General features: G+C 49.8%; 1 protein-coding gene across 9 annotated transcripts; it reads right to left on the minus strand.

Annotated features, from left to right (window-relative positions):
* Positions 1–28360: 28360 nt before the first annotated feature.
* Positions 28361–59935, minus strand: Fblim1 (filamin binding LIM protein 1). Of its 9 annotated transcripts, none has more exons than NM_001007554.2 (9): positions 58126–58173; positions 54156–54208; positions 53489–53752; positions 44954–45138; positions 44368–44485; positions 39326–39495; positions 37373–37551; positions 35122–35239; positions 28361–28686 (listed from the first exon to the last, which is right to left on the minus strand). In NM_001007554.2, exons 3-9 carry the CDS (start codon positions 53733–53735, stop codon positions 28663–28665), a joined length of 1041 nt encoding a protein of 346 aa, NP_001007555.1. In that variant the 5' UTR covers positions 53736–53752; positions 54156–54208; positions 58126–58173; the 3' UTR covers positions 28361–28662. The 9 variants fall into 9 exon arrangements, with proteins under 9 accessions (NP_001007555.1, NP_001386170.1, XP_008762498.1 ...); NM_001399241.1 differs by having other exon boundaries at positions 28361–30143; XM_008764276.4 differs by lacking the exon at positions 58126–58173 and adding an exon at positions 59814–59935 and having other exon boundaries at positions 28364–30143.
* Between the last annotated feature and the right edge of the window lie 1434 nt (positions 59936–61369).

The following is a 61369-nucleotide window of genomic DNA, read 5'->3' on the forward strand; positions in this document are numbered from 1 at the left end:
AGTGTTCGTTTGCAACCCGTGTATTACAGCTTTGCTATAGAATTCTGCCTCTAGACTGGCTTTCCACAGTAATCGTTCCGGGAGGAACCGGTCACCAGCTCAAGGTTCCCACCGGGAAGGCAGATCCGGCTCCGCCCAGAGCCCGGTCGGCTGACCTCACGGAGGTCAAGGGCGCTCGCACACCTGCAGGCCGCTCCGCCACCCCAACCCCACCCGACCCAGGGAAGCAGCAGGGCCAAAGGCAGGCTGGGGTCTCCCCGATGTGTGATTGTCACAGCCAGGGTGCCTTCTTCACGAAGACTCCCAGCTCACACTCCATCCCACACTCCGTCCCAGGCCAGTGATTTTAAAGGCAACTTCTCTGACTGCACTTCAAACTCTAGGTTCAAACAGATGGATTCCATGACAAGTGGGGTTTTGGATTTCTTGGTCTCCCCCCTCCCCGCCCCCTAAGAACCCACAGCCCCATAGTCTTTTCCACTACACTTCTTGGGAAGTGCGAACGCGGTCTCTATGGTTACCGCGGCGCGAGCCCTTTGCGGAGGGAACCCGAGCTGCCCGGCGACCTCTGCCTGCCCACGAGGGCGGCAAGGGCACCTTCGCCTCGGCTTCCCAAGCGAGAACAAAGCGACAGCGCACCACCCGGGGCCTGCCCGGCCCCCGAGTCCAGTCGGGAACCTCTCAAACAAGACGCGGGAGAGAGAATGGGCAAGAAGACCCCAGCTTCGGCTTTGTTTAGCTTTCCTCCAAGCTAGCGACCCGTTCCGAGACTGGGGGTGGGGGTGGGAGGGTGTTGAGAAAAGGAAGACAGGACAAGGGAGGTCCTCAAATGCTCTCCTCGTCACGGAGGCAACGCGGAAAACCGCACACGGCCGAACTGCGCACGCGCGCGGAAAGGCCACCCATTTCTCTCCCCATCCCCTCCCAGTCCCTCAAAGGAACGCGAGGCTGCCCGAACGCGCCTGCGCGACTCGCGGAGGGAAACGTTGGAGGGGGAGGAAACCTGTCCATTGTGAGAGAGGACCGCCCCCGCGGGCCCGCGCGCGCCCGCGGCACTCTCACAGTCTCACGGGCGCGCGCCACGGTCCGTGCCTGAAGCCAGGCGCATGCGCGGGGTGTGGGGGGGGGGGTGAAGGCCGCGGACCTAGTGGCTCCTGGCTGAGTTACCCTGAGAAGTTTCTGGAAAAGACGGATACAAAGGGGACCTGGGGACGGGAAGCGAACCTTGTCTGAGAGAAGACAGCTTAAAGTCCAAAGTACACGGCCTGAGCAGAGCCCACGGCCGACGACACACTCCCAGCCAAGGAGGAAGCATGGGGACAGGGAGCGGGACTGGGAGACCGGGAATGGCGGGGACGTTTGAAAGAAGGAGAAGGAGCCGCTGGGGCGCGGGATTCAGAAGGATAGGATCATGGTGGCGGGGGAGGCGCTGGATTAGGGTTGCCCCGAACCCCGTTCTCCTTAGCTCCGCTCACGTGGGGGCTCTGACATGCCAGTCTTCACTCGGGGACCCCGGGACTAACGGGGATGGGACGCGCGCCCGAACTCCTTCCCCTGCCGCTCGAGAGCGCGAAGGGCGCAGGGACAGCGTGGGAAGGAACACTGGCCGCGGGGACCCGGCTGACGAGGCCTCGGGTCTTCACTCGGCAGCCCACCCAGCTGCCATTTTGTAACGCGGCCGCCATTTCGCGCGGCCCGGGGGAGGGGCTCGGGGCGCGGCCCCGCGGCTCGCCATGGGCGTGGCCAACGGCGGGCGCGGCCCCGGCCCCTTTGTTCTTCGCCTGGGGTCCTGGGGCCCCTGGGGCTCCGCCGCCTCCTCCTCGCCGCAGCGTGTGAACCACAGTGAGAGGCAACTCGGAGGCGTGCGGGATCCCGGAGCCCATTGGAAGCGGGGTGTGTCCCTGGGCGGGGATAACGTCCTGCGTGGGGAGCCGCGGTGGGAAGCGGCTACGGGCGGGCCCGGCTCCGCATCCTCCACCTCTGCAAACAAAGTCAAGTTCGGTCCGGAAACTAACAAAGGTGCAGAAACTCGGAGGAGCGGAGCACCAGGAGGCGGGGCTCGTGCAGCCCACGAGGTGGAGGAGCACTGAGAGCTTGGCTTCCATTGGCTGGCCCTCCAGCACAAGGCTTCCAGGGCCCATTCTCTCCGACGCCGAAGCCTGAACAGTAAATAGGTTGTGATGGCTTTCTTCTGTCTGTCGACATCAATTTCCATTTAACTTATTTTCAAAAAGCCTTATGAGTTTATAAAAAAACAATATAATAACGTGCCTGGCATCGCCCTTTCACATTCTGAAAAAGCAATCGGCTTCTTAGGAAATATTTAAATATTAAATAAAAACATTGTTGAGTCTTGGTTGTAATGCTGAGAATTCTGGCACTATTCAGCAAAGCCAGAAAACTTGAGAAACGCAGCTAAATTTGACTTCCAACTTTTGGGACAGCTTTTTTTTTTTTTCCTTTAATGGTTGACGTGGTTTTTCTTTACAACAGCCTGATATCATAAAGGAACCAGCCCATCCTGACTCATCTATTTGTGTCTAGGCTACAGTAAACCTCTTTTTTTCCCCCTCACTATGTATAATTATGTTTTCTGTAATAGTCGGGTAAAGCTTATGATGACAGACTGAAAAGGTTAAAAACATTGTTGAGGGAACCAATCAGGATTTTGATGACTTCCAGATGAGAGAAATTTAACAGAGACTTTTAGATTTCAAATTTCATTTCATGAATGGGTGGGCTGGGTAGAGTTATAAAATTGTATACTGTGTCTTTAAGATTACATAAATAGTCTGAAACCTTTAGTAGTGATTACTTAAAATATGTTGTCTTTGTCATGTTTTCTTATCTTGTAACCAGGTAAAATCATTCTGTTCTTTATTTGCTTAGTTGGTTTTCGAGACAGTTTCTCTATGTAGCTACCGGAAATCAGTAAAATCTTATCGTGGGACGTTAGAAAATATGGCAAGGAAACTATATTACTAACTAATGGATGGAAACGCCGATTGCCCAGCACCTCATTGTTCAGATGAGGAGGGTCGGATGGAATTTTGAATTCTGATTCCTTTTGGACTTTTCATTGTTTTTGAGAAAATCTCCAGTATCCCAAGCTGGCTTTGAACTCAGCTTTGCAGTTGAGGATAAACTTGAACTAAAGATCCTCTGGTCTCTGTTTATTATTATACCCAAGGTTTTGTTGTTTTTGTTCTGTGGGGTTTTTAATGTGTATGAGTGGGTCTCGTGGAGCCGGAGTTAGAGGCAGTTTGGAACCACTGTCTTGAGCAAGGATAGAAAGGGCCGCAACCACTAAGCCATCTCCGAGTCTGCTGTACCCAGGTCTTTAAGACAGTCCTACCGAGCAGAACTGCTATGTCCTTTAGCTCATGCCTTTGGATTTTTTTATTTCCCTTTCTGCATCTGGTGAAATTGTGTGTGCTTTTGAACATTAGAAACACTTAAGTTTCTCATTATTCTAGAAAAGACAACTTTTCATGCCAAGCCAGGCAGGGGAGGGAATTTAAAATTCTAACAATAATAACCTTTTCCTGATCAAATTAAATGAGCTCTTTTAGAGATTTTAGTAATATGGGAAGTCTTTCAAAATATCGTTGGCAGCAGCTAGTCTTCCTACATGCTGTAATAGTTTTCCTCCTTTGAGGCAAAACATCAAGTTAGTTGTAAAATGCCTCCCTGCACTTCAGAAGTCCTGAAGTTAAGTATAAATCTTTAATAGCCGACAATCTAATAGAAATAGCCTGCTAGGTTTGTCCTCCCGTCTGAGTGCAAATTGGTCATCCCTACAGCGAAATCCCATAGTTTCAATAGACTTAGTTGATCGTCACAGATTTCCAAACGTTAAACAGCAGGTATGCATGTATGGCTGTGCACCACTTCTGTGCCTCGTGCCCATGGGGGACATGATTGAAATCAGACCCCCTGGAACGAGGTTAGAAGGTTGTCGGCCTCCTGACAGTAGTTGGGACTGGCAATCAAACCTAGGTCCTCTGGAGAAAAAAAACCAACCCTGCTCTTAAACAAGCCTTCCCTAAGAGCCAAGATTTAAATTCCTCCGTTTTATAACTTGAGCATCCACTCCGTGCCTGGCCCCCTTGGTGCTTTGAATACATCAGCATAAAAATACAAGGATCTCTCCCAGAGTCTCCTAATGAGCACTGGGAGGAGGCCACAAGCCAACAGAAGGAGGAGGTGCGCCTGGGGTTGTAGCTCAGTCGTAAGGTGCAGTGCTCACTGTTCTGGGTCTGATTCCCTGTATCCTTCCCCCACAAAACGTTAAGTGGTAGTGGGAAGAATACAGGGGATAAAAGGTAATGTGCGCCCTGTGGTCTTAAATGGTCTTTAAGGTAAACCTTATTAGCAAGTATATGTTTATGCAGGAGCCCAGAGAGCAGTCATGTGGGTGGCTAGTGAAAAGTTCCTAACCAGAGCCTTCAAGTGGGAATGTAAGCAGAAACAGTGTGACAGAGAAAAGCAAGCCGGGGATAGCATGTAGGACGGATGCAGCGGCTAATTTTTTCTTTTTTTTTTTGTGGGGGGGGATGATAACTCGCCCTGTAGTGAAGGCTGACCTTGAACTGAGCCTCTTGGCTTTACCTACCAAGTGTTAGGATTATAGACGTGCTTGGCCACACCGGGCTCTCAAGCAAGTTCCATACATGTACATATGTCCATATATATATATATATATATATATATATAAAATATTTTGTATGTGTGTATGTCTGATATGCACGAATTCATGCTTCAGTGACTGGGGGAACACATTCTGAGAGGACATTCATTTTGTCTATTGAAGCATCGTAATACCCCCCCTCTTAAATTCAAATGGCACGGCTACTCCCATGTCATGTTTTTTGGGACCACCTTTTTTTTTTTTCTTGGCTTTTTGAGACAGGGTCTCTCTACATATCCCTGGCTATACTGGAACTTGCTATGCAGACCAGGCTGGCCACAAAGTCACAGAGATCCTCTTGCCTCCTAAGGGTGGGGACTCCATGCCCATCTTTAGGGCCACCTTTGTAGTCACCCTTTACCAGCTCTGGAATGCATGGAACACCCTGTGCTCACTTAAACACTAGGAGAACCAAGAATGTTAGACACACAAGGTTGCTCCTCAAAGGGAGGGATGTGTAACTTACCTGCCCAGAAGGCTGGGGGCTGGTATAGTTAATAATCCAGTGACCTTTGAACTATTGGTGTGACTGAGACCTCACTAGCTCCTCCCCCTGACCCTTATGTGAGCTTGTCATTCAGTAGAACCTATCTTCATGGAAGGTGCCACCTGTTGTAAATCTACAGAACCCATGTGTATGGACGATGTCTTGTGTGTACTTTACAAATTCAATATACTCAGGTGTTATGTTTTATTAAGTTAATTAACACCAGGAAGCTTTCTATCAGATTGTGCTATGATTAAATATGCCTAAAATAAACTACTCGAGGTCAGACGTCTGAGGTTTGAACCAACACCAGCTACTTAGTTGTATTGAAACAAACCACCTTCATACCTCCTGTGGATTGTCACTCCGCTAGCAGTGGTGGTCACAGAGACACATCCCCACCACCACCTCTGCATCTAACATCTTAGGCTTGGGTGTGTTTGTGGGTGTGTCTAAAGACGTTCTCCCTGAGTAGGTAGCACGAAGGTCTGGGAACTGCGTGAGCTCATCAACATCGAGACAGCTAAAGGAAGAATGGACGCCTAGACCCACTCCTTCTGGGAGATATGGCAGCTGAGGATCAGCAGAGCTGTCTGGGAGGAGCCACAAGGGACAGTAGGGGCCAGCGCCTCTGCTGAAAGAGAGGGCAGAGCAGCATCTGCTGTGGAACAACACGGAGAGATTGTTACCCAGAAACGAGGATGCTGCCGAGCAAAGGGAAGGCCAAGGCTTTGCCAGGTGTGGCATTTAGTGAGGTAGGCAGAGACCTTCACTGGGATAAACTGAAGGGGGAAAGTCATGGGATCATTCTGCTGGAGAAGTGAGAGCATCTGGCACCATGGGCAGGCCACTCAAACCTCTATAACTCCAACTTTAGGGGATCCCATACCCTCTTCCGAGGGCACCTGCATGCACGTGACAATACATATGCACAAACACATATATAAAAGGAAATCTGTAGACATTTGGCTTGTGTTTGTTTGAAATAGGATTGGTTTCACTGTTTAGGCCTGTATAGATAGGCCTTGAACTCATGCCTGCCTCTACTTCCAGACTGTTGGGATTATAAACGTGCTACCATTCCTTGTCATCAACCCACCCCAGCACCCAAATTTCTCTAGAAAAGTCCTACAGAGGGGCTCAGAGAGGAAGATACCAGAGCCTGTGATACTGGGCAGTTCCTTTGATTTCAAAACAACATGTGCACCAGCATAGGAGCCAGGCTGGAAGGAATGGCCCACCGTCAGGATGTGGTCTAGCTCCACTACAAGTCGGTGCACATTGGGTTGGGGTTGGTTTTTGTTTGAATGTTGTTGGTTTTGAGACAGGGCCTTATAATGTAGTCCTAGCTGTCCTGGGATTTGCTATGCAGGCAAGGCTTAAGCTTCAGAGATTCTTCACTTGCCTATGCCTCCCAGGTACTTACTAGGTTCACAGGTGAGTGTGTGTGTGTGTGTGTGTGTGTGTGTGTGTGCGTGTGTGTGTACGCCCTCACACACACATGCACAGAATGCACATTTTTGTTTTTGTTTTTTTAAAGACTACTTCTGGAGGGTGGGAAGATGACTCAGTAAAGTGCCAGTTGCAGAAGCATGAAGATATGAGTTCGGGTGCCCAGCATCCCTGTAAAAGGAGGGCAGAGCAAGTCCTGTCTGTGAACTGCACTGGGAAACGAACAGGGAGAGCAGGAGGGGGAAGGGCAGTGCTGGTGGATACATTGTAGCTCACAGGTCAGACACTATGATGACTTGAGAGATCCTGTCTCAAAAATTTAGAAACAATGTCTGGTGGGTGCCCACACCTGGAATCCAAGCACTGAGGAAGCAGAGACAGGCAGATTTTTGTGTTAGGCCAGCTGGTCTTCAGAGTAAGACTGTCTCAAGAAACAAACAAGAAGTAAAAGTGTATCAAAAAACTAACCGGGCTGGAGAGATGGCTCAGCGGTTAAGAGCACTGACTGCTCTCCCAGAGGTCCTGAGTTCAAATCCCAGCAACCCATGGTGGCTCACAACCATCTGTAATGAGATCTGATGCTCTCTTCTGGTGTGTCTGAAGACAGCTGCAGTGTACTCATATATAAATAAATAAATAAATCTTTAAAAAAACAAAAACAAACAAACAAAAAAAAAACCAAAAAACTAACCAAGACATAAAAGTGTATCACTGTCAAGAAAGATTCCTGACACAGATGTGTGTCCACAACGGCACATACCCACATGAACATCACATCCCAGAAAAGGAAAAACCACTTCTTTATCCAAGTGTGGTGCCTTACACCTTTGATCTCAGAACTTGGGGGAGGGGGAGGATGGGTGCAGGTTAGCCACAGCTACTTAGTGGGTTGAAGCCAGCCTGGGATGTATGATACCCTGTCTCAAAGGGGAGCGGGTGGGAGTGGGGGGAACAGGCCAGGGAGATGACTGAGGGGGCGAGGTGGTGTGAATGAAAACGATCCCTATAGGCTCTAGGGAAAGGCACCATGAGGAGGCGTGTCCTTGTTAGAGGAAGTGTGTCACTGGAGGAGAGCTTTAAGGTTTCAGAAGCTCAGTCCACACCCAGTGGCTCATTGAATCTATCTCCCTGCTGCCTGCAGATCCAGAAGTAGAACTCTCAGCTGCTTCTCCAGCAGCAGGTCTGCTAGTGTGCCACCATGCTCCCCACCATGATGACAATGCACTAACCTCTGAATTGTATGAAAGCCAGCCCCAGTTAACTGTTTTCCTTATAGGAGGTGCTGTGGTCAAGGTGTCTCTTCATAATAATAAGTAACTAAGACAGTAGGTAAAAGTACTAGGTACAGGGCTGGAGAGATGGCTCAGTGGTTGAGAGCATTGACTGCTCTTCCAGAGGTCCTGAGTGCAAATCCCAGCAACCACATGGTGGCTCGCAACCATCTGTAATGAGATCTGATGCCCTCTTCTGGTGTGTCTGAAGATAGTTACGGTGTACTGTTATAAATAATTCAAAAAAATACATTTGGAAAAACGAGAGAGAGAGAGAGAGAGAGAGAGAGAGAGAGAGAGAGAGAGAGAAACGGCAGGGCTGGGAATGTATCTCAGCAGCAGTTTTTAAATATTTATTTAGGCTTTATAGTCCAGTAGCTCTGAACTGGATCCTTCTCCCTTAGCCTCCAGAATACTAAGAGGACAGTCTCCAGCCTCCAGACGCCTGCTTTGGGTTTTTGTCCTGCTGTTTTGAGGTAGAGTTGCCTTGCTATATGGCCCAGGCTACTATCAACCATCTAGGAACAAGAGATCTCTCACCTCAGCCTCTGCAGTCCTCCTCACTCTGAGCATCCATTTGCTCTTAAGGAAAATATGAGAAACAACAGATTTGGAGTGCACAGGAGCAAGGGAGCTAATCTGAGTGTGAGAGTAGAAAAAGTTGGCTCCTCGGTCCATGTCCTAAGGAGACGGGCTGGCTACAGGAAGGACCTGGCCTCAGATGGGAATATAAATAGCTTGCTAGCTCGCTCATGGAAGGCTGGAAGCAGAATGCATTGAACAGATGTTGGTGCACAGATGTGGACAAGTGAATCCATGTAAGAAGCTCCATTAATTGGCTAAAAGAGTGTCCCGATGATCATGTGTCTTCACTCTTACAACTCCAGTGGTCAAAGGAGCTGGATTTCCCATTTTTATATCCCCGGGTAGGTTATGTAAGTGTTTCTGGCTGTGTTTTCGGTGTGTTTTATTCCACATGAAACGAGCTCCTTCTAGACCAATGCCTGGCAAACAGCGGTTACTCATTAAGTATTCATTGGATTTTAGAAAGGAATCCATTATCTGTGCTGCTTATGGTACAGCCTGTAAAATGCCAACAGCACGAGGGAGGGTGAAACAGCCAGCCTGAGCTACGTACGGAGTTTAAGGCTAGCAGTCTAGGTTACGTAAGACCCTGCTTCAAAAAACAGGGAAAAAAACGAAAAAAAAAAAAAAATAAAGTACAGACAGACAGACGACAGACAGACAGACACACACACACACACACACACACACACACACACACACACACACACAGAGAAGACCACGAGTTCAAGTTCATCCTTAGCTATGCAGTGAGTTTCAGGTTAGCCTGGGCCGCTATGGCTAGAGAAATGGCTCGGCAGTTAAAGGCACTTATTGATCTGATTGATCTGACTGAAGACTCCATTTTGATTCCCAGCACCCACATGGCAGCTCATGGTTTTGCATGATGCTAGTTGCAGGGACTCTAAAGCCTTCCTCTAGCCTCCATAGGTACTGGGTCTGCCTACAGTGCACAGATACACACGTTCAGGCAAAAGACACACAAAATAACGATCATCTTTTTTTTTTTTTTTTTTTGGTTCTTTTTTTTTTTTTTTGGTTCTTTTTTTTCGGAGCTGGGGACCGAACCCAGGGCCTTGCGCTTCCTAGGCAAGCGCTCTACCACTGAGCTAAATCCCCAACCCCAACGATCATCTTAAATGGCTACATCTCAAAGGAACCAATAAAAAACCAATTCCACAAAAGTGCTGTACTGCAGCTGGGCGGGTCAGTGTCCACCTGTGATCCAGTATGGGGGAGACTCTGCTGGCTGGTTTTATGTCAACTTGACACAAGCTCAAGTCATCAGAGAAGAGGGGTCCTCAGTTAAGAAAATGTCTCCTTAAGATTGGGCTGCAGGCGTGCCTGTAGGGAATATTCTTAATCAATGACCAATAGGAGAGGGCCCAGACTATTATGGACAGTGTTACTCCTGCCCTGGTGGTCCTGGTTCCTATAAGAAAGCAGGCCGAAAGGGGCTGGGGATTTAGCTCAGTGGTAGAGCGCTTACCTAGGAAGCGCAAGGCCCTGGGTTCGGTCCCCAGCTCCGGAAAAAAGAAAAAAAAGAAAAAAAAAAAAAAAAAAAAAGAAAGAAAGAAAGAAAGCAGGCCGAGAAGGCTGTGATGGGCAAGCCAGTAAGCAGCATCCCTCCATGGCCCCCCTGCATCAGCTCCTGCCTTGCTTACGCTCCTTTCTGACTTCCTTCAGTGGTGGACTACGATGTGGAAGTGTAAGCCAAATAAACCCTTTCCTCCCCTACTTGCTTTTGGTCATGGTGTTTCATCACAGCAACAGAAACCCTGACTAGGACGGAGGCAAACAGGAGAGCCAAGAGTCCAAGACCAGCCTCGATTCCCCAGTGAGTTTCAGGTCAGTCTGGACTACACGAGACCCTGTCTCCACAGTCATGGCAACACTATACTCTATGTGCTTTAATCATCTAATACATCACAGGGTTGTCTTTATTTTTATCTAGTCACACGAGATAATGACGTAGAAACGCTCTGTCGCAACAGAAATGTTATTTAGGTTTCGGTTACGTAAGTGAGAATGTGGATAAGGTCCCTGTGTTCTACAGCATAAGGAGATTGTCCACCGAGACTCTTGACTCTGTATGTGGATTTACTTTGTCCTTTTTTTTTTTAGATTAGAGGGATATACCGATACGTAAAGATCTGGCAATTGGTTTGAAACTCGAGGACCAAGTGCAGTCTGGCTCCGGCTGGAGAGATGGCTCAGCTAGTTAAAGCCCTTAGCTCTCAAGCACAGGGACACGAGTTCGATTCCCTATGACCTAGGAGACAAGCTGGGCGTGTCGACGCACACCTCTGCGATCCAACTGTTCTGGACACTGTCTCAAATACAGAAGGTGAAGCTTAAGTATGATCCCAGGTCCCACAGTGGTCCCACAGTGGAAGGAGAGAACTGACTCCTGAGAGCTGCCCTCTGACCCCCTGCACAGGCCACGGTATGCGCACACATGGTAATGAGTGTGGTAAAGGTGGACACGCATTCCTAAAGAATGACGACGTCAAGGTTGTCCTCCGGCCTCCACAAGCATGTGTGCACCCTCACATGGGGCATTCACACATACAGGCACCTCGGGCACAGAGCGAAGGAAAAAAGAATGGTTTGGCCCCATGAACAGAATTGACAAACAGACGTTAAAGGTCAGGAAGACATTTAGCAGGAAAGTGAGCGCATCAACAACTCAGTCCCTGAGGACACGGGGTGTTATGGGTTTTTTTTCCCCCTCAAGACAGGGTGTCTCTATGTGGGGCCAACTGTCCTGGAACTCATTCTGTAGACCAGGCTCGCCCCAAACTCAGAGATCCGCCAGCGTCTGCCTCCTGAGGCTGGAGTGCTGGGATTAATGGTGACCTGCTCAGTAGCGAATCTTTAAGAAAAGGAGTAAAGGGGATGCGATAGGGGGTTTGTGTTCGGAAATCGGGGAAAGGGGATAAAATTTGAAACGTAAATAAAAAAAATATCCAATTAAAAAAAAGGAGTAAAGGTCACAGTGATACAGCAAGATCCCTGACTGACCTCTGTGGGTTCCCATGTACACGTACACACACACACACACACACACACACACACACACACACACACACACACACACAGAGTCAGTGCATTCCCACGTCCTGCATTCCGGAGTCCTCAGTGCTGAGCTCTGCAGGCTGCTTCCTTGTCTGCTGAGCCTTTACTCTTCTGAGGAGTCGCGTCCTGAGCGATCCTGCGAGAAGCGACCGAGGGCACGGTTTTCCCATTCCCCCCTTTCTGCACCGGAGAATAAGACATTATACAATTAGCCCAAATCACATGAGAGGGTTCTGTGGAACAGTTTAGGATTAAATTTAGGAAGGAGACATTAGGAACTCTTTGGGGGTTCCCATATGTGTTCCTAAGTGTGGCAACGCGGGGATGCTTAATTAGACTACCTGCTGTTACCCAGCACCAGGCCTTTTAGGATTAATTAGAAACAAACGCCCAGTTCTCAGAAAACTGCCGAAGCCAATCGCAGGCTGAGGGGAGAGGTTTGCTGAGTAATGCTGATGGGTCCCCTTCCCGTAAAGCCAGAAGCCCGGTGTGTGTTCTAATTGGCCCCAGCAGATTTTTCTAGGCGATTGTGTAACGCCGGAGCCAAGCATTTAGCCTCTGGGGATCTCGGCTATTTACTGTGAAATTTCCCTCCACCACCTGATGTGAGAGTCTGCGTGGCTTCCTGTGGCCCAATTCTGGGTCACGTTGTAAGACGGTGCCCACGTGATCTTAACCTACTTTGTTTCCCCCGGTGCCTCAGCAAATAACAGCTACGGCGACGCCCACAAAACATGGCTGCCCTCAGAGCAACACCAGTTCACCTTGCTTTGTGCACAGGGCACTTTGTCACCTGAAGGACCTCAGCGACTTTGCGAGCATTAATTATGCTCTACCAACACCTCATTGATACGGAGCTGCAAGCCCTGCTAGTCCCGTTTTCTGATTGGACATCTCTTCTGTCTTCAGAGGAAGGGCAAACCTGGATCAGGTTTGCAGCTCCACTCACCTGCTTACCGTTTGGCTTTGAGCCCGTGAGACTATTGGCCCCGGCTCCGTGCGTCCCGAGGACTCTGCAGACAGAAGTGTCTGTGGGCGTCTCTGAAAGCCTGGGCTGGCTTTTGCCACTGACTCGGCTTCTTTGCCTTTAGTCGGGCTAAATGTCTTTAGGAAAATCGTTGCATTTATATTAGCGCGAGTGCAATAGGCCGTCATCACGGGCAGTTCCAGCCCTTTCTGGCCTTTTCTCTTTTCCTTTACTCTCGAGATAAAACCCCGTAACCATTTTTGTTGCCATTCAAGGGTGGACTTTGGACTCAAGCTGGCTGGTGCTGCCCTCTGGAGGTAGCAGATGTACCTGCGGGAGGAAGAACCCAGGTAGCCAAGTGGAAAGGAGCTGAATCATGTGATGCATGCGACACACAAGAGGTCATTGTCGTGGTAATGCAAAACACTTTCGTTCGTCTACTTTCTGGTTTTGGTTTTTTTTTTTTTTTTTTTGTTTTTGTTTTTGAGACAAGTTTTCAAGGGTGATCTGGAAGTCCCTGTGTAGCCCAGTAGTCTCCCCAGCTAGCCCCAAACTTGAAGCAGTCCTCTGACCTCAAACCCCCGAAAGCTGGGATTTCAGGAACAAATCACCATGCCCAGCTTCACTCCTTTTATGGCTTTGCCTTTTTTAAGATTTGTTATTTTATTTTATTTCATATGTGCATGCGCACTGCATGCCTGCCTAGTGCCCTCAAAGGCCAGAAGGGGTTGTTTGGAGTCCCAGCAATTGGAGATACAGTCGTGAGCCACTGGGTGGGTGGTAGGAACTGAATCCAGGTCCTCTGCAAGCACAGGTGCTCCTAACCACTGAGCCATCTCTCCAGCCTCTGTGTGTGTGTGTGTGTGTGTGTGTGTGTGTGTGTGTGTGTGTTATATTAATTAATTTCTTTTGAGACAGAATCTCTCTACATAAACCTTGACTTCTTAGAACTCACTCTGTAAACCAGGCTGGCCTTGAACTCTGAGATACGCCTGTCGTTGCCTTCCAAATGCTAGTCCTCTGTGCCACTGTCGAGCTGGATTTTTTATTGTGTTATTAAGAAGAAAACATAGGGGGCTGGGGATTTAGCTCAGTGGTAGAACGCTTACCTAGGAAGCGCAAGGCCCTGGGTTCGGTCCCCAGCTCCGAAAAAAAAGAACCAAAAAAAAAAAAGAAGAAAACATAGATACTGCCAGACTTGAAGACACACTCCTACAATGCTAACAATCCAGCTGCAGGACTGCAAGGGGGCAAGGGGACCCGCACTCAGGTGCACTTTCACCCAGATATATACGTACACTCTTTTTTTTTCTTCTTTTATTTTTTTTTCTTTTTTTTTTGGAGCTGGGGAACGAACCCAGGGCCTTGCGCTTGCTAGGCAAGCGCTCTACCACTGAGCTAAATCCCCAGCCCCTCTTTGAGACAGGGTTTCTCTGTGTAACAGCTCTGGCTATCCTGGAATTTGCTCTGTAGACCAGGCTGGCCTCGAACTCACCAAGATCCTCTTCTCTGGAGTGCTGGGATTAAAGGTGTGTACCACCAGCACCCAGCAACATACTTATATATTTTAAAAGTAAAGTCTCTCCCTCTCATTCAGTGGCTCTGGCTGGCCTAGAACCAACCCTCTTTATAGAGCCCCGAACTCACAGAGATATGCCCGCCTTTGCTGGTATTTGATAGGCTATCTCTCGACCGGAGAAATGAGCCAGTTCAAGGCAGATTAAATACATCGAAGGCAGGTTTATTGGAAAGCTGTTCTCGGGCGAGTTCGATGGCCCTAAAGGTGGGGAAAGAGAGAAAGGCTCCTGCTCCCTCAGGCACACACAGAGAAAGAAGAGAGGGAGAGACCACAACTAAATCCGGATTATATAGGGAGGAGCCTCTGGGGGAAGGGTAGCCCAGGCACTGGGCTGGAAAGTTCAAGGTTGGCGGTGGGGTCTGCCAGGTCCGGACTGAGGGATACTGGGAGAACCTGGAAGCTAGGTCTGTTTTGATATGTAAAATATGCACCTCAGTCCGCCCCAAACCAAACAGCATTGAAAATGTGCTCCATCTGCCTGGTAAAAGTAAATATATAAAAAGAACAAACCCAAGAATAAATCCTGTCAGTCTTCCAAGTCAGAGGACGCATGATCAGAAGTAAACTCAAGGCCCTCCTCAGCTGAAAAGTGCCACTGAGACCAGCCTAAGTGATGTAAGAGCTGGGCTCAGAATAGCCCCAGAGAAGACAATGGTGAAACCACAGCACCCAAATAAAGGCACGAAGGTCACCATGGATACCTGTGTATACATGTAACACCACTTGACCCTGGCATGGGGCAGGCAGCAGTGGGGGTGGGGCTCACTGGAGTTGCCAGTTTACCTCCAGGCTCAGTGGGAGACCCTGTCTCAAGTGGGTAGAGCAGGACACCCGGCTTCCTCCTCTGGCCTCTACGGACACTCTCATGAGGGCGCACGGCACCCACACACACAGAGAATTAATCAAGTAAAACAACCACAGCATTCCAGTCAGCAGTTTTACGCAATTCTCTGCCTCTAAGCCCGACTGATTTCTCTGAGTTCTAGCTCAAAAAGTGTGACTTCTCTGGACACTGACCAAAAAATGCTAAGAATGTTCTGGGCTTCTGCTTTGTTTTCTCTGAAGACTCCTCTTCCCCTGTTTTCCAGTATCTTGAAGATTTCCACTGCTGATTCAACAGGCCTGTTAGCAATTCCCAGGAGACTGGGGGTGGGGGTAGGGCGGTGAGAAGGCTCATCAGGTAAAGGTGTTAGCCTCACAAGCCTGTTGACCTCTGGGCCTCACCCAAAGGTGTGCATGTTTGTGGGGGGTGGAGATTCAACACTACAGGGCTGGCCTTTGACCTCCACATGGGTATGTGGATCATAAACTCTCTGACAGACAGACAGACTAAAGTTTTAAAGATTTCAAATTAATTGCTTAATCTCCCCCCCAAACCAGGCATGGCCACACGCATCTGTAATCACAGCCCTCCGAAAGCTGAGGCAGGAAGGTCGAGGGTTCAAGACCAACCAGTAGCCCATGGTGTAAAGTTGTTTGTAACTCTCAGATAAGCCTACATCTACCCTGCACAGCCATGTGGTGGCTTACTCCTGCAAACCCATTGCTGGGAGAGCCAAGACAGGAGGACTGCTTCTGGGAAAGCCTGGGCTTCAGTGTGGGACTGTCTCAAAAGCCAAATAGCCTTTAATTCCCGCACTCGGGAGGCAGATATCTGTAAGTTCAAGGCCCTCCAGGAGCTCCACGGAGTCTCCTGCTGCATTGGTTAGCAGCCTCTGGGTTCATCCTGGCTGGCAAGCTCTGTCCCTGGCCTTCCGCTGCAAGGGAGCAGCAGCTTCTACCCCAAAATCTCTTTGGCTGTCATCTGCCAATCAAGGGATCCACCCTTTTATTAGCAACAGCTGGCCCAACCCTTCCACCCTTCCTTACTCCAGATTACATAGCCTGATTTAGTCAGCCACACTGAAGGAAGTGTTTATATGGGTTAAACCACACGCCTCTTTAAAAAAAAAAAAAAAAAAAATACCTGGGGCTGGGGATTTAGCTCAGTGGTAGAGCGCTTACCTAGGAAGCGCAAGGCCCGGGGTTCGGTCCCCAGCTCCGGAAAAAAAAGAACCAAAAAAAAAAAAAAAAAAAAAAAAACCTTTCTCCTCTCCAGGTGTCCTGGTACACACCTTCAACCTGGCACTCTGGAGGCAGAGGCAGGAGAATCTAGGTGAGCTTGAGATCAGTCTGATCTAGAGTTCTGGGACAGCCAGGGCTACACAGAAAAACCCTGTCTTGAAAACCAAAGCAGAAGGAAAACAGTCAATCAAAAGGAAGGAAGGAAGGAAGGAAGGAAGGAAGGAAGGAAGGAAGGAAAAAAGGAAAGAAAGCCTTTATTCAGGAAGGCTGGGAGTACAGTAGGGAATTCAGAACTAAGGGCAGCAGCCCCAGGTATTTGGGGAAAGGGCTCTTAAAGGCCCTTAATGCACTTCCTGGTATCCTGCTCAGCAGTTTAGGGGGAGAGGGGAGCTTTACCTAAGCAGGTGAGTTAATAGAATTAACTGGGTTTTTTTTTTCTTTTTTTTTTTTCTCGAAGCTGGGGACCGAACCCAGGGCCTTGGGCTTGCTAGGCAAGCGCTCTACCACTGAGCTAAATCCCCAACCTCCCTGAGTTTTTTTTTTTTTTTTGTTTTGTTTTGTTTTTTAAGACTTACTTATGTGTACATGCACTGGTGTTCTGCCTGCATGTTTGTCCCGGAATGCCAGATCCTCTGGAACTGGAGTTACAGACGGTTGTGAACTGAACTCAGGTCCTCTGGTATTTATTTATTATATATAAGTACACTGTAGCTGTCTTCAGATACACCAGAAGAGGGCATTGGATCTCTTTACAGATGGTTGTGAGCCACCATGTGGTTGCTGGGAATTGAACTCATGACCTCTGGAAGAGCAGTTGGGTGCTCTTAACCGCTGAGCCATCTCTCCAGCCCCAGCAGCCAGCACTCTTAACTGCAGAACTATCTCCTCAGCCCTCGCTGGGGTATCTTGTCCTCAGGTCCTAGAACAGAGTTGGGTCATTTTCCATGGGATTCTCCAGCAAGGAGATCCAATTAGTAAAACCTGGAATGACCTCAGCAAGCACAAGATGGAGGATCCTCTGTTCTGTCTTGCCCTGCCCAATGGGGATCAAGACTCCCGCCCCCAAACTCAAAGAGCTTCCCCTGCTGAAGCCTCTTTCCCTAGTCTTTCTCCGGGGCTCCCTGTCTTAGCGCTCTCTGACACGTGTGCAGATTTGGGGTTTCTCTCCCTTAGCTACACAGTGCCTATCTAGAACATCCTCTCCTGCCACTTTAGACCTGGAGGGGCCCCCTTCACGAGTATTAACCCAACCTCTCTAGGTCTCCTACCTAAATTAGTCTGGTTTACGGGCTGGAGGGACTTGGTGGCCACTCTTGTGGAGACCTTGGGTTGGCTCCCAGCACCCATTCGATGATGCAGACAGTCAAGCCTCCAGGGGATCCGACACCCTTTCCAGCCTCCAAGGCCACCGTACTCCCATGCATACACTTCCAGATATGCACATAATTAAAAATAAAAACTTAAAAAAAAAAGAAATCTAGTTTTCAACCAGGGTTTCTAAGAAGATGCTAATTACAGAACTGTGGAATTCATGCTATTTCCCCTCCACACTTCCCCAGTCCTTGGGTGACTGCACAGAGCACAAGAAGGAGCTCCCAGAGAACAGAAAACTTTTTGGTTTAAGATGCCGGGTGGGGCGACATTTCCTGCCAGCTCCGGCTAGGGCAGTAATCCACCCATTGTGATTCAGCAGTTCCCGCTGTTCTCTGGAACCAGTGAATGACAAAGCCTCAGCTTCCCTCATCTCCCTTAGAAAAGGCCACCATAGACAGGCTGGGGCGCTCCCGGTAGGGGTCCGAGCACTTGGGTGGTGGCTCCGTCCGGATGAACTGAAGTTCAAAGTTATCTCGGACCTCCTAGTGAGTCTGAGGCCAACCTCGGCCACAGGAGAGCCTTTCTAATATTAAGAGAAGAACAAGAGGGGTTGGGGATTTAGCTCAGTGGTAGAGTGCTTGCCTAGCAAGCGCAAGGCCCTGGGTTCGGTCCCCAGCTCCGGGGGAAAAAAAAAAAAAGAAAAAAGGAAAAAGAAAAGCAATGTAGGGGCTGGAGAGATGGCTCAGAGGTTAAGAGCACCGACTGCTCTTCCAGAGGTCCTGAGTTCAAATCCCAGCAACCACATGGTGGCTCACAACCATCTGTAATGGGATCTGATGCCCTCTTCTGGTGTGTCTGAAGACAGTGACAGTGTACTCACAGACATGAAATAAATAAAAATTAAAAAAAAAAAAGAAAAGCAATGTAAAAAAAAAGTCTACCAGTGTTTACACTCCTAAGCTGCTGCCATCAACCCGTGGGTTGGGACCCCTTCCATAGGGTATGAGGGTGTTGAATGACTGATCCCTTTCACCTAAGGCCGTGGGAAAACACAGATAACTTACAATTGGAAGCCTTGGCAAAAGAACAGTTACGAAGTAGCAACCAAAATAACTTTCTGGTCGGGGGGTCACCACAATCTGAGGAGCTGTGTTAAAGGGTCGCAGCCTTAGGAAGGTTGGGAACCACTGGCCTAAAGTGATGAGCCGTCCACTCCTAGAACCTGCTAATCCAATGGAGTCCACTCGTTTGGGGAAAGGCCGAGTTTGCCTCTGGGGAAAGGATCAACCTCAATGAGTAGGTTTGAGGAAGGCTCCTCAGATTGCCAGGAGCCCCAAGATAGAAGGCAGGGACGAGAGTGGCTTGTCCAGGGTCACTTCCCCAGTCACCCTCCTCCTCAATAGATTAAGGAAAAACACAGGACTGGGACTTAGCTCTTGGCATGCCCCAGGCATGGCCTATGGTGCAGGAATAGTTTTAGAAATCTGCCCTACTTGGGGCTGAAGAGACACGGCTCTGGGTGGAGAGCACACGCTGGTTTTTTTGGTTTGATTTTTTGAGGCAGGGTCTCACTGTTGTAGCTCTAGTGGCTGGCCTGGAGCTCACAGAAATCTACCTGCCTCTGCCTCCCGAGAACTGGCATTGCAGCCGGCCTTCCTTTATTCGTTTAAAAAAATAATTTATTGGGTTGGGGATTTAGCTCAGTGGTAGAGCGCTTGCCTAGCAAGCGCAAGGCCCTGGGTTCGGTCCCCAGCTCCGAAAAAAAAAATAATAATAATACTTTATTGTTATTTCATGTATATTGGTGTTTTGACTGTATATATGTCAGGATGAGTGTACCGGGTCCCTTGGAACAGGAGTTACGTATATGAGCCGCCAGGTGGGAACTGAACTGGGGTCCTCTGGAAGAGCAGCACACTGAGCCATCTCTCCAGCCTCTGCCCTCTTCCCCTGTGGCTGCACACACACTTGCCTGGTGGAAGACCCTAAATAGTTCAACATGGTTACAAAGGGATCCGACACCCCTCATACTGACATATATACAGTCCAAACACCAATATACAAAAAATAGGACTTAAGACATTGCCTTTATTCCCCGGAAGGCTCAGAGGACATACTTTGGCCTTCTCTCTGACTTTGTCTCCAGTATGAGTGACCATAAAGTCTGACCCTTCAGAGACAAACCACACACTGGGAGGTGACCACACATGTTGGGGATTGAATCTAATGCTTTGAATTAATCAGGGCCCCGAAATTGGGAATCTGCGCGTCCAAACAGTCCTTGTTCCCAATTGGTTTTTGATCGATCAATAAAGAGCCAAGGGCCAATATCCGGGCAGATAGACTGAGGCAAGACCTTTAGATTTGTGAGGGCTAGGAACTGAGAGAAAGGAAGGAGGGAGATGGATTAGATTTAAAGCTGCAGAAGGAAAATTATCTGAAATGTAGGTGAGAAGGAATGGGGCCGCCGGAAGGGCTGCCCAGAAGGGTCTTGGGCAGCAAAGACTAGAGGGTCACCCAGAAGGAGCCAGGGCAACAAAAAATAAATTAACTCGTGCATGTGTGTGTGTGTGTGTGTGTGTGTGTGTGTGTGTGTGTGTGAGAGAGAGAGAGAGAGAGAGAGAGAGAGAGAGAGAGAGAGAGAGAGAGTCTTTCATTCTGGAATCCAGGTAGCTCTTGGGCGGGTGCTAGAGTATGGCCGGTCAGGAGCACAGAATTGGTTAGATAAACTTAACGGCTATGCACGTGACTGGAAGAAAAAGGCCGAGAATCAGAAAAGCTTCTTGCATTTTTTCTGTGGCACACACCTACAATCCCAGCCCTCAGGAGGCAGAGGCAGACAGATCTCTGTGAGTTCAAGGCCCGCCTGGTTTACGGAAAGAACGAGTTCCAGTATAGCATGGGGCTACAGAGAGAAACCCTGCCTCAAGAATTGGTTTTGTGTGTGTGCACACAGGTCTGTGGATAGGGAAGGGTGTGCCGTGGTGTCCCTGTGGAAGTCAGAAGACAACTTGGAGGAATAACACACACAGAAACCTGGAGTAGGGAGGCCTGGGAATGTAGCTGTCATACAGTGTTATCACAAAAGCCTCACTTAAGAGAGCAGGGTAACACGTGGGAGGCAGCTGAAGGAGGGTCACCACATGTTTGAGCACAGTCAGTTATGCAGAGTGAATTCCAGGCCAGCCCTACAGGCCCGCCCAGGCCGAGGCTACATAATGAAATCGTGTCACAGCAAACAACAATGGGGCTGTTCAGATGACACATGGATAAAAGGACTTGCCACACAAGCCTGACACCCCGAATTCTGTTCCTAGAACCCACGTAGAGGTTGAAGGAGAGAACTCACTTCCGCAAAATTGACCTCTGACCTTCATCTGCATGCCACGGCCTGCCTATTTATATACATACACACAAGCTATACGTGTATAGATGACAGATGTGTGTTCGCATGCATACATGTGTATCACATAATTTGGGGGTCTGAGGGTGTGGCTCAGTAGTAGATTTGCTTAGCGTGCAAGGGGTCTGGAATTTGACCCTCGTCGGCACTAAATAAAATAAAAGATAGATTTGTTAAAATAGTGTTATGGGGCTGGCGAGATGGCTCAGCGGTTAAGAGCACTGACTGCTCTTCCAGAGGTCCTGAGTTCAATTCCCAGCACCCACATGGTGGCTCACAACCATCTGTAATGAGATCTGATGCCCTCTTCTGGTGTGTCTGAAGACAGCTATAGTGTACTCACGTATATAAAACAAAAAAATCTTCGAAAAAAAAAATAGTGTTATGTGTGTATTCTAAGGAGTTCAAGGGGGGTTGGGGATTTAGCTCAGTGGTAGAGCGCTTGCCTAGCAAGCGCAAGGCCCTGGGTTCGGTCCCCAGCTCCAGAAAAAAAAGAAAAAAAAAGAAGGAGTTCAAGGAATAGAAAAAGCAGAAGAGGCACCAGGGGACCCTGCGGTTTCACCTTGTGATGTGTACTCAGGAGGTAGGAAGACGTTCATCCACACATGAAACCTGCACTTGAATGTCCACAGTGGCTCTCTTTGAGTTAGGTAGCTGTGGGGACAGGCCTTGTCGGTCAGCTGAGGAGCGGACAGGCAGAAGGAGTGAGCTCCTACAATAGGATATCACCTCTTCACAACAGAGAGGGGTGACATTGTGCTACATGCCACAGAGCTGCCACGTAGTTGGTCTGAAACTGGCTTCGAACTTGGAGTAATCCTCCTGCCTCAGCCTCCTGGAGTGCTGTGGTAAAGCTGTGCACCACCTGACCTTCTTTTTTTTTTTTAAATATGTATTTAATGTATATGAGTACACTGTAGCTTGTCATCAGACACACCAGAAGAAGACATCAGATCCCATTACAGATGGCTGTGAGCCACCATGTGGTCGCTGGGAATTGAACTCAGGACCTCTGGAAGAGCAGTCGGTGCTCTCAACCGCTGAGCCATCTCTCCAGTCCCTGACCTTTCTTCTTTAAAAACAAAAAAAGTCTGTGAGTGTTTTGTCTCCGTGCATGCCTAAGAAACATCTGATCTCCCGGAATGGGACTTACGGACAGTGGGGAGCTGCCCCCTGGGTGCTGAGACTCGAATCCAGGTCCTCTGGAAGAGCAGCCAGCCCTTTTGACTCCTAGGCCACCTCTCCAGTCCCCACTAGCACTCTTACAGACACCAGGGCCATCACGGATTTCCACATGACTCTCTGGGCTACAATTCTTTTTTTTTCTTTCTTTCTTTTCAGAGCTGGGGACCAAACCCAGGGCCTTGCGCTTGCTAAGCAAGAGCTCTACCGCTGAGCTAAATCCCCAACCCTGGGCTACAATTCTTAACCCAGTTTGGAGTCACCTCTCTCCAAATTCCAAGGGCAGATGTGTTCATTCCACACATATTTACTAAGGGCTGGCCTGGTGCATGCAGCCCTGTGCGTGCTGACAATTGAGTAAAACAAACAAGTCACAGGCCTGGGGAGGGAGCTAAGGTTCAGAACCTGTGACCAGAGACTGCCCCTCCTTCATGCCTCCCAGCATTCCACAGATGGACAGATGGACCTCTTGGCCCAGCACCTTCCCTTCCTCGCAGCACCAACCCCACCCTCCTCACTTTTGATTGTTTTGCAGCCCTTAGCTATCCCAGCTGAGAGAATCCTCCACCCTCTGCCTACCTCCCCACCTACCCTCAGGAAAGCCCACCATCTGTCTTCACGCAAAGCCTAGTGGGCCGGCCCTTCGTGGCTATCATGCCCATTTATTTGCACTCTGTGTTACTCTCTCATATAACATGGGGGCATTCCTCCCCTTCCTAGGGCTGTCCGCCATGTTTGTGCCTGGTACCTACTAGATCCTTCTTCAGGGGTTGCCACGTGGGCCTCTGGGGCTGTGCCCCAGATCCTGGGTCCAGGAGTTCCCTGATCATTTGCTCGCTGGGGAACCCTGCCCATTAGCCAACGTTTGTTCTAGTCATGCTCTCTGTCACTTCTGATCAGCCACCTGGAGAGAGTGGAAGGACCCAGTCAGAGGAAGAAAGCCAACCGAGCTCAGAGCCAGGAGAAGGAAGTTCGCCACTTCCTGCAGCCTCTCCTAGGTGACAGGTCAAGCCTGACTCAGACTATGGAGGAGCCAGAGTGGAAACTTCCCAGCCTCAGATTGAGGGTGTGGGAGTGCTGTGCAGACGTGGCCTCCGAGTCGGTGCCCAAAGGGCAGACCAAGGAGAGGAGGCCAGTCCATGCCCCTCCCCCGAGAGCAAGCTACTCTCTCCCACTTCCCCAGGAGTCCGGGTTGTGTCTGCCTCCAGAGGGCTGGGGTCAAAGTGCACAAGGAGGGAGAGGATGAGCCTTGGACCCAGTGACCACTTCCTCTGGGGCAAATGGCTCTCATCAGTAGAAGCCACTGTCCCACTTCCCAGGACAATTCCTTCCCAGCCCTAACTCTGACCCCAGGGCATCTCCACAGGCCCTTTCCTCATGCTTCCTGCCTCCCCAGGCTGATGCTCTCAGTAAGTGGGTGTTGGAAGGTGAAGGCTGTAGGAGGGGTAGGAGGACCCTGTAGTGGAGGTCGGGAAACCTAGGTATGGCTGCTGGCCAGCCTGTGAGGGAGACTTCTCACTCTAGAGTCTCTTTCTTCCAAGAAAGGGGCTTCCTGTGTAGCTCAGGCTAGACCAAAACACACAAAGTAGAGGAGATTGGGCTCTGGCAGTACTCCTCTTGCTTCTGCATCCCAAGGGCTGGGCTATAGGCATACGGTACAGTGCCTGGCTTTCATCTCTAAGATTCTACCAGGCTCATGGTGCTCCATCTTGCCACCACCCCACTGCCTTTTAGAGGCCACGTTGTCTGCCCTGTGACTGCCCACTCCCCAGGACAGTCAGTTGTGTCTTGAACACCTTCTGCTAGGTAGGCTCTTTGCTTGGCTGCTCCCCTCCCTTTTCAGGGTACCAGAGGAACAGACCCTTAGCCCACTCTTCAGCTTGCTTCTACCCAGTGAGACTGTGCTCTCTGCCTAGCACTGCCTTGCCTATTCAAGGAGTCAGCCCAGGATGGGGACGGTGGACACAGTAGCACAGACCTGCAATCCCAGCACCCATGAGTCAGGGAAAGGAGGATCTGGGGTTCAGTGTCACCCCGGCCTCTGCAGCTGGAGTTGGAGGCTAGCCTGGGTTACCTGAGACCCTGTCATAAACAAACACAATAGATGAGAAGCAGATGTGGGAGGTCCCAGTGTGTGTGAGGACACAGAGGCTGAATTGTCCAATGGTGTCACCGGGAGCCTTTGCCTCTTCATGCAAAAGACAGGCTTGGATGATCCCTCTTCAGGAGGCCAAGGCTCGATGCCTTCCCAAATGTGGCTTGTGCCCTTCAAAATGGGGCCTGTTCCTGTTAGTAGGACTTCAGGTATCCTCACTAAGAACATGCCAGACCTTCCTGAGTCTAGCTCTAACCCTGAGGAAACATGGCTGCCTTTCTCCTGACCTTCCTGCCTCTCCCAAAACCAGAATGGAGAAACTCAGTTACCCTCCTCCGTTCCTCCCCTCAAAACTTAAAGGGTTTTCTCAAGAACAACATCAGCCAACCAGAGCTCGACCTCGTCCCTCCCACTCGAGTATGACTGCCTTTCCTCAGTTCCTCTCCTCCCCCTACCCACACTTCTATCTCCTCAAAGATCTTTCCCAGGCTGCCCTGCGGCAGCTGCTTCCTGCTGGTCACTTTTAACTGTTGCCCTACTTCCTGTAAGGGAGCCCCCGAAGATGCCGTTCACAAAACGCCTGGTAAAGGAAGTGTTAAGTGAAAAATTTCCAGGCTAGTTCATTGGTAGAACCCAGACTCTCACAAGACTCTGGTTCCAGCGCCATAAAAGGAAGGGAAAAAAACTTAAAGCGTTCCCCACTTGTTGTAAGTGAGGGAGCTGGGTGGGAGTTACCACCAACTCAAAGGGCAGCCACACAGCACATTGTAGATCGGGTGTAGAGAAATTCGTGTGCTAACAGACATCAGTTTCTCCACAAAGGGAAGATAGTTGGGAAACCTACCCAGACAGGACAGGATTTTGACCCAGCTATAAAACAGCTCAGAGACAAGGGGACAGGCACGGACCCGACATCCAACAGGAAGATTGTGCCCCGTGGACAGCTCCTAACTTCTGACCAAAGCTCAGGCATTTTCCACACAAGGCAGGTCACGAAAGGGTTCAGTCCACAGTCCAGCCTCTGAGAAGTGGCGTGATTCACACACACACACACACACACACACACACACACACACACACACACACACACACACACACACACCGGATGCCAGGCCTGTTCTTGGGGAGCAGAAGACATTGCAAAACACTTTCTAAAGTTCAAGGGCTGAGCTAAGCTTCCTCAGGGACCGAACACATTGAATGCTTCCTTTCTCAGGGCTGAGAATGGGGTTCAGTAACCTCCAGCTGCTGCAGCAACACACGCATGCGCACAAACACGCATGCGCACACGGTTAGTGAGGTGGCTCAAGGGGTGAAGGCTGTTGCCACCAAGTCTTAAGATTGCCAGAATTCAGGGGTTGGGGATTTAGCTCAGTGGTAGAGCCCTTGCCTAGGAAGCGCAAGGCCCTGGGTTCGGTCCCCAGCTCCGAAAAAAAAAAAAAAAAAAAAAAAGATTGCCAGAATTCGGGGTTGGGGATTTAGCTCAGTGGTAGAGCACACACACACACACACACACACACACACACACACACACACACGAGAACACGCACAGGTAGAAAGAAATACATGTAAAAGTCTTTGTGGAGCTGGAGAGATGGCTCAGTGATTAAGAGCACTAACTGTTCTTCAGATCTACACAGATAGACACATGCAGGCAGAACACCAATGCACATAAAATAAGAATAAAACAATAAATTTTTTTGTTTTGTTTTTTGTTTTGTTTTTCTTTTCTTTTTTTCGGAGCTGGGGACCGAACCCAGCGCTTTGCGTTTGCTAGGCAAGCACTAAAATAAAAAATTTTAAAAAGGGTTTGAGTTTTTAATTCCGTATGTATGTGCGTACTCGTGTGTGAGCTCACACGTATACCACGTGTATACAGCAGCCCTCAGACGCCAAAAGAGGGGAACACTGGAGTGGTAGTAGATGTTCTATGAGGGCTGGGAACTGAACCCAGGTCCTCTGTACAGGCAGCACATAATCTTAAATGCTGAAGCATCTCTCCAGTCCTAAAAATTAACAATCCAGCAACCATAAGACACAAAGTAGGAGCTACAGGAGAAAAATGAAACAAGGTCCTCAGGCAAGAGGCGGTTCCTCCAGAGGCCCCAGGTTCGATTCCCGATTCCCAACACCCACTTGGTAGCTCACAATGTCCGGCAACTCTAATCCCAGGGTCTCTGGTATCCTTTTCTGGTCTTTCAAACCACAAGGTGCACAGTTATACTTGTAGGCAAAACACCCACACACATAAAATAAAAATAAATTAAAAAATTTAACCAAGGGGCTGGAGAGATGGCTCAGAGGTTAAGAGCACTGACTGCTCTTCCAGAGGTCCTGAGTTCAATTCCCAGCAACCACATGGTGGCTCAACCATCTGTAAAGAGATCCGACGCCCTCTTCTGGTGTATCTGAAGACAGTTACAGTGTACTTATATATAATAAATGAATAAAATCTTTTAAAAAATTTAATCAAACGACCTTCAGGTTTTTGTCCATTTATTTACTTGTTCTGGTGTTTAGAAACATGGTCTCGTGCATCCCAGGCTGGCCTCAAGATTTCTACAATGAACTCGAAGTTCTGCCTCGCCTCACAATTCTGGATTACAGACAGGAACTACCACCCCTGATTTATGCAGTGCTGGCGAATCAAACTCTGAACTCTGGCCGTCAGGCATTGTGGCAAGAAGAGCCTTTGCCCACTGGGCCATCTTGCAGGCCCTTCTCGTTTGTTTTTCTTTTTTTTTTTTTGAGATAGGGTTTCACTGTGTAGCCTCAGTTATCCTAGAACTCACTCTGTAGATCAGGCTGGTCCCAAACTCAGAGATCCACCTGCCTCTGCCTCTCCTGGAAGTGAAGGTGCGGGCCAGCACCGCCCCAGCTTGTCTGTTTTTGAGACATGGGTGGCCTTGAACGCTAAGCAATCCTTCCTCTGCCCCCCATCCCCACCCCCGATTTCTGGAATTACAGGTATGTGCCACAAACACTGTATCTCATTACATCCTTCCCAAACAGAGTCTGGGTCTCAAAGCACCTCAGGCAGACCTCCTCAGGCCGACCTGGTACTTACTACGTCCTCAAAGATAACCTTGAACGTTGGGTCCTCCTGCCTCCACTTTACGGTACTTTCCGCATGCATAGGCCTGCTTTGCCATGGCCCGGTCCCTTCTGAAGGTCTGTCTGGTTGTGTAGGCAGCAGCAGGCCCTACTGGAGTGGCAGGCACACGCTAGTGAGGTCATACTTCAAGCACTGGGTGTGGCCTCAGGTGAGAGGGTCCCTGGCACAGGACCACAGTCAAGTTTCAGGGCTCCCCAGCAACTCCTGATGGCCTTTTTGTTCAGAGTCCAAGTTTTCAAGTCTCATTCTTGAATTTACGGGTGTCCCCTCATAGCAGGTGAGAGTTTGGGCCAGCGAGGGGCTTAACCTCTGGCTGCAGGTCTCCTTCCGAGTGGAAGCATTCCTGAGATAAGGTGGAAAATTTCACGACCACGTCACTCTTTTGCGATGTTTTCTGTCTCTGCCTCTGCAGGTGAACGTGCCTGACTAGCATTCCGCGCACCCCACACAGCAAGAAGTTGGTGAGAAGCCAGAGAACCTTGGCGCCGTGTATCAACTCGCTGGCTCATGCTGCCCCCTAGCGGCTCTACGCCACATTTGCCTTGACCGTTGCAAACGACTGGCTGGTTTCCCAGGACCCCTATGCGGGGAATGGAAGTCCCTCACAGGAGTCCCAATACACGTCACCATTTTATCACTTCTCTTTTTTTTGGGGGGGGGGGTTCTTTTTTTCGGAGCTGGGGACCGAACCCAGGGCCTTGCGCTTCCTAGGCAAGCGCTCTACCACTGAGCTAAATCCCCAACCCCTTATCACTTCTCTTTAATTCATATATATTTTGTTTTGGTGCTGGGGATGGAAGTCATGTCTCAAGTACATGCTAAACGTATTCAAATCACTGCGCTAACCCCCCCAGCCACCATTTATTTGTGATAAAGCCTCATTCACGTAGCTCTGGGTTTGACTCCTAGAAACACAATCCCAGAATACAAGAGGTAGAGACAAGGGGTATGAAGTCAAGGCAATCATGGACTATATAGTAGTTTAAGGCCAGCCTGGGCTACCCAAGATCCTATCCCACTCAAATAAAATCCAAAATAAAAACAACGAACTCCCTCCATCCCAGAGAAAAACAAGATGCAAGCCAGGAAAATAGGTTTAATTTTTCTACGTGCACCTCAGAAGTTACAAAGCACAAACGTGATTTTTTTCTACTTTACATTTTATCTCTATTAGATGTGTGTGCACAGATGTGTATCTTGGTGTGCAGGTGTAAACCAGAGGACAGCTTGTGGGAGTTCGTTCTCTCCTTCCTTGTGGGTCCCAGAGATGGAACTCGGGTCATCAGACTTGGAGTCAAGGGCCTCTTTGATGACCAGCTGAGTCATCAAAAGGAAGAATGTTCTAGGTGTGGCCTCACAGAGGCAGTGGTTTTGAGCAGCCTAGCTGAAGAGCTGAAGTGAGGGCTGGAAGATACAAATGGGAGGCCAGAGATGTGACTTTCTCTGGCCTCATTCTGGGGTGTGTGTGTGTGTGTGTTCACAACCACACACATGTATGTACTTGTTGAGGCCACAGTCACAGTGAAGAAGTCTGGAGGAAAGAGGCTCAGCCCCAAATGTGTTCCCTAGCAAGTCAAAGGCACTTAATCCAAGTCTGTGAGCTACTCCAAAAGCTCACAGCAGGGTCCGGAAGCAGGAGGAGGCTGCTCATCAACCTCCCTCTCCTCCATGAGCCCAGCTCCAAGTCAGCAGGTGTTTCAGAGGCAGGGAGGCTGAGTGGTCACTACTTCACATTCTTATGTATTTATAGTTTGTTTATTTATTTCTGAGACAGAGACTCTGAACGCTGCCAAGACTGATGTGGAATTCTATGAAGACCAAGCAGGTCTCAAGCTTCTGGCAATTCTCCCAAGCACTGGGGTCATAGGTATGCACCACCAAACCCAGGTAGGTTTTTTGTTTGGTTTGGTTTTTAAACGTTGTAGCTCTGGCTGCCTTCCAATGCAGAGATCCACCTGCCTCTGCCTCCCAAGTACTGGGATTAAAGGTGTGTGTGTGCGTGCGTGCGTGTGTACGCCATGTTCAGTCAGGTTCCAAAGAGGCCAGTAGAGGGCACCAGACCTCCTGGAACTGGAGTTACAGGACAGGTAGTTTTATGAGCCTCCATGGTGGGTCTGGGAAATGAACTCTGGTCTTCTGCAAAAGGAGCAAACGCTCTTAACCGCTGAGCCAGCTTGGCAGCCCCCGAACCAAGGGAAGATATTTAGTGATTTTACCCCACCAAAAAAGAAAAGAAAAATTAAGAGATTTCTCTCCCCCCAATCCAAAGAATATTGTTTTGCATCATTTAAATAGAACCCACTCTGTAGATCAGACTAGCCGGGAATGTAGACACCCTCTCAAGTCCTGGGATTAAAGGTGTGTGCCACCATGGCGCACTTCACACAACTCAGCTCCACCCTCCAAGCTGAGGCCTCAGCACCTTCTGCCAGGCAGTTAAGCACCATGGTCAGAGACACAGGCATCACCCTGAGACCTGTCCCCATAAACACATCAGGCCAGCACTAGGGAAGGACCAGGGTCCCACTCTGGTGGTGAGGGGCCTCCTGGTCAATGGAGGGAGAGGAGTTGGAAGTCTGTCTGGAGGGTGCTGTGTATGTACTAGGAGGCCATGCCCCAGTGTCTCAGGCCCATGCATTTGGACAGTGCAGTGCGCTAGTGCCCAGTGAGGCTCAAAAGGAACGTATGCAAGAAAGGTCGGGAGGGGAAACCAAGTCAGGGAAGGGCGGGCCAGCCATCGGGACTCTTCAGCAGCACCCAGCAGCACTCCGCTTCATGTGACAAGGTTTGCAGAAGAGGTGGTCATTCAGCGGGTAGCAGCCTTGGTCGGTGGGCTCCACAGACAGGAGGACACTGCAGTCCTGGGGAAACAGAAGCATGCATGGGTGTCCCTGCCAGCACTGAGCTTTCCCAGGGGACTGCAGCTTCTCCTCCTCTTCATTTAAAGATGGGATCTTAAAGCTAAAACCGGCTTCGAACTATGGCACCAAGGATGACTTTGAACTCCTGACCCTATCACTGGCTCAGCTTTGTTTTGAGACCAATTCCCAGGGTGCTCTGGAAAACTCTATCTATCCTAGGCTAGCCTGAACTCCGATTTCCCCACCTCGGCCTCCTGGTGGTAGGGTGACAGGTAAATGCCACCGTGCCAGCTTTGGGGTTTGTTTCTTTTTTTTTTTTCTTCATCTTTAATGGGGACTATAAACCATATCCCAAGACTGTCATGATTTAGTAAGGTGAGGTGTACGACAGTCTTTTTTTTTTTTTTTTCTTTTTTTCGGAGCTGGGGACCGACAGTCTTTTATAATTAAAAATACATTCTAAGGGGTTGGGGATTTAGCTCAGTGGTAGAGCGCTTGCCTAGGAAGCTCAAGGCCCTGGGTTCGGTCCCCAGCTCCGAAAAAAAAAGAACCAAAAAAAAAAAAAATACATTCTAAGAATACTGTCTCCCTCCCAACAACTGTAATAAAAGACAGACCAGAGCCAGGAGGCCGTGGGCAGTAGGGGGAGAACCTCTTCCTCCCGGGGAAAATGGAACCCAGTTCTGTTCTAGGCTGCTAGACTTTGAGTTTATGTCTATAGGGTGTTTATTTGTTTGTTTTTCTTGTGTTTTTTTTTTCTTTTCTTTTTTTCGGAGCTGGGGACGAAACCCAGGGCCTTGAACATGCTAGGCAAGCACTCTACCACTGAGCTAAATCCCCAACCCCTTTCTTGTTTTTTTTATTTTTTTATTTTTTTTTAAAGATTTTATTTTATATGAGTACACAGTAGCTGTCTTCAGACGCACCAGAAGAGGGCATCAGATCTCATTACAGATGGTTGTGAGCCACCATGTGGTTGCCAGGAATTGAACTCAGGATCTCTGGAAGAGCAGTCAGTGCTCTTAACCACTGAGCCATCTCTCCAGCCCTCTTGTTTTTTTTAATTAATTTATTTGATATGAGTACACTGCAGCTGTCTTCAGACACACCAGAAGAGGGCATCAGATCCCATTACAGATGGTTGGGAGCCACCATGTGGTTGCTGGGATTTGAACTCAGGACCTCTGGAAGAGCAGTCAGTGCTCTGACCACTGAGCCATCTCTCCAGCCCTGTTTGTTTTAAAGGGTCAGTTTAAGATGGGGGTTTAATGGAGCCCCTACTGAAATGTAACTTCCTGGGGTCTAAATCCTGACTTACCAGGCAGCCTCAGCCAAAGTCACCGTGGACAGGAAGTGGGGGTTATTTGCTTAGCCAATCCTTTATGAACGTCTGGTACTGGTGGACGCTATCAGGGCTCTGGAAGTGCTAACAGCACTTGATCTTTTAAGATACATTATCAGCTGGATGGACCTTGAACTCTAACTGACAAGTCAAGAGACCATAGGAAGCAATCAACTTCTCTCCCAAGGTCCTCTGGGCTTTGCGTTATCTTTTAAAACAAATACAAGTGAATGAATGTTTAGAATTACTTACTGGCTGACAGAGAGACCCTGCCCTGGGACTCTCCATGCAAGTGATACATAGAAAAACTACCACTGTGTCTTTATCAGCAAAGCATAGAAAGCTTAGAGGTACAGGGCTGGCAGTGTTGGGAAGAGAGTGGGGGGGGGGGTTCTCGGAGCCCCACTGATGGACCAACGACAACACCTGCAGGGTCCAGGCAGAAGGAAAAGAATACAGTCCCAAGATTAAGAGAGGTAGAGGCAAGCAGTGAGTTCAAGGCCAGCCTGGTCTACAGCATGAGTTCCAGGACAGCCAAGGTTACACAGAGAAACCCAGTCTTTTAAAAAAAAAAAAATGGGCTGGAGAGATAGCTCAGTGGTTAAGAGCACAGACTGTTCTGCTCTTCCAGAGGTCCTGAGTCCATTCCCAGCACCCACATGGTGACTCACAGCCATCTGTAATGAGATCAGATGCCCTCTCTGTCGTGTTTGAAGACAGTGACAGTGTACTCACATACATAAAATAAAAATAAATCTTAGGGGGAAAAAACAGAATTATTAAAAAAAGAAAGAGAAAAAGAGTTGTAGTCATGGCCACCCCATTCTGATCACAGGCCCCTAAGATCACTGTCCTGCATTTCCCGTACCAGTTCTGAGCAGCCTCCCATCGCAGACCAGTGGTTCCTTCCCACAGCCACAAGTGTTTATCGCACCCTCCCCTTCCTGGCCTCATCATTTCCTACCCCTTAGGCCTTCTGAATCCCAGACACAAATAGAACCTTCCATTTTGTGACTCTTCAGAAGCTCCTCTAACAGTGGATCACACCCAGCCTCCTCTGCCTCCCCTCTCCCTCTTCCTCTCCTTGAGTATACATGTGTGTTCATGTGTGCCTGTGCTCCTGTGCATGCACACAGCCTGAGGACTGCCTGGCACTTCATCCAGGAGACCAGCCAGTCCCCTCTTTCCATCTCAGCCTTCTTGAGATCATAGGTATGTACCTGACTTTTAGATGGACTCTGGGGATTTGAAGTTGGGTCCTTATACTTACAAGGGTTTTTGTTGTTGTGGCTTTTTCTCTTACTGAACTTTCCTCTTTGTGCAATTGGCAAGCTCATCCATGGGGTCTCATATAAGAGGCTAAATACCCCTCCTCCAAGGAGGTACCTTCCTCCCCTTGGAGGATCTCACTATGTATTCTGGGCTGCCCTCAAACTCTCACACTCAAACTCCAGTCCTCCTGCCTCAGCGTCCCCAGTGCTGGGATTACATTCATAGACCACCACTCCCTGCTGTAAGAATCGCTTTTGTTCTACACAGATTCTACCACTGCCCTTTTCCTTTAAATTCCACTTAATTTCTTTTATTATTAATTTATTCAGTGTGTAGGCATTTATGGGCATGCTTGTGTCACAACAGTGAGTGGACACCAGAGAACAACCTGCAGAAGTTGTTTCTCTCTCTCTCTCTCTCTCAAGATTTGTTTATTTTACTTATATGAATACACTGTAGCTAGCTGTCTTCAGACACACAGAAGAGGGCATTGAATCCCATTACAGATGGTTGTGAGCCACCATGTGGTTGCTGGGAATTGAACTCAGGACCTCTGGAAGAGCAGCCAGAGCTCTAAATCACTGAGCCGTCTCTCCAGTCCCGAAGTTGGTTCTTTCATTCTATCTTGTGGGTCCTGGGGATTGAATTTAGGCAGTCAGGCTTGGTGAGAAGCACCTTTGCCCACTAAGCCATCTCTCTGGCCCCTAACACCCATTATACCTGCTTTCACTGGCACTCACTAAGGTCTGAGTCTGCCAGCATCCCTTTCTCTCTGAACCTGTTCTGAGGCCGGGTGTGGTGGTGCACACTCGAACCCTAGCACGGAGCTGGCAGAAGCAGGAGGATCTTTATGAGTTTGAGGTCAGCCTGGTCTTTACAGTGAGTTCTAGGCTAGCCAGGGCTACATACTGAGTTCTTGTGTGTATGTGCGCTCAAGAGTGCATTCGTGTGTGTGTGCATGTGTATGGGTGTGGTGGTGGGGATGAACAGACCTGTTTCAGGGGTTTTGTTTTCTGGTCCCAGGGGCTGTCAATCCTAGCACATCAGCTCCCAGCCCCTGTGATAGGCTCAGAAGATATGTTACCTTCAGATGTCAACCTGACACTGCTCGGAGTTTTCTGTCTCAATTGGGGGACTGCTCGGATCTGATCAGCCCGTGGCATGTCTGTGGGGACATTCTCTTGATGGCTAATTGATGCAGGCAGTGCCATCCTGAGGCAGGGGACCCTGGACTGTATAAGAAATCTTCCTGAGGGCTGGAGAGATGGCTCAGCAGTTAAGAGCACTGACTGTTCTTCCTGAGGGCTGGAGAGATGGCTCAGCAGTTAAGAGCACTAACTGTTCTTCCAGAGGTCCTGAGTTCAATTCCCAGCAACCACATGGTGGCTCACAACCATCTGTAAAGAGATCCAATGCCCTCTTCTGGTGTGTCTGAAGACAGCTACAGTGTACTCATATATAATAAATAAATAAATCTTTTTTTTTTTAAAAAAAAAAGAGCACTGACTGTTCTTCCAGAGGTCCTGAGTTCAATTCCCAGCAAACACATGGTGGCTCACAACCATCTGTAATGGGATCTGATGCCCTCTTCTGGTGTCTTTGAAGTCAGCTACAGTGTACTCATATACATAAAATAAATAAATCTTTAAAAAAAAAAAAAAAAAGAAATCGTCTTGAGAGAGAGAGGGTTTGGTCCAGTAAGCAGCATTTTTTCCACGGTTTCTGCTCCAGGTTACTGCTTCGATTTCCCTTTAACGACGGATCTTTTCCTCAACCAATCTGCTACTGACCCATGCCAGGCCACCCAGGGACCTTTTTGGTACATTGTGCCCCGCCTACAATGGGTCTACTCTCAGTCTCTTGGGGCTTCTAAGGATGTAAACTGAGCTATCTCTGCCCATGTGCTGTGCCAGCACTCAGAAAAGAAAGTAAAAGGCAGGACCAAGAGGCAGTGATAGCCCAGGGCTATCATTTGCTAAGGATGCTGTCACCACCCACCATTCTGGAACACAGTCTCTTTCCACAGTAAGGGATGTGGACACACAATGAACTTTGATATATAGCCAAGTGTGGTTGGTTTGTTTTTGTTTTTTTGTTTTCTGAGACAGGGTTGATTTCTCTGTGTAGCCCTGGCTATCCTGAAGCTCGCTCTGTAGACCAGGCTAGCCTCGAAATCTGAGATCCACCTGCCTCTGCCTCTGCCTCTGCCTCTGCCTCTGGAGTAATGAGATAAAAAGATGTGAGCCGTCACGTATGTTTTTATCTCAACCTTTCCCAGGCTCTGCTGAGGGCAGTGAGCAGGGGAGAGCACAGCACAGGGCTGCCCAAGGCCTCAGCAGTCTAAACCACCTCAGCTCCACTCACCTCACAACGGTAACAGTTTTCATGGAAATTCCTTCCCATGCACTCGATTTTGAAGGCGTCCTTCCCGTCTCGGGGGATGATGGGATTCTCACAGATGCTGCACACAGGGGCAAATTTCCTAGAGGGAGGGGGAAGAACACACCAGGAAAATCAGCTCCTCTGAGGGTTGGGGATTTAGCTCAGTGGTAGAGCGCTTGCCTAGGAAGCGCAAGGCCCTGGGTTCGGTCCCCAGCTCCGGGGGGGAAAAAAAAAAAAAAAAAAAAAAAAGAAAATCAGCTCCTCAAGCTGGCCCAAGGAGGGAGGCTGCAGTACACCCGCCAGAGTGCCTCCGCCCCCAGGTTGCTAAGTGACCGCATCTGCGGCAGCCAATGATGTTTACCCTTCCCGGCAGGGGTGGGAGGAGTCAGTGCCCTAAATCCAGCTTTCCACTGTGCAAGTAGCCAGAGTTTGACTGGGAAGTGTCGGAACTGAGACCATCCACTATCTAGTACTTTTAAAAAATTTAAAGACTTTTAGCATATTTATTTAGTTGTATTTGCATTCTAAGGACAACATGCGGGAGTCAGTTTCTTCCTTCCACCTTGTGGATCGCAGGGATTGAACTCGGGTCTCCAGGCTTGGAGGCAAGCACCTTTATCCGCTGAACCATCTTGGCAGCCCTGTTTGTGCACTTTTTGCTTACTTATTCTTCCCCCCCACCCCCCACCCCGGAGCTGAGGACTGAACCCAGGGCCTTGTGCTTGCTAGGCAAGCGCACTACCACAGAGCTAAATCCCCAACCTCTTGTTTACTTATTCTTGAGGGAGAGTCTCACTGTGTAGCAATGGCTAGCCTGGATCTTGTTACTTAGAGCAGGCTGGACTGGGATTCACAGAGATCGGCCTGCCTCTGTCTTCTGAGTGCTGCTGTTCGCTGTTCAAGACAGGACTTTATAGCCTCAGGCAGCAGTAGCAGTCTGCTTCCAGATGAAAATATATATATATATTATATATATATATATATATATCCCCCACTCCTCCCTTCCTTTCCCTCTAGTTCCCAGGGGAGGGGACATGGCCTAGGTCCCAAATCAAGTCCTTTTTATTTTCATATAAATGTTGTTCTTTAAATTTTTTATTTATTTTATTTCACATACACTGGTGTTTTTGCCTACTTGTATGTCTGTGTGCGGGTGTCAGATCCTCTGGACCTAGAGTTACAGATAGCTGTGAGCTGTCAGGTGGGTGCTGAGAATTGAACCCAGGTCCTCTGGAAGAACAGCCATTGCTCTTTAACCCCTGAGCCATCTCTCCAGAGTCTGTCATTTTTCTTGAGACAGGGTCTCATATAGCCTAGGCTAGCCTTGAACTTGATAGCGTAGCCAAGGATGACCTCAGGCTTCTGACCCTCTGCAATGCTGGGATTATGGGTGTGTTTCATGGTCATGTGGGGCTGGGAAATCAAACTGGTACACGCTAGGCAGGCACTCTACCAACTGCGCCACTTCCCTGCTCCCAAATCAAGTTCTTCAATGGAAGCTTCATTTCGCCTTGGGAACTGCGCACCTCAGTTCCTACTTCTGCTAAAGCATATTCTTTCACTGTGCTCCCTAGTCATAAAAGGTCTGAAGATTTGGCAAGTGTGGATGGTAGCCCTCAGGAGACTCTGAGGCAGTCAGTCAGATCTCTGTGAGTTCAAGGTCAGCCTGGTCTACAGAGTGAGTTCCAGGACAGCCAGGGCTGTTACACAAAGAAAGAAAGAAAGAAAGAAAGAAAGAAAGAAAGAAAGAAAGAAAGAAAGAAAGAAAGAAAGAAAGGGTTGGAGAGATGGCTCAGTGGTTAAGAGCACTGACTGCTCTTCCTGAGGTCCTGAGTTCAATTCCCAGCAACCACATGGTGGCTCACAACTGTCTGTAATGAGATCTGATGCTCTCTTCTGGTGTGTTGAAGACAGTGATAGTGTCCTTACCTACATAATAAATAAATAAATAAATAAAATCTTTAAAAGAAAGAAAGAAAGAAAGAAAGAAAGAAAGAAAGAAAGAAAGAAAGTCAGCCAGCCTGAGAATTTCATGGAGCACCTCACATGAGGAGTCTGTCAGAATTCAGAGACTCAATGCTTCCTGCAGACGCCCCGTGAATTAGGTGGGGAAGCTAACAGGCTTCTGTCAGCACAGGAGCTGTAGAAAGTACTGGTCTGGTCCTGCCACCGCACCAGAGAGTCCTGCCCTGCCTTTCCCACTCCCGAAGCCCCACCCAGTCTCCTGTCCTACCTGTAGAAGTCAGTCACACAGTACACCTGGTTCTGGTTGTCCAGCGCGAAGCTCTCATCGCTGATGCACCGGGCACAGGTCACGCAGGTGAAGCAGGGTGGGTGGAAGGCCTTGCCAAGGGCCCGGATGACATGCTCTTGGACTACCTCTCCACACTTGCCACACTTCTCCAGAGTATCCTGGGGCAGAAAGCCTCTGCTTTGGCCAACCCACAAAATGTCTGAACCATGAGGTGTCGCCAGCCCCCTCTGTCTTGATCTTTCTCTTTCCTCCCTTCCTCCCTCCTTCAGTACCTGAGTACTAAGGACTGAAATCAAGGCCTTTTGTGTGCCAGGTAAGCACCCGGTCACTGAAGTATGTGCTCAGCCTGAGGACTATTTTAACAAAATTTTCACACACACACACACACACACACACACACACACACACACACACACACTTTGGGGGCTGGTTTTGAGACAGTGAGTTAAGTATGACTTTGAACTCCTGAATCTCCTGCCTCCACCCACAAGTGTTCAGATTTCAGGCATATGCTATCATATATCATACCCGCCCACTTAAATCCTTGCATGTTCAGCACTACTTCTGATGAATGGTATCTAAATTCTTTGCTTAGTTTTTTTGAGGCAGGGTCTGCCTCTATAACCCAGGATCCTTAAACTCTTCATCCTCCTGCCTCAGCTTTCTGAAAGCTGGGAATACATGGACACCATCATAGCAGGCTCATTACTCAGAAGTGTGGGGGAGAAGGTCAGGAGTTCAAGATCACCCTCCCCCCTGTTTTAGTCTCAAAACCCCCCAAAAGAGGCCTGGCGTGGTGGCACTCGCCTCTAATCCCAGCACCCGGGAGGTAGAGGCAGGTGGATCTCTTTGAGTTCCAGGCCAGCCTGGTCTACAAAGAGAATTCCAGGACAGCTAGGGTTTTTACACAGAGAAACCTTTAAAAAACCAAAAACCAAAACCAAAATGAAACAAAACAATTCCCCAAACAAAAAACAAAACACCAAACCAAGGGCTGGAGAGATGGCTCAGAGGTTAAGAGCACTGACTGCTCTTCCAGAGGTCCTGAGTTCAAATCCCAGCAAACGCACGGTGGCTCACAACCATCTATAATGGGATTCGATTCCCTCTTCTGGTTTGTCTGAAGACAGTTACAGTGTACTTATATATAATAAATAAATCTTTTAAAAAACAAAAACACCAAACCAAACAAACAAAACTAAAAAGGGAAGCAAATGCCTCCTCTAGAGCCGGAAGATCGAGAAGAGGATCTCTTGACTTGATTAAGGGAATTGATTTTTGAGCTGATAGCGCCCATAACTATGAAAAAGAAATGTGAACTGTTTGAAGCCACCAAACTGGTTCAGTTGTCTTGAATGCTCTCCATCCGCCCATGAGGCCTGGCCTCTAGGGGGCGGTATTGGGAGGTGGGTGGAGCCCTTAGGAGGCGGGACCTAATGATGGTCCACGTTATCGGTTTGGAACTGTCCCTTCCTCTATGTTGTTTTCTGGTCACGAGGGAGCCATTTTGTCCTCCCAGAAGCCCACGCCACGATGCAGGGCCTCACCAGAGGCTCAAACTGGCAAGGCCATCTTACTACGAACTGAAACCTCTCAACCAGACATATCTTTTTGTCGCTGCTGTTGCTGTGGAAGTGGACGCATGGGGTTGGGGATTTAGCTCAGTGGTAGAGCACTTGCCTAGCAAGCGCAAGGCCCTGGGTTCGGTCCCTAGCTCCGAAAAAAAGAAAAAAAGAAAAAAAAGGAAGTGGACGCATACATTATAGCAGCCACAGGAACCTAATCCTGCTTGGTTGATTTTACTCCTTTCAGAGTCTCAGCTTCCTCGACTGTGAAATGGGTTCACAGTGTCCAGTCTCTTAGGAGGCCCGTAAGGAATCCAATGCTACACTCTCAGTGGGTGCAACCTGGGGGCCACATGCAGGGGAGTACCTGGTAGCAAGGTTCGCACAGGGGACGTCCATCTTTCTGGTAGAATCTCTGTCCAGCCAACTGGCGGCGGCAGGTACGACAGGTGAAGCACTGGGCATGGTACTGCCTCTTCATGGCCTCGACAGCCAGCTCTCGAGGGGACACGGGCTTGTGACAGAAACCACAGACATCTGGGGTAGGGGAGACACAGGTTATCAGCAGCCCAGGAAGGCAGTACCCAATCACCACCCTGAATATGATGCCCTAGTGTGTCCAGGGCCCAGCCTCAAAGGCTCCCTCAATTGATAACAGAAGAGGGTTTATTTATCCCGATCGGCATCAGGTGAACGGCCTTTGGGAAACTAAAATCAAAGATGGTATTGGGGCAGGCACCAGGAAACACACCTTTTTGTTATTTTCAGAGCAGGGTGTCAGCCTTGGGTGTCCTGGAACTCACTAGTTAGACCAGGCTGGCCTCAAACTTAGAGGTAATCTGCCAGCCTTTATGCACAGCTGGTGATATCTCAGGCCAGCCTGGTCTACAGAGCAAGATGGGGATGGGGGTGGTGTGGAGAGAGAGAGAGAGAGAGAGAGAGAGAGAGAGAGAGAGAGAGGAGAGAGAGACAAGAGACAGAGAAAGACAGAGAGACAGAGACAGAGAAAGAAACAGAGACAAGAGAGACAGAGACAGAGAAAGACAAAGAGACAGAGAGAGGGAGAAAGAGAAACAGAGAGAGAGAGAGAGAGAAACAGAGAGAGACAAGAGAGACAGAGACAGAGAGAGTGGAAAAGAAAGCAGAGTTGGCTTTGAGGTATCGTCTCGAGAGAGTGCAGGGGACCAGGTGATACATGCCAACACCCAGATGATCCTGAGTTGTCAAGATCTTTATGTAAAAACTGAAGTCACAAGAATGCTTAGAGGGGAGCTGAAGAAACATCTCATTGCTTAAGAACACATACTGCCTTGCAGAGGACCTGAGTTCAATTCCCCCTACCCTGATCAGTCAGCTCACAACTACCTGAAAGTCCAGGGATCCTATGCCCTCTGGACACTGAGGATAACGGGCACACACCCACTTAGACACACAATTAAAAATAATAAAAATAGCTGGGCTTAGTCGGGCAATGGTCACACACACACACACACACACACACACACACACCTTTAATCTCAGCGTTTGGGAGACAGAGGCAGGCGAATCTCTGAGTTCAAGATCAGCCTGGTCTATAGGACAGCCAGGGCTATACAAGAAACCCTGTCTGGAAAAATCAAACCCAAACCACCACCACCAACAAAATTGCTCTGGAGACCAGGATGGTCTCAAAATCAGAGATCCTGCCTTTGTCTCTTGAGTGCCAGGTATGCACCACCATAGCCGGCTAAAATAAACATTTAAAAAAATAAAACAAAACAACAACAAAAACCCTAAGAGTCTGACGCTGGGTGTGGCGGCTCTGACCAGTAATCCTAGCACTCAGAAGGCTGATGCAGGAAGACAGCTAGCCTGGGCTACACTGTAAGATTGTACCTCACACCCCCCCCCCCCCCAAAAAAAAAATCAAGCAAGTGGTGGCTCACACATTTAATCTCAGCACTTCGGAGGCAGAGGCAGGTGGACAGACTGGCCTATTGAGTTAGTTCCAGGACAGCTGGGCCAAATACAGAGAAACTCTGTCTCAAATAACAAAACAAAACCAAAAAATTGTGAGTGGCAAAAATGTACTGTAGTGACAATTCGGGGGTTTTAGTTTCTTCGAAAAATATAGAAATATTATGGGAATGTGCTTTCATTTTGCCTTCAGGTATGCTTTGACTGACCAAAGGAGCTGACTATGATTTGCCTCGAGCTCTAGCAGAGATGTGATTTTGCCAGCTGCAGATAGTTTGGTTCTTTGTTTCTTAAAAGTATTAACTAGACAGACTTTCTTTTTAAGATTTATTTATTTATTATATATAAGTACACTGCCGCTGTCCTCAGACACACCAGAAGAGGGCAGCGGATCCCATTACAGATGGTTGTGAGCCACCATGTGGTTGCTGGGATTTGAACTCAGGACCTCTGGAAGAGCAGTCAGTGCTCTTAACCACTGAGCCATCTCTCCAGCCCTGCAGATAGTTTTTATGCTGGGGATTCTGGGAACTGTTCCGGGGCATATAAATGTAGGGCCCCAAGTAATATGTTGTTGGTTGGTTGTTGTGTGTAGTTTGTTATGTGGTTATGCCCAAAGAAGAAACAAGAAGAAACTGGAGATCCTGACAGTGAACATAGAACTTGCCCCCAAAGAACTGAGTCGCTAATCACCAGGAAGTTAGTCTAGCAATACCCCTGACTTTATTCAGAGATCTCTTTCCTTTCCCCTCTATCCTTTTTTCTCTCTTACCTAGTGTTAGGGGGTTGAAAGGGTGGAGAAGGGTGGGAGAAAGAAGCCACAAAGTAGCAAAAAGATAGCTACAATCTACCTTAAGTCAAAAAGATAAATAACAGAGAGAAAAACATTTGCCCTCTGTCTCCCTATGTGGCCCCAGGAAGGAGGACACTTGTTTAGACTCAACTGTGTCTTCAGTGCCTGGGGCAGGGCTCTGAGTAAGCACTTCCTGGCTAAATTGAACCAGGCAAACAGTGCTATTTCTAGAAAACAGCTGGTACCTGCGAGTGGGTGCACGTAGGCTGGGATGACTAAGGAAGGTGATTCAACAAAAATACAAAACCTAAAACGCCAACCTTTTTATAGGTTACTTTCTCTTCTAGGAATTTACCCCAGAAAACCCCACATACTGAAATATCCAGGTGAGGTAACTCAGCTCAGCGCATTTACCTTAAGCAAGCAACCGTCTACAAATCCATCAGGAGGCGGCTGTGTAACCCATCACCTGTTCCTATTGAGGACTGACACACGGCCTTGATGGGGTGGGAACACAGGGGCGGGGTTGGGGGTAGGGGTAGCCACTGCTTATTCTAATAGGAAACCTGCTCAGAGGCGACTGGAAAAACGAGCAATGAAGAACAGCCCCAAAGGTCAAAAGGCAAAATTACAAACTGTGTGTGTGTGTGTGTGTGTCGGGGTTGAGAGTGGTGGGGAGGAAAAAACAAGGTCTCACTGTGTAGCCCCTAGCTGGCACAGAACTTGCTATGTAGACCAGACTGGCCTTGAACCCAGAGAAACCTCCTGTGTTTGTCTCACAAATGCTAGGACGAAAGGCAGTGCTACCATGTGCTTGGTTGGCTTGGTTTTTGTATTTGAGACAAAGTCTTTTGTAGCCTAGGTTAGCCCCCAACTTACTATGTAGCTGAGGATGACCTCTAACTTCTAGTCCTCCTGCATCATATACACTGGTACGAAATAAGCAAATATAAAAAAAACCCTTAATTTTTATTTATTGATCGGTTGTGTGTGCATGTGTGCACGCGCGCCTTGAGTGGAGATCAGGGGAACAAGCTCTGAAAGTCTGCACCACCATACAGGACTTATGGATAGACGTGAAGATACTAGTGCCTTTACCCCCTGAGCCTTCTTGCTACATCCCCACCCCCCACACCCCAGAAAAAGAATTAAAAAAGCAAGCCAGGCATAGTGGCTCACATCTGTAATCCCAGCATTGAGATAGAGGCAGGAGGATTGCCACAACTTATGAAGTGTCTTCATAGTGAGTTCCAAGTCAACCAGTGCCAGCTGTGGAGTGAGGTCCCGGCTCAGAAAAACAGAGAAGGGCTGGAGAGATGGCTCAGTGGTTAAGAGCACCGACTGCTCTTCCTGAGGTCCTGAGTTCAAATCCCAGCAACCACATGGTGGCTCACAACCATCTGTAATGGGATCTGATGCCCTCTTCTGGTGTGTCTGAAGACAGCTACAGTGTACTCATATACAAAATAAATAAATAAATCTTCAGAAAAACAGAGAAAAAGAATCTTTATTGTTGTTGTTGATGTTTTAAGACAAGGTAACCGTGACTGTCCAAGAACTCTCTGTGTAGCCTAGGCTGGCCTTCAACTCACAGAGATCCTCTGCCTCTGCCTCTTCCTCTCTGCCTCTCTCTCTGGCTCTTCCTCTGCCTCTGCCTCTGCCTCTGCCTCTGCCTCTGCCTCTGCCTCTGCCTCTGCCTCTGCCTCTGCCTCTGCCTCTGCCTCTACCTCTGCCTCTCTCTCTGCCTCTGCCTCTGCCTCTCTGAAGTCCAGATCTGGTTACAGAAAGACCTCAAAACAAACAAACATGGGTTAGGGATGATCAGTCAGGAACACACACACACACACACACACACACACACACACACACACACACGGGGGGGGGGTCTGGAGAGATGGCTCAGTGGTTAAGAGCACTGACTGCTCTTCCAGAGGTCCTGAGTTCAAATCCCAGCAACCACATGGTGGTTCACAGCCATCTGTAATGGGATCTGATGTCTGATGCCCTCTTCTGGTGTATCTTGAGTGTATTTATATATAATGAATAAATAAATCTTTAAAACAAAATTTAAAAAAAAAAAAAGGAAGGAAGGAAAGAAGGTTAGGGATGAAGTTCAGTTGGTAGAGTGTGGATGAAGCCCTGGCTTCTATCTGCAGCACAGGCACAGTGGCACACGCCTAGCACTCAAGGGTGAGGCAGGTGGAGGAGGAAGAGAAGGCTAGCCTAGACTACATGAGACCAGTGAGGCAAGTGGAGGAAAAAAAGGTCATCTTTGGCAACATACCAAATTCAAGGCTAGCCTGGACTACGTGAGGCCAGTGAGGCAGGTGGAGAAAAAGAAGGTCATCTTTGGGAACATACAGAATTCAAGGCTAGCCTGGACTACATGAGGCCAGTGAGGCAGGTGGAGAAAAAGAAGGTCATCTTTGGCAACATACCAAATTCAAGGCTAGCCTGGACTACGTGAGACCCTATCTCAAAATCATCATCGTCGACAAACCAGAAGCGAGCACATGTGTGCACTGGAGGTTCAGTGGTTACACATGGTACAGACAGTCCCTGTCATGTGAGCAGGGGGGGACCCTGCTCTCCCGCACTTCCCATGAGAAGCCCATTCCGACCCCAGGAGACCCAGAGAGGAAGCACACAGCCATCCATACCTGTGGATGCTTCTCTCTCTGGAAGAGTAACAGGCTCTTCTGGAGGGGGAGGAAGCTCCTCTTCCGAGGGCCTGACCTGAACAGGCTGAGGCTGGACCGAAGATCCCTTTGATGGAGCCTGGTGGGGGGCAGAGGATACAAATTGAGGAGATAGAAGAAAGGTGGACTGGTGGGGATCCCGCTAGATCCTCCCAGCTTGACTCCTGTTTCTAAGGACATCCTTGGTATGAAGTGTCCCAGCCAGCAACAATGGCTGGAGGAGGTGACAGATTTCTTGACCCAGCACACCATTGACAACCGCCTCTATGAAGGGCAGGATTGATTGGCTTCTTAGGCAGTATGGAGATTTGGGTCAGAACCAGGACATGTCCTAGAGCAGAGGGCATCAAGGTAGCAAAGGAGGTGGGGGACATGTCTCACCAGGGACCCTGAAAATTCCAGTTTCTACCAGCTTTGGGTCTCAGAAGGGCTTTGAAGACTGACTGGCTTCAAAAGGTAGGATTCAAAGCACCTTGGTACTGCTGGGAAGGGGGAAGGCAGCCCCCTCCACACGGGCTGAGGAGGGTTGGGAACGCTCGAAGTTTACCTGTAGCAGGGGTGGAGGTGGGGGTGGGGGCAGGTGCAGTTGCTCCAAGTCAGAAATGAGCGATGATCCGGGCACGACAGGAGGCTCCTCTTCTGGGAGAGGCAGGTAGGCAGAAGGGGGTGGTGGAGGAGGCGGGAGGAGGTCTAAGTCCTCCTCATTCAGGGGAGGAGGTGGGAGAGAGCATCCTACAATGGGAAAAGAGATGGGTTGCCCAGAATTCCACAAGCCGCAAGGCAGATCTACTCACCCAGAAGGCCAAGCAGCAGTGGTTCCAGTCCACCCTGAACTGCTGTCCCTGGCTTGCTGTGGGTCCTTAGGCAAGAGCGTCAACTCTTGGAATTTTAAATTGTTTCTTTGGAAAGTGAGCCTCAGGCCCTTGTCAGGGTCTTGTCAGGGGGACAGACTGGGGATGATTTGCTTACATCGAGCACTTGACCCAAGCTTAGAGCTCAAACATGATGGGCACCTTCAGAGTGGTATGGCCAAGACTAGCCAAAGGCTGAGAACACAGCCATGGGCTGGGCTGATGGGACCCTCCTCCGTGTTTTTTTTTTTTTTTTGGGGGGGGGGACAGCATCTCTCTATATAGCCCTGTCCTGGATGGAACTCGTTATATCAGGACGGCTTCAAACTCACAGAGATCCACCTGGACTGACTGCTCTTCCAGAGGACCTGAGTTCAAATCACAGTAACCACATGGTGGCTCACAACCATCCGTAATGGGATCTGATACCCTCCTCTGGTGTGTCTGAAGACAGCTACGGTGTACTTATATATAATAAATGAATAAATCTTTAAACAAAACAAAAATCAAAAAAATCCCAAAAAACAAGAAAAACAAAAAACAAACTAAAAACAACCACAAAAAAAAAAAAACCAAAAAAAAAAAAAAACAACTTAACAATTGGGCCAGCAATATGGCTCAGTGGGTAAAGATGCTTGCTACCATGTCTGAGTTCCAGCCCCCCCCCCAGTGGCAAAAGAATAGAGTCCTTTGATGTCCATACAGTCCCAGGGCATGTGCCGCCCCCACCCCATCCTATGCACACACGATAAATAATTTAGAGTACAAGAATGAAAAGCAATAAGTCTTCCATGTGACCTAGCTATACCATTCCTGGCGAGCTGCCCAACTGGGGGCCTCCAGAGACACCTGCACCTCAGCGTTCAGTGTTGGCCCAGCTGCGGAACTAACCTAGGTGTCCAAGGCAGCTGATGGATAAAGAAATGTGGGGGGTTTTCCCAGCAAAATGTTTTTCAGCCCAAAGTTCATCCCATGGGAAAGATTCTTAGGAAAAGAACAGGCAAACATATATTCTACAAAAAAGGAGAAAGCTAGATATTGTGGCACCACGCACATGTAGTCCTAATACTCGGAAGCTGAGGCAGGAGAAGGCAGCTCGTGAGACATGGCCCTGCATTTAGGTGAGGCAGAAGGTCAGCTAAGCACACATAGACATCGCACGGGACCATCCCCTACCAGCAGAGGTGGCATGGGCTCCCCAGAGTGAGCTGACCGTGAGGAGGCCAGGACAGGAAAATTAGGCCCTGGTTATTGAGCGCAGGCTTCTGTGTTCCTGAGGGATGTGGGGGTGGGGGTGGGGGAGGGCTGGCCACCACGGCCATAGCTGTCTCCTCCCACTGCTCAGGAACCACTGTCACAACCAAGTTCATTACTATGACCCTGCAGCCAGTAGGGTGCCAGCTCCCTTTGAGATGATGACGTATGGGTAAGGCCAGGGTGCGAGGCATCTCAGGAAGGAACTACGATGGCTTCTGTCCACAATCAGGTACAGAACAAGCATGGCTAATAGTGGCCCCGTGAGGGCGGTATGCTGGCACAGGTCGGGTCTTTAATCCCAGAGAGTGGGATGCAGATCAGGTGGCTCTCTGTGAGTTCCAGGCCAGCTTGGTCTATGTTATGAACATTTCAAACAAACAAACAAACAAACAAACAAAAGAGGAAGAGGAGGAAGAGGATGGGAGCTCAGTGGGTAAAGGGATTTGGCTGACAACTTGGCATGTGTGATTCTGTGTGCACACATATACACATAAACAAAGGTGTGTGTGTGTGTGTGTGGGAGAATAATGGCCATGGAAGGACGGAGGCTAAGCACAGAAAGTTCTAGATTTCCCAAAGTCAGAAGACCTAGCGCCAGGTCTATCCTCACCCTCTGGCCTCAGGTTTCCTAGCCCAGCCCACCACTATCCTCACCTCCCACTCCTCCTCAGGGCTGAAGGGACCTTGCAGATGTGTGCTCTAGACCATGGCCCTGACTAAACCGAATCGCAGAATCCTGGGGGCTCGGGGAGGCGCCTGTACAAACACAGCCAGCTTCTGGTCATCCCCCACTGCTGGTCTAGGACCAGACTTAGGTCACTGTCAGGTCGGAAGTCTCACCTGTCTGAAGAGCATTAACAGGGTACAAAGGACTCTCAGCTCTCCTCCCGGCTCCCCTTCTCTGACTGGTTCTCACTGTGTTGCCCAGACTAGCCTCGAGCTCCCAATCCTCCATCCTCAGCCTCCTGAGTGCTGGGATTGCAGGTCTGTACCACCATACCAGGAGAAGAGGCTTCTACTGCAGTTGACAACGGTCAACCGAATAATTCAAAACAGCTAACAGGATTCTGAATGTTCCCGCCACAAAGAAATAAGCATCTGCGGTAATGGATATGCTAATTACCCTGACCTGAAGATTACACCACAAGCCATAAAACAAGATGCTGTATTGGATTGTGATGGTTTATATATGCTCTGCCCAGGGAGCGGCACGGAGGTGTGGCTTTGATGGAGTGGGTGTGGCTTTGATGGAGTGGGTGTGGCCTTGATGGAGTGGGTGTGGCCTTGATGGAGTGGGCGTGTCACTGTGGGTGTGGGCCCTAAGACCCTCCTCCTGGAAGGTGCCTGGAAGCCACTATTCTGGTAGCAGCCTTCAGATGAAGATGTAGAACTCTCAGCTCCTCCTGCACCATGGCTGCCTGGATGCTGCCATGCTCCTCCTTTGATGATAATGGACTGAACCTCTGAACCTGTAAGCCAGCCCCAATTAAACGTTGCCCTTTGGGGCTGGAGAGATGGCTCAGTGGTTAAGAGCACTGACTGTTCTTCCAGAGGTCCTGAGTTCAAATCCCGGCAACCACATGGTGGCTCACAACCACCTGTAATGGGATCTGATGCCCTCTTCTGGTGTGCATGAACACAGGGACAGTGTATTCATATACATGAAATACATAAATTAATTAATTAAAAAAAATGTTTTCCTGGGGTTGGGGATTTAGCTCAGTGGTAGAGCGCTTGCCTAGGAAGCGCAAGGCCCTGGGTTCGGTCCCCAGCTCCAAAAAAAAGAACCAAAAAAAAAAAAAAATGTTTTCCTTTGTAAGAGTTGCCTTGGTCACGGTGTCTGCTCACAGCAGTAAAACCCTAACAAAGACACACATAAACATGTACAATTCGTGTGGGTGGATAAAAACGTATTGCGGGGCTAGTAAGATGGCTCAGTGGGTAGAGAGCTTGCTGCCAAGTCTGAGGGCCTGAGTTCCATTCTTAGGGCCTACATGGTGGAGAGAACTGACTCCTACAAGCTGTCCTCAGACTTCCACATACAAATGTTATGACACACATACAATGAATAAATGTAATCAAAAATTAATTTTAAAACTGGGGGCTAGAGGACTGGAGAGAAGGTTCAGCAGTTAGGAACCATATACTGGGGGGCTGGGGAGATGGCTCAGTGGTTAAGAGCACCGACTGCTCTTCCAGAGGTCCTGAGTTCAATTCCCAGCAACCACATGGTGGCTCACAACCATCTGTAATGGGATCCGATGCCCTCTTCTGGTGTGTCTGAAGACGGATACAGTGTACTCATACAATAAAATAAAATCTTTTTTTTTTTTCTTTTTTCTTTTTTTCGGAGCTGGGGACCGAACCCAGGGCCTTGAGCTTGCTAGGCAAGTGCTCTATCGCTGAGCTAAATCCCCAACCCCATAAAATAAAATCTTAAAAAAAATTTAAAAAAAGGACCATATACTGCTCTTATCGAAGACCTGAGTTCAATTCCCAGCACCTTGTTAGACAGCTCACAACCACTTGTAGCCCAGGTCCAGGGATCCTGCGCCCTCTTCTGGCCCCTGGGGGTACTGCACTCACACTTGCACAAAACAACATACAGAAGCAATCCACGTGCAAATGTACACGTATATAACACAAATAAAAATAAAATAAAATCTGGGGCTGGTGGGGTGGCTCAGTGGTTAAATGGCACTGGTTACTCTTCCAGAGGACTGGAATCCGATTCCCAGAATCCACATGGTAGCTCACAACTGTGGGCCAGGCAAGGGGTGTCACTGAGCTCCTGTGAGCTCCAGTCTGAGATATGGCTGAGGAGGGGGCAGTGCAGCTCAGCAGCCTTGGAAGAGGATGAGGAGAAAGGGAGGGTAATTCAAAGGTGCTGGGCGGTGCTGGCACCTGCCTTCAACCCCAGCACTCAGGAGCCTGAGGGAAGCATATCTCTCTCTCTCTTTTTTTTTTTTCCGGAGCTGGGGACCGAACCCAGGGCCTTGCGCTTGCTAGGCAAGTGCTCTACCGCTGAGCTAAATCCCCAACCCCGCAAGCATATCTCTTAAGTTTGAGGCCAGCCTGGTCTGCAGAGTGAGCTCCAGGACAGCCAGAGTTGGTACACTAAAAAAAAACAAAAAAAACAAAAAACCTGTCTTGAAAAAAGAAAGTTAATTAAAAAGATGATATAAGGGGTTGGGGATTTAGCTCAGCAGTAGAGCGCTTGCCTAGCGAGCGCAAGGCCCCGGGTTCAGTCCCCAGCTCCGAAAAAAAAAAAGAAAAAAGAAAAAGAAAAAAAAAAGATGATATAAATAAAGATTCACAAAGTGTCATTACTTCCCAGAACGATAGGAAAAATGCAAATTAAAGTCTCAACTCCAGCTTTGAGGTGGGGCCCAGCTGTGCTGGAACAAGCCCAGAGGTGACTATGGTGTGACTGATGGGCTGATGGGAGTGTGGGAACCTGGGGGCCACGTACTGGGAAAGCTTGTGAGTCAGGACCCGAGCTCTCAGAGGCATCCCAAGCTGTGTCCTCTCCCAGCGATGTCTCGCCCCAGGGACCATGAGCTGAGAAGTGTCAGCAAGAATGTAAGTGGGGAGAGGAGGTCGCCCAGGGGTAAAGGTGCTTGCTGCCAAGGCTGACGGCTGGAGTTTGATCCCTGGGACCCGCGCAGAAGCTTTCCTGCCTCTTTTCCTTGTTTTGGTGGGGCTGACCCCTCATCGCATATGTGTGGTGGTTTGAATGAAAATGGCTCCCACAGGTTCATAGGGATTGGCACTGATAGGTGTGGCCTTGTGGGAGGAAGTGTGTCACTGGGGGAGGGCTTTGAGGTTTCAAGCCAGGCCCAATGGTTCACTCTGTCTTCCTTCTGCCTGCTGAACCCCTTGTAGAACTCTCAGCTTCTTCCCTCCCCAAGCACCAGGTCTGCTTGCATGCCGCCATGCTTCCTGCCTGCTGTGACCATAATGGACTAAACCGATAGTTAAATGTGTTCCTTTATAAGAGTTGCTGTGGGGGTTGGGGATTTAGCTCAGCAGTAGAGCGCTTGCCTAGCAAGTGCAAGGCCCCAGGTTTGATCCCCAGCTCCGAAAAAAAAAGAAAAGAAAAAAAAAAAAAAAGAGTTGCTGTGTTGATGGTGTCTTCTGACAGCAATAGAAATCCTTACTAATATAATCTCTCTCTCTCTCTCTCTCTCTCTCTCTCTCTCTCTCACACACACACACACACACACACACACACACGCACAGACACAGACACACAGACACTCACATCAATTAACTAATTAATTAGGTTAAAAGTCAATCCCAGAGCTAATGAGATGGCCCAGTGGGGAAAGACATTTTCAGCCAAGCCTGGTGACCTGAGTTCAATCCCCAGACCCCAACTGGGGACTGGAAGGGGAGAAGTAACAGGGACAGACTGTGCACAGACCTCCTTGCACAGGCATGTGCGCCAGCACACAGCAAGAAAGAAATCACAGGCCAGCAGCAACGTCCACAAACAGAGTAAGATGTCTTCTAGACCCTTCGAGTTCATTCCAGCCTCAGTCTTTGCACCTGTTTCCGTGTCCCCCATACAGCAGAGGCCTCAGAGGAGCCCCTCGAGGAGCGGCAAAAAGAGTCCCTTCTCCACCTCGATGGCACCGGGCTCCACTGTGATACTTGCTCTTTTGACATTCGATATGTTTTTGTCAATTCGAACTCACTTAGTGGGCGCGCGCGCGTGTGTGTGCGCGTGCACATGTGTGTATCTGTCTGTGTATCCATGTGCATGTGTGTGCATGCCTATCTGTGTGTGTTTATTGTGTATGAATGTGTGCGTAGGTGTATCTGTGTGCATATTTCTGTGTGTATGTATGTCCATGTGCGTGCATATCTCTCTGTGTGTGCGCCTATGTGCATATGTGTATATCTGTATGGATGTGTGTATCTGTGTACATGTATGTCTGTGTACAAGGGTGTATCCCTGTGCATATTTCTTCGTGTGTATATGCATATTCATGTGTGTGTTATATATATTTGTGTGTGTATCTGTGTGCACATGTGTATATGCCTGTGTGCACATGTGTATATATGTGTGTGTGTGTGTGTCTGTGTGCACATGTATATATCTGTTCGTATGTGTGTGTGCCTGTGTGCACATGTGTATATCTGTGTGTATATTTGTGTGTGCCTGTGTGCACATGTGTATATCTGTGTGCATGTGTGTGTGTGCCTGTGTGCACATGTGTTTATCTGTGTGCATGTGTGTGTGCCTATGTGCATGTGTGTATATCTGTGTGTGCCTGTGTGCACATGTGTATATCTGTGTGCATGTGTGTGTGTATGTGTACATGTGGAGATCAAAAGAACTTGTAGGAGTTGATCTATCTTTCCACCTTTGCATAGGTTCTGGGACTTGAACTTAGATCCTTACTCTTGCCCAGTGAGCATTTTTACTGCTGAGCCATCTCGCTGGTCCTGTATGCTCTTTTTTTTTTTTTTTTACACACACACTCACACACACACCTCACACACACACACACACACTCTCACACACACACACAAATAATAATAATAACTGAAATTAAAGGAAGTGTCAAAAATAAGGACCAGGATTTAGCTCACTTGGTCAAATGCACGAGGCCCTGGGTTCCATCCCCAGCACAGAAGAAGCTAGGTGTGGTGGCATAGGCCTGGGTTCCCACTTGGAAGGTAGAGGTGGGAGACTTAGGAAATGCCATCCTTAACTTCATAGGGAGTTCACCAGGGGAGGCTACCTTGACTTTGAAAGTGTGTGTGTGTGTGTGTGTGTGTGTGTGTGTGTGTGTGTGTGTGTGGTGATGGAACTTGCCATGGGGCTACTTAGAAAGAAGACTTTTCTGAGCATGCCAACAAGCTTGTCCAGCATGATGGAAGTCTGCGCAAAGGCCTTGGAGGATAGAAAGAAGACTAGTTTAGCTCAAGGCTGGGGAAGACACAAAACAAAACAAAACTTGAAAGGGCCAGAGTTGGGGTCAATCTGAGGCCAGTGGGAAAATTCCACCACAAACCCCCGAGCACAGAAAGACCCCACCCTTCCAGTAGGAGTAGAGTTAGTTCAGTTCCTGGAGCAACTGCAGGCCAAACTGTCAAACAAAGCTACCTAGGACTCCTAACAGACCTCCCCTTGACTCCCAACCGTCCCCCCTGAAAAGTCCAGAATGGTCCACTGACCACGAGTCAGTTTGAAGGTCGCTTCACCCCATCAATAGTACCCTGCCTAGTTACCATTGTTTGAATTCTGCCCCAATTGTTTGCAAGGTATATAACTCCCTGTTAGAGTCTGCTCAGGGTTGGCTCCCTTTGAAGTAAGCTGACCCAGACATGTTGGATTTAAAGTCCTCTTGCTTTTTGCATTGATCACTGCCTCCGTGAGTCTCATTCAAGAGGTCCTGGAAGAAGTTCAATTTGGACCTCACAGACTCAAACTTCTCCATGGGGAAAGGGGATTGGTGAGAGAGAGATTGGGGGAGAGGAGAGGAGAGGAGAGGAGAGGAGAGGAGAGGAGAAGGAGGAGGAGGAAGAGGAGGAGGAGGAGGAGGAGGAGGAGGAGGAGGAGAAGGAGAAGGAGAAGGAGAAGGAGAAGGAGAAGGAGAAGGAGAAGGAGAAGGAGAAGGAGAAGGAGAAGGAGAAGGAGAAATGAGGAGAGCCCAAAATGTCCAGGAAAGAGCTGGCTCCTGTATGCTCTTAATCTTCACAACTATACTTTGAAGCTTTTCTGGGATGTTTTATATTAGCAAGGGTCTCTAGTGCTAAGAAGCTAAGGCACAGGGAGGCTGAGGGACCTGCAACATCCCAGAGCTGGGAAGAGGAAGAGTCAGGACTCCAGCACAGGCAGGTGGGTTTCAGAGTCTGCCTGGCACATGGCAGCGCTTGATGAGTGAGTGGCACCTAGTCTGCCCTTTCCTCCCTGCCTCGGTGCTAGCTCTGTCCTTGTCCCCTTAGGGACACTCTCTTACCTCCATTGGAGAGCTGAGGTGGGACTTCAGGGAGTGAGGCAGTGGTCCTGCCAGAGGGCGTCCAGGTCTTGGGGCTCCTGCCCACTGCAGCCCCAGGTGTCTTTGTGGGAAGGGTCTCCCAGGGTCGAGCACGTCGGGCTTCACAAACTGCCTGGGTCACTTCCTCAGTCACTGCCACATCTCTGCGTGGGGGGGCCAGGGTGATGAAGACAGAGGAGGCCACCCTCTTCTCTTGCTTGGAGGCCATGATCAGCTCCTGTGGGGCTGGGAAAAGAAGGGGTTCAGGTTATCAAGGGTAGCCCACTGGTCACTGAAGAGATCGCCCAGAGCCTTTCTTCTCCACAAGACAACCTCACTGTACTGGTGGGCCCAGTCTAAACACCCAGCCCCACCAGAGAGGGGACTGAAGCAGGAGAATGTGTGGTCTAGGCCAGCCTGGGTTGCACAGTGAGCAGGGAGGGAAAGAAGAGGAAGTAGGAGGGGCAGGGGCAGGGGATAGCCTTCAGATAGGCCACGTCACAAGGGCCCACACACTCCGAAGGCCCCTCCCAGTGGCCATTGCTCCAAAGCAATGGACAGGTTGTCTTCCCTGGCCTCCTCCTTCAGAGCCCAGCCCAGGCAGCTGACGGGCACAGGCCCTCAAACCCTCCCACGGCGCCTCCCTCACCTGAGATACTGATTCCTACTGGAAGGCAAGGTCCAAAGTTCAGGCCAGCTCCACTGGAAGAAAACAGGATCAGGATCGTAAGAGTAGCAGACGGGAAAAGACAGGATGTGCTCTGTCCCTGTGCTGCCCCGAGCGCCCAATGACACATCATCTTATTTCATCAGCAAGGACAGATCTGAGAAGTCAAGTCCCTTTGACAGCTCTGTTCTCTACTGTCCACTCCATACTGTCCAGCCCCAAACCGTCACATCTTTGATACTCTGTGTGTGTGTGTGTGTGTGTGTGTGTGTGTGTGTAATGGCTGTGGATATCTGGAATGTCTCCTATCCTACCTCCTAATCTACATCTTTCCAGAGCATAAATCGCATAAATCTGATTGCTTCTCCCTGCTTTTTAAGGCTGGGTAATGGTAGTGCACCCTTTAATCCCAGCAGACGGAGACAGAAGCAGGCAGATCTGAGTTCAAGGCTAGCCTAGTTTATAGAGAGAGTTCCAAGACAGCCAGGGCTAACCAAAGAAACTCTGTCTAACATACACACACACACACACACACACACACACACACACACACACACACAGAGAGAGAGAGAGAGAGAGAGAGAGAGAGAGAGAGAGAGAGAGAAAGAGAGAGAGAAATAAAAGTTTTTTAAGGCTCCCTATTCCTTCAGAACAATAAACTCTAAGCTTCTGCGGCCTCACCCTCTCTCAACCCTGCCCATCTCTCTGATTTGGGGATGGGACTCTGGGTCTTGCACACATGAGATACAGTCGTACTCTACCACAGAGCCACACCCCCAAGTCTACCTCAAGATTCTTTTACCCGTCTTAGCCCTTTCTTTCCTGCCTTTCTCTGTTGGAGGATGTCCCTACATGGTTAATTTTAACTTTGAGAGAGTTAAAACCAGTTCAAACCTCACCTCATCCACGGAAGCGTCCCCTGACTCCCACTCTGGGGCGATGTATGCTTCCTCACATTGGGGACAGCTCATCACAGGACCTGCTGGCTCATTTGTGCATATGTCTGATACCCTCAGGTAACCTTGCCTGCCTTCAGTGGTCTGCATCAAGAGCCCGAGAGCAGCTGCACGTTGTTGAAGCCCAGATTTGGGCTTCAGAGGAAGCGCCTTCATGTTGGGAAGGCCAGGCGGCTCCTGCAGGTAGCAGCCTCTGAGGCTGAGGCCTAGGTGGGTCATTGTGTGTGAACTGACCACATGACACTAAGTCCTCCCTGGCACCCAACCATAGCTCCCTGGCTAAAAGTGTGCCCCTTATCTCCCTTCTTGACACTGTGTGGGCCACCATGACATGACCCTGAAGCTCAGTCATGGGTGCTTGGGGAGATGTATGGATAGTCTCAAACAGTGGGGATGGACAGTGGGGTGGGGTGAGGACCCAGAGACCCCAGTGGGATGTGGATCCCACATGGTCACTCACAGATCTCCCTCTGAGTCTCAAGGTGCATTGGCCTCCTTGGACCCCTCCTGCAGGCTGACAGAGACAAATGCCCAGAAAATAGCTCTGGGTGTCAAGCATGGCAGCACATGCTTTTAATTCCAGCACACCACAGGAAAGAAGCGGGACCTCTGTAAGTTGGAGGCCAGCCTGAGCTACATAGTAATTTCCAGAATAGCCAGGGCTACATAGAGAAACCCTGTTTTCCAAAAGGGTAAAATCTTTAAAATAAAATTGGGGGGGCCGGGCAGTGGTGGTGCAATCCTTTAATCCCAGCACTTGGTAGGCAGAGGCCGGCAGATCTTTGTGAGTTCAAGGCCAGCTGGGTCTACAGAGTGAGAGTTCCAGAACAGACAGGGCTGAAAGAGAAACCCTGTCTAGAAAAAAGAATATGTATGTATGTGTATGTGCGCACGCACCACACACACACACACACACACACACACACACACACACACACACACACGCTTTTAATCCTAGCACTCACAGGCAGAAGAGTAAGCTGATCTCTCTCTCTCTCTCTCTCTCTCTCTCTCTCTCTCTCTCTCTCTCTCTCTCTCGTGAGTTCAAGGCCAGCCTGGTCTACAGTCTACATAGCAAATCCCAGATTAGCCAAAACAAACAAACAAATCGAAGCCAAGAACGATAGATAAAACATACTTTAACTGTAATCTCACTACTCAGGAAACCTGAGGCAGGAGGACCATGAGTTCAAACCCAGCCTGGGTACATAGTTAGACCCTATCTCAACTCCACTGACATTTATAAAGCCAAGAGCTCAGACTTCAAACCTCAGCTGTAGGGAGCCTCTGTCACGCGGTCCCAACAAGAGTTCGAAGTATGTTTCCTTGGCCCTCCAGCAGGCTTGGAATCCTTTCAGAGAATCCAGCAACCTGGGAGTCCTGGGGGCATCCTTGGACTTTTTCTTCCCTGGACCATACAAGCCTCCTCCCCCACTCCAAGCTCCACCCCTTCCCCCAAATAACCCAATCCAAACCAATTTCTTGCGGTCAACACATTCTAGGCGGGTCCTCTGAGACAGGCTGTGGCTCTTCAGGAACCCTCCTCCACCTCCTCTCCCCCTACTCTGACCCCCATTCCATTCTGCCTGCTTTCTCGGAAACATCCAGCGTGGAGGCCAGATGTTCGCAGCTGGGCATCCATGCTCGCCCTTTACGTCGTCAGGCAGCGGTGAGGACCTCGGGGATGGAGCAGCGCTGGGGATTTTCAAAGCCTTGTCGGGTCTCATAAAGAGAGCCTGCTGGCGCTTCCCTTAGGTCCCACTGCCCCTGAGTTCACCCAGGCGGGGGTGGGGTGGGGTGTGGGGTGTGGGAGCATTGTATGACAACTTCCCAGCAGACCCTCCACCCCCATCCTTCCTCCCCCGGAGGGCAAATCAGACACCCAGATCCAGTTGGGTAAGCGGAGAAAGTGGGAACAAAGGGAAAGAAAGTCATTTCCTGTCAAGAGGAAGGAAGGAGGCTGAGAGCCGGCCAGCCAGCCAGGGCCGGCCTTAGGCTGCAGCCCCTGGGAGGGGATGTGCAAGCGGCCTGGATAACTCTTTGCCCGCCCTCTAGACCCCCTTCGAGTCGTTTCTAAGCATTGCTCTTTCACACAGACCCACTAAGCAATCTAAGTTTAGGGCCAGAATTAAACTTTGCTGGAAACGGGAAAGTGTATGCCCCTCACTCCCACAAGACACCTTGCGATCTCAGAAGGCTAAGGGCCTCTCATCCTCTTTCCTACACCAGAGAAAGACGCTCAGAAACTCGGTTCTCCTCAGGCTACCGGTCTTTTGTACTGAGCGACCTTGATGCAGACGCTCAACCTCTCTGGGCTGTCTTTTTATTCATCAAGTGAATAGAAGTCTGCCCTAGAGGGTGGCTGAGAAGAGGCCAGCTGGTCATTCAGCCCCAGAGGGGCAGGCGGAGCTCTGCGGCTGGAGGACAGTGGTCTCCATTGTTAAAAGCAGGAATCTGGGCGCTGCCCAGCTTCTCCCCCTGGGATCTCAGGTCTGGGCTGAAGATGGGAAGTAGCTGCACACACCTTGGGGGATCGCCCATTTCCACACCCTGCCAGGCCAGGCGAGGAGACCCTAGGACCCTCTTTTCCCTCTCCGGACTGGAGCTGGGAACAGGGTCCAGGAGGGGCAAGAGAACTCGGGAACTCTGCGCCCTGGCACAGCAGTGGAGCGGGGCAGTTGGTCGGGTCACCGCGGTGACTATAATTTGATCCATACGCGGGCCTCTGTCCTCTTTGTGCGGGAGCCTCTGCCCTGCTCAACCCGTCCCACTCCAGAGCAGAGACATGACTCCCGTGCGGTCTCCGCACTCAGCCTGCCGAAGTCCCCAATGGCTGAGATCCTGGGACACACAGAGACAAGAGACAGTACCCGCCCCGAGCCCCCCAGCAGCGCCGGGGTGGGTCCAGTACGGTGGCCGAGAGTTACCCATGTGGCCACCTGAGGTTGACCCTGCCCGGGGCTCACAGCCAGGACCCCCACTCCGCACCCGCTTACCTGCCGCGCGCCCCATTCCCCGGCCTCGGCCGGCGCTGCGCCTCCTCCCCTTGCTCCCGCCCCAGCCTCCCTCCGCCCGCCGCCCCGCGCGCGCCTTACCATAAAAGGTGACGCTCGGGGAGGGGGCGCGGGCTCGCCCTACCTGCCCCCCCACCTGTGGCCGCGCCCCCTCCCTTTGTTTCCACCACTCCTCCCCCTCCCTGTGGCTCCTCCTCCACTGCCCACCCCCACGGTGCACCGGGGAAGCGCGGCGCGGGGGCGGGGAAGGGGGATCCTTAGCCACCCTCGCTCTAGGTCACCTGGATGAGCGGCCCCACCTGCCTCAACTGGCGAAGAGGGGTACTTGCACCCGGATTGGCTCTGAAATCCTTCAGGGTCCTAAGTTAGTCTAGACGCATGACCTGGGACTGTCAACCCCGGTTCCCTAAGCCTCAATCTTTAATTCCTAAAATGGGGTCCGCACTGCCTGCCCACCTCTGCAACTTGGCCTGGAGTTAAAGCGATAATGCTAACATATACTGGAGTTGTGGGGCTTTTTCAAAGAATGCCTGGAGTAGGGCTCTCAGAGGCTCCAGTAAGGCAAGTAAGTCACCTGGATCTTCTGTCCTGGGCTGTCGCTGCCTGTCTGAGCCTAAGAATCCTTTACAAGTGGGTCTCGGGATCTGTGGTGGAAAGAGGCCCCTCAAGGAGACAGGGGAAAACAATCAGGTCACCTGTTTGCCTCCTGGCCCTGTTCCTGCCCCGAAGAAGAAGCGGAGCACAGAGCCCTGGGGCCTGGGTTGGGACTGCTCTGAGCTGCTCAGGTCCCTGGAGACCTGAGGACATTGCTGGGGAAAGAAATCTGGGTCTGATTCCCAGGCAAGCAAATTGTTCTTTTGACTAGAGGCACAATGGAGAATTGGGCAAGGGAGAGCCGTAGTCATCTGGAGGGCAGGGGGTAATCAGGCAGGATTGTGTCCCCTCCTGCAACCCTTGCCCCACCCTCACAACCACTCCTCGAGGTAGTCCTGGGATCGACGTGTCAGAGTAGGGTGCCTGGGTGCTCAGCTCCATCCTCCTCCTCCCCACTAAGCCCCACGCCCCTTAATGGCCTTTCCAACCGTTGTCATTAGGGTTTTCCGAGCGCAGTCACTAGAGTAGCTGCCATGTCTAGAGGCTTCCCTTGTGTTCCTTTCAAACCTTTCATCTAACTCTTCCAGACTCTACTCCAGGGCTGATAGGTCCTACCCCACAGACCAGACACTGAAGCCGGGGAGGATTGAGGCTTGTGCAGTGGGCACTGGGCAAGGCTAGATTCAAGCCAGACCAGACAGTGCCCCTTAGGCACCCGGATCTGCTAGCCCCGAGGCTGGATCGCTGCCACCATCCCCGGATAAGAGTCAAGGATGGAACCCAGTACCACACTGAGGCTGTGCCCAGGGGCCCCTTGGGTGCATTCCCAACCTGGCAATGGGGCCTTTTCTCTGCAGCAGGTGTGAAGACTCACGGCCTGTGCTGAAAATGGAGGGCGCCATTTACCCCTTTACCCCACTGCTTCATCCAGTGGAACACTGAGACTCTGAACCGAAGGGCTGACTTGGGGCCTTAGCCAAGGTCAAAGGGGTTAATCTAGGAGCCTGGCTTTCCACATCCGCTAAGCTCGGGACAGACTAAAGGCAATCTGGGGGTGTCTAGCTGCTGCCACTCACCGGCTGTCCTGCACCCCTGGCCTCTGTGCCACCTCCTGCTGCTGCTTCCAGTTGGGGTATTGTCCTAGCTCAAAGTCGCCTGCGCCAGCCTGGATATCAGTGGCACCGATAGGCAGGTGCCAAACTTCCTGCAATGGAAACCCAGGAAATGTGCTGGCAGAGAAGACACGCCCTCTGTCTGCCTTCTCATAGGTTCTGCTTCCCTCCTCCCTCCCTGCCAAGCTCAGACCAGCTCTCTTCCCTCCTCAGAAGTCCCAGTAGACAAGGAGAGAGTCCTCTACTAGGGCCATGATGGCTGAGTCCTGCAGGCAGACGGAGAAGGGCTTAGGGACAAGATTCGGGCAGTGGGTGACATTGGCTGCTGTTCAGACTCTGTTGGGAAGTATAGCCTGATCGCTGTCCACAGTGGTGGGTTTGGGACCCTGTAAACATGGTCTGGGCGCTGGCGACTTGGGAGGGAGAGTCAGTCGGGAGCCAATAGGAACCAAGTCTAACCATTAATCCTTGTCTAGATGGGGAGATTATGGATGGGGTATACTAGGACCGAGCAGAGACACAAATGGTGTGGGGGGTGAAGACAAAAATAGGGCAACAGTTACCAGCAGCAGCCTGTGCTAGAATGGAAAGACAGGGATGGCGGCAGGGGGGCGGCGGGTGGGAAGGCGTCTCTGACAGCACAGAAGCACGGGCCAAACGGACTCTTAGCCGTCGGTACTGACTGACCTTGAACAAGCACCACCTCCCAATTTTATTTTGGACGGGGTCTCTCTATGTAGCCTTGGCTGGAGTGAACCCAGGCCGACCTCGAACTCACAGAGAACCACTCGCTTCTGCCTCCCGAAGGGGCCTGCCAGCACACAGCACCGAGAGGGACAGCCTCCCCTCGGGAGGAATGTCAGAGCTACAGACACCAAGAGAGCACACTGAGGGTCTGTTTGTCATTGGCACCCTCCTATGGAAGGGATGGGATTCCCACATCATTCTTGCCTGGTTTCTGGAGCGTCCTGCCCACGGCATCTACACTCCAGCAAGATCCAAGTACTTGGCGGGCAGGAAGGAAGTGTTCTCCTCTCTGGGAATATGGTTGCATGCTCCCAAGCTCCCTGAGGTACATCATGGACCCTGGGCCTGGGAACTCGAGAGAATGCCCCTTCAGCTGTCTCTCTTAGGCGAGCTTGTTGGGATAACCCAGATCTAACTGCCTAGCCTCGGTTTGTCCCTCCTACCTCCCCCCCCAGCCTGTTAAAATTACATTTCTGAGTCAGGTATGTGCACATGCATGAAGCGTGAGGGTCTAGTCCTTGGCAAAGAGTCATAGGAAGTTTCCAGTCTCCCCGCCTTCCCACTTACCTGCCTGAAGTTGAAGGAGGCCAGGTTTCCTGAACACAGTTTCTCTAATGTCCCGGTGGGGCTGTAGTAGGTTGGGCTTGAGGGATCCCAGATGGTGGCAGGGACGGGCTGGAGTACAGGCCTCCTGAGTGACCCTGGCAACCTGTTCGACCTTGGGCAAGTTGTTCTCTGAGCCTAACTCTCCTCTCTTACGACTCACGTCTGTG

Source organism: Rattus norvegicus, chromosome 5, assembly GCF_036323735.1.
Source record: "Rattus norvegicus strain BN/NHsdMcwi chromosome 5, GRCr8, whole genome shotgun sequence".
Taxonomy (NCBI): Eukaryota; Metazoa; Chordata; class Mammalia; order Rodentia; family Muridae; genus Rattus; species Rattus norvegicus.

What these genes read in the sequence shown, in the direction of transcription:
- Fblim1 (XM_008764273.3), bottom strand. Translation starts at nt 56,856, where the DNA reads ATGAGACCCGACAAGGCTTTGAAAATCCCCAGCGCTGCTCCATCCCCG. An exon ending in AGTAGGAATCAGTATCTCAG is followed by an intron (nt 53,753 to 54,155) that starts GTGAGGGAGGCG and finishes TTCTTTTCCCAG; the next exon opens with CCCCACAGGAGCTGATCATG. An exon ending in ACCTCAGCTCTCCAATGGAG is followed by an intron (nt 45,139 to 53,488) that starts GTAAGAGAGTGT and finishes TTCCCATTGTAG; the next exon opens with GATGCTCTCTCCCACCTCCT.